A 51,189-nucleotide genomic window follows, 5' to 3' on the forward strand; every position below is an offset into this window, starting at 1 on the left:
GTAGAGCCTTTTCATATAAAACCAACTGTTGTATATATACGGGTGTTATAAAATAGAGACATTTGACTAGAGACAATATAGGTATTGCTTTGAATTTAACTTGTGTATTAGGTTGAAAACAAATTATAAGTAATTATGAGGAAGTCCATATGATTCAACAAATATCTAGAGTTAGTTTAAAACCCTTTTGCAAAATGTAAGATATTTCCATTGGAGACAGAACTTGTCGTATATAAATAGTAATAAATATGTAATACACTCAAACACACAAGAGTTTCTTATGAAGCCCAAGAACATATAATCTGATATTCCTGAATTTGTTAACAAACGCGCGCGTGTGTGTGTATACACTGGAGATGAGCTATGATACATCTTTATGCCGTGAAGACGTGCCTTTCTGCATTATGTCTGCAGGGAGCGGCATACTGTCATGAGTGATTACAACACAGGTTATCTGTCCCAGTGGTATGGCCGCCATTATCATTCACATTCTTTGGTTGATAAACACTAACCCGGATGATGCCACTCAAAGTACCACAGTATTATCCAGACAGTTATAAATAGCACATCAATAGGCCTACGCTGCGACATCATTCAAATAACCCGTAAAAACTACGCCCTTCGTGCTAGTTCGGGGGAAAAAGTTTCCAGTTGTTAATACATTGGCGACGCCATTCGTTTACAAAGATGGTTCTACTTCAAACCGCGTGTCAAAGACAGGGGTAAATATTCAGTAGAGGCAATCAACTCAGTAATGTGGTCTTTCTACATGTTGGGGACCGTTTCTTGAAGCATCGGGGTCAGAGTCTAATTCCCAGGCCACTGACGATACGTTTGCGCCAATGGGGACTCGCCGTTTGTCTCCTAGGATGTGATAGAGATGAATAGTCCCTGTTCAAACAGGCTGGCTACCTGAATGCCTGCTTTGGCCCCGATAACTTACAGCGTTACCGCTGTGAGAGGAATCTCGTTTACTTAGCATGCCCCCTGTTGGCGGGCCATCTTAATTTGGCCAGCTTATCTCGCTGGAACTGTATGGGGTTGACAAACACTACCTGTCTGGGTACAGCGCAAGAGGCGCAGGTAACTTGATAACGCTGCTTACCTGCCTGCCAGCTCTCTCTCTCCTAGGCTGGCCCGTCGCAGACGACATGAGCAGACGACAGATCTCGCTTTTCCTTCATATTTATAACCTAATAAAGGAAATGGGGAAATAGTACATACTTTTACTTGAATATTCTATCATAAGTTATGTTAATGGATTCTCATTTGAAACAATGTTCCATTTTTAGAAATATATGTAACAATGCCAAAAGCGAAGGAAAAGTTTGTGTCAACTCCCATTATTAAACTCGAGTACACAATGACTCAAAGTCATAAAGATAATATCCCCTGAGAGGACGTCAGCTTTTTATAGATAACATGTATACACATGGTATAATAACTCGTAAATTAAAGTTTTATTGTGTGAATTCCAGCTTTAGTGTCATAATTTATGTACTCGAAATGGTACCCATACCATTTATAACTGTAAGAAACAACATGTTGATTCCCAGCATCACTGCAGACCGAAAAGTGGACAATATTTCTGGCGTACACTATTGTGTACCTTATGCGAACGGCCTCTTGGTCTAATTTTAGAAACACAGACCGATATTACCTGGGTACTAGTAGACGACCGTGGTATATGGGCGTGTCGTGGCCATATTTGTCAAGCAAAGATGCTGATTGGTCAGCGTTACTTTTGCCCCCAGGAATTTGTATTGCCGTGCATGGTGCTACATATTACTACTCAGGTGTCACGTCTTTTAAGTTGGGGAAACATAGTGCCAGCTCTTTCAAATGTATTTTTTTAAAAGACGACATAATGTCGGTTTTCATTAATATGTTATTAAGCTGGGTCAAACCTTGCCAACCTTATTAGTGTAATACGTGTTAAAAAATTATGTAGGCTAAATCCCAGAAAATATGGTTAATATAACCTTTGAATATATCATCAAGTTCAATAATTTACCATACACATATATATGAACAGTATATTACCCCAGGATTGATAAACTGAAATTCCCAGTCTCGTTATATGTGAATAAACTTAATAACCACTTTTGGCGTTCATGCAAGGATATCTACATGCTTTAACGACTTTCGTATCAACACCTTTGATATTTAATTTTTTTTTAATAATGTTCCACTTTGGCAATGTTAATTCGAAGTTCTGTAGGAACTTCCCACGACAGCCATTGCTGCGAATTGGAAATGTGTGTCATTATAGTGAAACTAATTAGAATTCTCAAAGCACTATTCCCCCCAAGCGCAAGCGGTGCTCCGCGCACCTGTCTAGGCGCCATTTCCATCAACAGGTCACTCAGGTACCAAATTCCATCAGTCGAAGCTCAGCGCCCCCTAGTGTCACAGCGCGACGTCCTGTATCTACGTGCACGCTCAACAGTGCAGGAAAAGGGCCATAGAAAGGACAGAAATCCCAGGAAGTGAAGTCTGCGGGCTCCATCCCGAAAGATGAATCATTTTGGCAGCGAATCTGCACAAAAGTCTCGTCTAAACTAGAGGTAAGTGTATTTTTCTGTGTCTTTGATCAACAGGTGTGCAGATCATGGTAATGTGGAACTAGCAGACCTCACGTGTCATGCGCTGCAGACTCGTATTCCACTCGCGACAAAACATGGCGGACCAAGTCGTCTCACAACTTTGGTCACTTGCATCACGTCTTTAACTCATTGTTCGAAAGTAAAGATTGTACGTATTATTTTGCAGCTGATCTATTTATTTATCAACTCAGTCACTTGTTTTGCTGACATTGTCAAGATAGCGAAGCACGCGGACAGTTATCGAGTTAGGGGTGTGTAATCGACTCGCGGTCATGAGCGAGTGGGTTTGGCCCAATTTTGCGGGAACACGGCATGGTCGAGAGCCGTTTGTTTAAACAGGATGCATTTAGAAGGCCACAGCTGCATACCGAATATTGCCAGCTCCATTTATCAAAACAATCAATAAACTTTTGAGAAAAGTTAGACTGAAAGGCTCACTGTTCTGCTAATCGATAAAGTGTAGAATCACCATTATTTCCCGGGGGCTTACTGTGTGACATGAAGACAGGCCCGAGGCTTGTTCTACCTCCCCTGACTTCTCGGGGTGGGTGAGATAACACGAACCCGTGTACACAGCCTGCATTTGTAAACAGCTTGTTTCTAAAGGGTATGGGTTGTATTTGTGGGTCTGCCAAACTTGGATTGGCAAACCCAGGTACAAAGTTTGGTTGTTATTTGGTGAATTTCAGGAATGCAGTGTTTCAGCAACAGGGGTATTTTTGGATTTGATTCTGGAGAAATAATCATCCTAGAAATCTCTGAACACCATGAATAAAATCATCGGGCTGGGGAGAATTTTATTTTTTATGTTGTGCAAATGTTCTTTGAAATCCATTGCAAGTTGGTAACAATAATGTTGTTGCAAAAGAGGTTCTATGGTCGAATAAATCAACAGGTGGTATGTGATTTGCAGCAATTACGTTTCATGTGTTTCCGAGCATTTGCTAATAAAGTTATTTCATAGCTGTTGCAAATATATATTTGCCATATTATATGTCTTTTGGGGTTGAAATTTCATTAAAAAAACAAAACAAATATATTTGTTGTCATTCAAAAAACAGTTTTTAACATATGCAAACTAAGAATGAACTAGTATTTATATAATCAATTAATTTTCACATAATGCCACCTGCAAACAATACTGAGTCTTTGAAGAATCAAACAAAAAAGTGTTTATTGTGCAAAAAGTCCTGATGTTTTCGAATTCAGTGCAGTTTGTGAAATAACTGCAACTGTCATGTTTCAAATATGTTGTGATGTTGCTGTATGCAAAGCAAGAGAAGTCTAAGACAGATCTCCTTTTCTGCTACCTTAATCTTTGATGCTAAAACAGATGAATTGTTTGGCAAATGTAAGAGTAAGATGTTCATTTTGAAATTTGTCAAAGAGGTGAGCATTTATGGTAGCTTGTAGGCACATTTTGAAATTTATCCAAATCTTTTTTTCTCAGAAACCCTGACTGAATTGTTTAAGTACACCTATAACAGATCCTATTATCCATAAAATTAGCTGAAGCTTTATCTTTCCTCAAACATATAAAAGTCAGAAGGAATGTGTGCATAGTCAGAAATGTGGACATTAGTGATTTTGTTATGTAACCATAGAGTTATGTTATTATTCTCATTAAATATTATGTAGCACATGACTTAGCACGTTTCAGTACAGTCCTTAAGGTTCACGAATCCTACTCACAGCCTGGGGCCATGGGGTAGCCTAGTGGTTAAAGCTTTGGCTTGTCATGCCAAAGATCCGGGTTTGATTCCCCACATGGGTACAATGTGTTAAACCCATTTCTGGTGTCCCCTGCCATAGATAATATTGCTGGAATGTTGCTAAAAGCGGCGTTAAACCATACTCACTCACTTACTCGGGACCTACCCTTTCCAAGTTAATCATTCCAGCCCAAGCAGAAAGACATCTGTATGATGTGTTAGACATGGCTGTTTTACATTGTGAATGGAGTTGTAATATTCAAAATAATAATGGATGGGTGTTAAATGTTCACATTATGTAATCCGACTGAACAAAAATTATGTTTAAAAAGACTGGTGTGCTGCATAAATATCAGATCAGGCTATGACAGGGCACTCCCTTCATATGTTGGCTAAAAATAGATTTGAATGTTTCTGATCCTCAGTATACCAGAAAGGTGTGATTGCACAGGGCATGACACAAGTCTCTATAAGAGGGACTGTGATGCGGCACATTGCTAGCACTAGGGTATAGAATGAGTTGTCACTGTGTTAACCCGGGGGAAGTGATGCTCACGGTGTTACACACTGTTGTTATAACCAGTCATGTGCTACAGTGACATAAGTTTCATGTGCCCCACTCTTAGTGAAAACACAACTGGATGTGCCACCCCACCATCTACCAACTCCCGCCATTTCCATGCCTCACAAAATGGACTTTAAGTAAGTTTGCATATTTTAACAAGATAAGTCAAAATGTACACAATTTCCTGAATAAATGATACCAATAATTAAACATCCAATAAAATAATTGGGTAAGTTTTATCTTACTGTTTGCAAGTTAGACAGATGATCCAGAATCAGAATAATAAGCTGAGGAACTATGTTTTTCCTTGCAAACTGTACAACAAATTCTTTAAATATTGCCCTCATCACATCCTCACTAGAGAAAGGCATGTGATATGAAACAATAGCATTGTTCAGTTCTGACCAAAATCTACAGTTGAGGTTATGAGACCGCCCCAGTTTGCCAGCTTGGACTAAAACCATGAAATACTGTCATATTTGACCTTTACAATGGTGAAGGGAACGGAATCATCAGCTAGGGATGTTGACAAGCTTTAGAGGTTCGGCACCAGGAAATGGCAGTGCGCTGGTGATGGAAGATAAGGCATAACTAGGAATCGTCTCGTACATAACAGGAAGCAAAGCCACTGTACCACTTTCAAACTGAGACATGGTATCATCAACCATTTTCCGGTTTTAATGAAATTTGTTTAATCGTGGTGCTTTAAAGTGGTTTTTGTCATGCATGTTGTGTAGGGATGCACGGTTGAAGGTGGAGTTGGTACGAGGGCAATGGTATCAGCCAGCTAGCTGGTTTCTATTGTTCACAACCTGTATGATGGTAAGTACGATTTGCTCATGCACAGTTTGATTGTTGAATATTTCATATAATGAAATTCAAGTTCATATCTTGAGTTCATATTCTTGATTCAATTTCATAATCCTATAGATGGCAGATGTCAAACCTCACCAGAATGCACATGAAAATCATTTGGCAATTACAATGTACTGCAAACATATTGTACATTTATTTGATGGGAAAAAAGGCCATTAGGTAATACATTGTTTTTTCCCGGCCTGACTTCTTGCACAAAGTTTGAAAGGCTACAAAAAGAATTGAATTAGGCACTTCAGCCTTACATTTAAATCTGGCGTGAAATCTTTAAATGCTATTAATACCTTGAATTAGCAGCCGCTCTGGACACTCCTCTTAAAGGTATATTACAATTAGGTTTCCTTTGATCATGTTATCTCAAACAGGATAATGAATAACTTTGAACCTCTTGACTTGGATTAGAATAGTTTGTAGTATATTTGGATGTTAAAGTGGAATCTCTCTGACAATGAAATAAAGTGTCCTAATAAATCTGTTTGAAAGTACAATTTGGACTTACTTTTAGACAAGAGAACTGAACAATGCCTTTGGTAAGGCCTTGAATGTGGCTGAGTTTTGTATGAATAATTTTAAAGAGATAGTTTACAATTATCATTATTAATCAGGTTAAGTAGAAATATTTTAGAGCATTTCCAATAAATATAGACGGATACAAGTATTTATTAGGGAGTAAATAAATGAGTAAAGTATGTGTATCTGATAGAAATATAGTGAAACCCCTCCAAATGTTTTGTTAATTAATTTATCTGCTATCCATCAGTATCCTTTAATTAGGAACCTTAAAAAGCTAATATCGTTAATTTGATATCTTGAAGAAGCGGTTTCATGAAAAGATGATGATTGGGTGTGTGTTAATAATGAATAGAGAGAAGTGGAAAAGTAATATGACACTGTAACTATATGTCAAGATATGAAAATAGGAATGGTGTTGCTTTGATGTTATCTTTGCTGTGCATTTTGAATGACATCTATGCATAATTGATGGACTGTTGATTGACTAAACTCTGATTGATTTGAGAGGCTGTAAATTCTTTGGTTCCTGGGATTCCAGCTTGTGCCATGTTATGAATGTTTAACACACATTTGCCTGGTTGTTAACTGAGTAGACGTGTGTTATGGTGGCACCATGGCAATTGTTGTGTTGGAGTTCTTCAAGAAGACATCTTGTTTGAATCACTATGGTGAAATGGTCATTTTACCTGCCTGATAATTGATGCCATGCTAATTCTGAAACTACTCAAGTTCTCAGATTCCCTTAACATATTAATGAGATGTTTGTATCTTGCCACATCTGTTATGTTGGCTTTGGTGATAGGCCTTGCAGAGATATGTGTAAAACCTTCATAATGCTTGTTGAATATGAAATCTGTAATAACAGAATAAAAATGTCTGGGTAAAATTCTTTTGAGCTAGTTCTATGAATTGCAATGATTGATACTGATAACAGTGTATTTTTCACACAAAAAAACCCCACATGAATACAGCATTTTAGTAGAAAATAAAAGCATGAAAATTGAAGTTGAATAGATTGATGGTGGAAACTATGTCACAATATTATGTACTATTATTATTAATATTTGCAGTAAAAAAAGGCATGTAAATATTTCTGAAGAATGACACGACATGGTAGTGTGGACTGGTAGGGGTTCATATGGATGTGGGATGGTAGGGTAGCCTAGTGGTTAAGCGTTCGCTTGTCACATCGAAACCCCGGGTTCGATTCCCCACATGGGTACAATTGTGTGAAACCGATTTCTGGTGTCCCCAGGCGTGATAGTTCGGGAATGTTGCTGAAAGCCGTGTAAAACTAAACTCGCTTACTCACTCCCTCACTTATACTGCTGTAAATCATGCATATCAATACAGTGTTTATAATAAAGCTCAAAAGTCAAGGTGTACTTGATATTAACCTGATATTAAAATGTGTGAAGCCCATTTTCTGGTGTCCCCCGCTGTGATACTGCTGGAATATTGCTACAAGTGGTGTAAAACTAAGCTCACTCACTCCTAATGTTAAAACAATTACAGCGTCTCTAGATTCTTATACCAGAAGCATACGCTGATAGGGAGTTCTGGCCTCCCAAGTTTAGCACTGATGATATCTGCTGAAGTTACCTGGTAGACTTTATCTTGCCTGCTAGTTACTTTATGTGATATGTCTACTATCTCCCATATCAGGACAGGCATCTGGTTAAGAGAAACATCTATATGTGATCAATATTGTACTCCAGTTAAATGTGTGGTGGCAGACTATCATTTTTGCACCTGGGATTCATGACAGTTAAGATAATATCCACATAAATTTATATACCCATGTAAGTTTATGTATCCATATAGTTTAAGTGTCCACTTATGATTATCTATCCACATCAAGCTTGTATAGTGAAATAAGTGTATATTCATTTTTGGGCCCATTAGAATCGAAGATTTACACCTTTCCTTGAAGAATAGAATGCAGTACTACTGTTAGTACATATATTTTGTACGGCTTTGTTATGTGAATGGTTCTGGTGATGATTTATTGAAGAATAGGAAAGTGGTTGAAAAACAGTATTTCTGAAAATGTTCCCATCCAAATGTTGCGGCATATAATCAACATATTTTGTCTCTGGAAATCTGTTTAGTATTGCAGGTTAGTTAGATGTGCACAAAACTGTTAACTAATACCCAGTAATAATAATGTTAATCATTCTTTCAGTGGTTATCTCCCTTTGAATGTTGATTGTCTACAGTGTCAACAGGATCTGTGGAGAATTTAACTGTTGAAACTGCTTGAAAGAAATTATCACGTTTTCTGATTTTTTGTGTGTGTTCGGCTAAGAGAATGAGGAAGTAAAGAGTCTGGAGGAGATTCAGATCTCTTGGTTGATTGTAGTATATACCAGATATTAATAAATATTTTGTATTTACCCCAAAATTATCAATATACTTTCAGGGGTATCTACTGAAACTTAAAATGCAAGAAATTTTCAAATGTATGAAATAAAGGTAGAAGATGTTTTAGTAAAGATGCTACATGTATTCCTTAAATGTAATTAATCCTTTTAGTATTTTTTATGTTTTCAACTTATGTTAATTGCTAAAGCTACACATTACTATTAAAAAGGATTTTGTTGTTGGTACTTGGAGACATTTTATGGTACTAGTATGTATCTGTTTACTTTGTGACAGAGGAGAAGGAAGATTTTACACTAAAGATTGATGGTTATGTCCACATTACTGAGCTATGTATATTTGAGAGGCACCTGATGATCAACCAGCCCAGACTTGAGTGACTTCACCTTCTCTTTAGCTTGCTACTTTTGCATTAAAGTTCCTGATATTTCATGCTATGCAGCCATAACCTCATGTAATAAACAATGGCCCACAGCCATAAGTTCTAAATAACCAAACATTTAAATGTAACACAAGCTTCTTTCCTGAAACAATACTGGAAATGTACAGACTCGTGACAATTATCTTTTAGCTCATCTAGCCTTTATTTGCTGTTGATGTGCCATGTTTAACATTCGAAGCCTATAAACTTCCACCGGCCATTGTAGAACGGGGAGTAACTAGTTCCTAGTCAACCTCTTACCAGAGGCACGGTGTCAAGCACCTGACGCAGAAAGGATGGTTGCTCAGTGGACCAAATCCAGTCCCATTTCTCCTGGTAATGGTTGACAAACACTGTTTCCCGAGGGCTGAATGAGTAAGCCCTCCGAGTGGAATTTGGGAACATTTATAATGTAGCACTGGAGGGTAGTCACCATTTGAAAGTAAAAGTTGTGTCTTTCTTCTCATGTCCTGCTGAGGAGTCCTCATGTAGATATAATGGCAGTGTTTGTTTTGATGATGCTGTTTAGTGATGGTACATTCATTAATTCCTGTTTATTGTGACATAGGAATTTAAGAAAAGGAACTTAGGTTTAAAATATATTTTGTTGTATGGAGAATCTTGTTCACTGTTTTTTAAGAGAAAACATCAGGTTACTGAACTCGAAATACAAATGATGATTATTTAATCATTAAAATGTATAAATATTACTTAGTAAACAGTAATTTGAATTTATCATTAATGACTTACAATATGGCACCATCACCCACCCCATCCAAATTGATTTATAATGCTGCTCAGCCAAATATTGGTATTTGTTGTAGTGGTGGTCCGATTAATTGAAATAATCGAAGATTGGTCGTAGTGACTGAACGACCAAGCAATCGATCATGTTTTCTCATAATCAAACAAACAATTCTGGAACACTTGTTTTCATTAACAATATTTTTCACAAGGTTGGTTTTGTCTGTTACATTTTGTAAGTAAGCACTACAAGCTCGTTTCAAGTCATGATTGAATTTATCTTAAAGATTCCAAGAAATTTATGTTCCTAACATACTAGTCATCCTTTAAAGATATGAAATTTTTCCAAAAACCCCCAAAAGAACTACATGTTTTTTTTCCTTATTTTTATGTGCATTAACAAATTCATAAATGACGCTAACCAATCATTTTCGATGATTGATCGGTAGTAATGAACCAATCATCAATTATGAGATTTTAACCAATTCCCAACACTTATTTGTTGTGAAAGGATTGGATTTATTGTAAAAAGTAAGTATGGAATTTGTTTTTGTGGAGGTGACTGTTGAGTGTGCTAGTATAACTGACACAGCTTTCAACAGTATTCTTGTAGCATAATGACTGGATATTAAGAAGTTTATAGGGGCAAAATATGGGAGTTTGGTTGTACCTGTGTGATCATTTTATCTAATGCTTGTGTGTTGTATAGAATATATTATATTTGTAAGTCTTTTCACAAATTTCTTAATTTTAAGATGCGAAACATTTTTATAGCACAAAGCGTTTAAGTTAGTTGGGTGACATTGTGTCATAGACAACCAAGAGTTAACTTAGAAATACCCACGACGAAAAGAATCTTGGTGGTGATATGAGGCTGAAGTCAATCTGTTCCACTCCACTGAATCAGACATGGTGAAATGATGCTTTTCAGTTGGTAAAGCAGGCAAAGAACTGGTGTATCACATTCATAGTACACAGCTGTTTGATACGCATCAGTATTCCATGTGTGAAGTAAGGGTACTCATTGACTGTGGTTTCATGCATGTTATTCAATGGCCTTTGTGTTGGAATGTATGGCTCAGCCTTAGGATGCCACATATTAAAAGCTTTTGGATAAAAATGCTTAACTAGAAGTGCCCAGAAAGAACTAGGATGTGAAGATATACAATTTATTCTGTAATTCCTGGGGCATGTGAGACATGAATAAGGCTTATCTATCAATTTTCATCAGATGACTGACATGTCTTAAAATCATATTACAGTGTGTGAGCATAAACTGGTGATTCATGAAAAGTGAAATAATTGTGTTTTTTGCTCTTTTATTAAAAGCAGTGCTGTGATAGTGATGTTCAGGTAACTAGCGAATCCCTCTACTGCAACCTTGCTTCAGAAACCTTTATATCTGATCCCAGATTTATGGCTGCTTGTAAACCAAACTGGTAGTTGTGAGGGTGTAATTGTTACCTGGACATGCCTGAAGTTAAAGGGGTGCTACAGTGGAAGTCCATGTTGAAGCTTGTTTGGAATTCGTTAGAACAGGAGAAAACTGCTTTCATCTACCAAACAAAATTTACTTTCTTTGGAGCTGATGAACAACTCCAGTTTGAAAGGCTGCAAAGAGTTAGTCATTAATTCAAATAGTATGCAATTGAATCATTCCATAAACATTAATTTTCAGAAAGAAGATTATTTCTATCTGAACAGAGCAGACTGTAGTTCTAGTCTGGTTGCTCCTGATTGAAGGTGCTGGGAAACATGACAACACCTCAGTGGATGACAATAGCTAGATGGCAAGAAGGAAAGTGCATGAACATTGTTCCTCATGAATTGTGTTTCATGCTCCAGAGCTCTTGGCTTAGTGGAGATGAACACTTTTTCCAGCTCCTGAATGATAAGGATAGGTTTTATCAGGTAAACTCTGATGTCAAAGGATTCTGAACTGTTCTTGTTGCAACAGGACTATCATTACAAGCAGCATTGTCAGTTTCTTGTCTAGTGTGCTGAACCTCTTTCATTAGGAACTTGAAACAATAGTTTAATTAAACACAGAGTTATAATGAAGGAAACAAACAGTCAAGTTCAAACTATGTCTTTAAAAAAGATTACATTAATTAGCATGAACAAAATAAATAATGTTGTGCTACAGACTGACCCAGAATGATACAATAGCAATGAAATGCAAGCCCGGAAGTTTGGAATTTGAATTTTAGGAGTAAATACAATCTCTACTCTTCGTAAAAAGTCAGGTCGTTTTGACCGCAGTACACAAGTAGCTTAATATATCTGTACAGTTATCCGTGCAGCAGGTAACTTATAGAAATGAAATCACTGAGGCGTTACAGGCCGCACATCGTTTTATGTGCGCTGTTAGATTTCCGTCTGAGAATGCCAAAGCTTTTAGTTCACCAGGATACAGTCGTTGTCAGTGAATGATGCTGTTGAAGTATTGCATTAGTTCACTACACACCTGTTCTTAGAAGTGGTTTTTTCAGAACTCACTTTTAGCAGGCCTTTAAAAGGACGAGCCCTTACGTTATGTAATCTTCTTTCCAAGTAAGAGGTGTTTTATTCAGGGCTGCTTTAGGGCACTTCCTCACTTCAGTGAATAGACATTTGCAGAAAACTGCTCGATTGTGTGATCTGAAATTAAAGGTATCTGCAAAGTAAATACCTTTAGTTTACCTTTAATGGGAGCAGGAGCTCTACATACGATGACACACAATGGGAGCAGGAGTTCTACATACGATGACACACAATGGGAGCAGGAGTTCTACATACGATGCACACACAATGAAGTCTATATGTATGTGAAAAACATAAGTAATGACTGTATGGGTTCTGAAGAGAAATTACTTTGTGAGAGACGTTAGGATGTGACCATTAAACTGAATAGGCCCTAGAATGTTAGACATTTGTATGATTGATTACTTTCAAACTAGAAAGTGTTATCCTGGTCTGTGAGAGAGAGTGGCTGGTGGAATTTGGTAACAGAGTATATTTTCCACATGGCATATAGAAAGTCATGGAAAATCAGTTTAATAAAAATCAATCCAATAAGTAAATGTTAAGACTATCTACATAATGAAAGAAAGCTGCCAAGCTGATTTCTGCCATTTAGGCTGTTTAGTCAACAGGTTGGCTTGCCAGTTCTCTGCTGTGTGATTAATGTGGATGAGGCAGAGTTCTGCTTGACTGATGAAGCTTGAAATCATTGATGCATGACTGCTTCGATTCATAGACAGATTGCTATGATAGGCAAGTCTTCTGACACTAATTTGTCTGCCATGGAATGAGAACCAATCTGTTAATGTCTGAAGGATTTGTATGCCCATACAAGCCATTTTTCATGTTGCCGATAAAACATGTTCTAATGTGATCTGTGGTTTAGCCACAAATCATAAAAGATGGATATGCACTTCATAGCAGAGCATTCCTCTAAGAAATGTAAAATGAATGTGTAGAGACAAGTCGTACTTTACTTCAGAAAATATTACACCTTGATTCTTTTGAATTAACTGCTACATATCTTCTTGACAACAATTTGTTTCTACTTGAGACTAAAATTCAAACATAAATTTCAGACATAATAAGGTGTGAGATTTCAGTGGCTATTGCACAGATAATGTGTTTTCACTGGTGCTGATACCTGATAAAGAAACAATGTTGCAAGTTTTCCTGCTGTATTTTGTTGCAGGATGTGAAAACCATATGGCTCTGGAGGCCAGTTGAATTAGAAAAGTTCAATTCTCCAGTTTCGTATTCACAAGTTGTCCTTTTGCAAAAAGCAATTAAAATCTGTTTTGAATATGTATTGTTCTGTTGCTTGTTCACCACACTCCGGACACTGCATTGTCTATGCTTGAGCCGAGCATGTATTTGTTGGAAGGAATCATGTTGTTTCTTTGTGGAGATTAATGATAAGATGTACTGTGTCCCATCCATAGTAGGCTGCCGGTCACTTGATGTATTTTTGAAGCTCAAATGTACATTCATGTTATATGATAGAAAGTGGATAGATAAGAACTATCATGACTACAATTTCCTCCCTGGGTTGTGGTAAGAGAGGCAGTAAATGTGGTTATACCACGGGTGGTATAAAAGGGGCCCAGAATTGGTTTTGTCAGGGCAGTAAATTGCTGCTACTATGTCAGCTGATTCAGGTGGGATGGGGGTACCAGGGAAAGGTGGGGGAGGGGTAGTCAGAGACAGAGTGTGCTGTTCCTCGTTGACTCACCTGTGCTAATGGCATGTAGCAGACAGGTAGGCCAGGTAAACGAGCCGCAAACTGGCGGGCGGAATATGTAGGATTGTGCTGCCTACCAACCAACACACCTGAGTGCTTCTCTTTATTCTTGGGTGTGGGAATGGGGCAACGTGCGATGCAGTTGCTTCTGTTTCGTATAGCCTTCCATTTATGTGGATTCAATTTTTTTGTGATCTGTTCAAATAGCAAGTTGAGAAATTTACTTTGTGCTTTGAAGATGTATGTTGTCTATACCATACTGCCTGAGTTGATTACGGGTTGGCAATGCTTAATGTTTCGATTAAAGGGAATGAGATTGCAAAAGGGATTTCCATTACATGATGCATCCCGGGTGACTGGCCAAGTTTTGAAAGCAAATGAAAATGCTTCTAGGTGATCTCAGCATGGACCCACACAGCTACTCTCCTGGCAGTGGAGTGTGATGCATTGTGTGTAATTATATGCAATTATTTTATCATTTGTCAATACACCGAAGCAAAAATATCAAAATGAGAGACATATTAGTCAACTGCTAGGATAAAGAATAAAGTACAAAACACTAACATTTTATCTTCCATGATCTGGTGATACATCTTCAGTTGTTCTATAGTCTGTTATATATTGTATTGTCTATAGTTTTAGATTGACATGTTTGTTTTACATCTATATCTGTGATATTGTAGTTGTTTATATTGTCCTTCGTCCAAACGTTTTTATATTCTGAATTTATGTGTCACAAATGTATGACTCGTTTTAGTCACAGCTAATGTGACTAAAAATCCTAACTCACTCACTCCTTGAAATCCATGTGATAAGTCAAGTGCTGAGCTTAAAACTCTTTCAGTGTTACTGGGTCTGATATGATACACTGAAACCATGTTACAGTATGTATCTTGATGCTACCTTGACAGTGTGAGTCATCACGATACACTGAAACCATGTTACAGTATGTATCGTGATGCTACCTTGACAGTGTGAGTCATCACGGTACACTGAAACCATGTTACAGTATGTATCGTGATGCTACCTTGACAGTGTGAGTCATCACGATACACTGAAACCATGTTACAGTATGTATCGTGATGCTACCTTGACAGTGTGAGTCATCACTGTACACTGAAACCATGTTACAGTATGTATCTTGATGCTACCTTGACAGTGTGAGTCATCACGATACACTGAAACCATGTTACAGTATGTATCGTGATGCTACCTTGACAGTGTGAGTCATCACGATACACTGAAACCATGTTACAGTATGTATCGTGATGCTACCTTGACAGTGTGAGTCATCACGATACACTGAAACCATGTTACAGTATGTATCGTGATGCTACCTTGACAGTGTGAGTCATCACGATACACTGAAACCATGTTACAGTATGTATCGCGGATGCTACCTTGATTAGTGGAGTCATCACGATACACTGAAACCATGTTACAGTATGTATCGTGATGCTACCTTGACAGTGTGAGTCATCTAGATACACTGAAACCATGTTACAGTATGTATCTTGATGCTACCTTGACAGTGTGAGTCATCACGATACACTGAAACCATGTTACAGTATGTATCGTGATGCTACCTTGACAGTGTGAGTCATCACGATACACTGAAACCATGTTACAGTATGTATCGTGATGCTACCTTGACAGTGTGAGTCATCACGATACACTGAAACCATGTTACAGTATGTATCGTGATGCTACCTTGACAGTGTGAGTCATCACGATACACTGAAACCATGTTACAGTATGTATCGTGATGCTACCTTGACAGTGTGAGTCATCACGATACACTGAAACCATGTTACAGTATGTATCGTGATGCTACCTTGACAGTGTGAGTCATCACGATACACTGAAACCATGTTACAGTATGTATCGTGATGCTACCTTGACAGTGTGAGTCATCACGATACACTGAAACCATGTTACAGTATGTATCGTAATGCTACCTTGACAGTGTGAGTCATCACGATACACTGAAACCATGTTACAGTATGTATCGTGATGCTACCTTGACAGTGTGAGTCATCACGATACACTGAAACCATGTTACAGTATGTATCGTGATGCTACCTTGACAGTGTGAGTCATCACTGTACACTGAAACCATGTTACGTCATCACGCATACACTGAAACCATGTTACAGTATGTATCGTGATGCTACCTTGACAGTGTGAGTCATCACGATACACTGAAACCATGTTACAGTATGTATCGTGATGCTACCTTGACAGTGTGGCAGTATGTATCGTGATGCTACCTTGACAGTGTGGCAGTATGTATCGTGATGCTACCTTGACAGTGTGGCAGTATGTGTCATGATGCTCTATTCATATTGTATCACAATACAGTGTTCCTTAGTTAAAGTATTGTCTATTCATGATGGACAGAGGAATGAAAAATGTTGATGAAAAAGGTGTATATTGGTTTGGGACAGCATCAGAACAATCTGAGACTGATCAGATTCCTTGTGAGCCAAAACCACAAACATCAGTACAGAATGAAATGAGTCTGGTATTATTTCAGCCTTGAATGTTACCAGATCTTGATTGAATAGATAGCATGTCATAGATCGAGGATGAGTTTGTTAATTTGGCATCACATAGCTTATGTTTCTAGACTTGCCTACAAATATGAAAAGTGACAAGTGTGGACTGGTTGAAACATTTGCATCAGTGGAAAAGGATGATTCTAACCCAAGTAATGACTGAAAGAATCATAGGCTGTATATGTACAGTTTCTGAAATCTCATTGTGAACATGTAACCCTTGTGAATGTAGATGCATGGTGCCCAAGTCGAGAAAGCTACTGAAACGGCCGTAGGGAAATCCTCCCTTGGCATATGGGCAGAGATATGATTGAGCGTTAAGTGGGAATATTTGGCACCCTCTGATTCAGTTGACTGGTGGCCGACCCTGAACTAATCATCTGGTGTTATTCTATCAATCATGGTGGATGATGAGGACACAGCTCCTAGAATAAAATGTCACCAGTGGCTACCAGGAAGAACTGTCCGTTCTACATGGGTAGTAGAAGCAGAACTTGTCTCCAGATCATAGGAGGGATCAGCCATTTCAGTGTTGGTGCCTTACATCTCCAGCTGGACCTTCACATATGACCAGTGTGGTAGAATCAGGCTATCAGATACTCTCCATGGGCGGATCCAGGAAAAAGGGGGTTCAGGGGGTTTGTTTCCTCCAACGCAAAAAAAATCTTCAATGTGGTCTTAAGTCATTTTCGGGGGGAGGGTGTGTCCGAACCACACATTGTGTAATAACATTGCAGGATGCTGGATGTATGATTACAGAAATGGTTTACAGTTATGACATCACAATGCTAATAGCTCTGACACAATGGTATTAGACCTTGCTTGACTCACGGAAAGCTGAGAGTCACCACACGGTAGGCAGGTCTATCAATTTATGTTGGAGAGTGATAAACAGAATACTAAACTCGCTTCCGTGAAATGCCATTTTTATAAAACTTGTGAAAGATTTAGTATCAAATTCACTTTTGCTCGTTTGATGCTAAATCATTAACTCGTTAATAAAAATGGTATTACACGGAAGGTCGTTTAGTATCCTCTATATGTCAAATATGTCAAGTAAAAACAGTTATGTATGCCAATATGCTGTTCCAAGATGTGTGGGTGGTGTGGTAGCCTCCACAGGTTTCACCATTGATACTGGAGTTCTGATGTCCCCAGCCCTGATATTGCTGGAATATTGCTAAAATCTGCATAAACCATGCCCACTCACTCACTCACTCACTCACCCACATGAACTGCAGAGTACAGCTTCACATCCGATACTTTGGTCTTCATTGTCACAATTTTTATTTTTCAAGGAAACAAATTTTGATTTGCAAATTACGAGAAAGTAATAAAGTTAGTATACACTCTCAGTATTCAATGTCTCGATGGTGTATTTAAAGTAATATCGCTTATAATTGTTGCTGTCAATGAAGTGATAATCAGTTTCATGTAAAAGGGTTGTCCTTGTTGAATACCTCAAGAACCGAGGCACTTGTCAAGGCATGGCTCCTTTACATGTAGCAAGATTCCAGTTAAATGTTATATATCATAGTGCTGAGCCCCCAGGACAGATTCACAGCTCTTGTGAGGAGTCATCATGGAAATATTTGATGAGTGTCATCGGTAGATCTTCCCCAAGCCGAGGCATATGAGGCACCTTATTCCTAAATCACTTGGTTTCAATGGCATGATTGATAGATACCTTCAAGTACTGGTTCACAAACATTACTGGGATTTTTTTTCCTTGTTTAACAATATGATAAAGTAAATGGTGAATATTCAAACTGAACAGGTATATTTTGAAATTCATGTCAAATTATGAAAGTTAAATTTCTGGTACTGATGATGCCTATATCCTTAGGGTACCAAGATGCCAGGAAAGGAGTTACATCCTTGACCTAGGTAATTGGTGAGGTGAGCAAATGCTATAAAAGTAGCCGCCCCCGTGCCCCACAATGTTTCAGAGGTACCATCAGTAAATGTGACAAACAATGAAGCCAGTGACAATAGATGGGACCTTTCCCATATCTTTCAAAAACTACTAACATATTCATTGATTATGATAAAAAACTACAGATTGCTAAAATCAGTGTATCTTTTGCTAAATAATATTGGTCAGATAATTTTCCTTTACTCCTGTGTGAGAAACATAAAATATGAATACACAATTCCAAAACATAAAATATGAATACACAATTCCAAAACATAAAATATGAATACACAATTCCAAAACATAAAATATTTTGTGCAGCAGTATTTGTAACTTATTGAAGTATGCGAAACATATGTAAGGTATGCATTGTTCTTTCGTAAATTGCTGATCAATAAACTGAGTTCATCAGAAACAATCACACATGTTGCCAAAATGGAAAAGTTTGATTTTGAAATTACGAAAAAAAATAGAACTCCATTGATTGATATGACAGGTGTTAAATTTATCACCAGCAGCTAAAGGCTGAGGGATTCCTAATATTGATTCTGTTGCTTGACTTAATCTCACATCGCATCTGTTGACTTCCAAGCAGTTGGATGGCTCTTTTATACCATTGTGATCGACAGTCTATGTTTGCAATAGTTTTGTTTTATGTGCCAGAGACAGTGCTGTTAATTAGCATCAGTCTGATGATTGGCTATAGCTGTTCACAATGGGACAATTAAACTACTGCGGCTGTAATTGATATGGATTGAATTGGCACATATTGGCAAGAATTAAGAATCAGGGGAAAAAAAAACAACCAACAGTTTGACTTGATTCCTAGAGTTTTCTTGAATATGTTATATATCATGTGAATATCCACTAGTTGGGCCCTTGTGTTGGTTGCTGATCCCAAATTAATTATGTTTCGTACAAAAAGAAATGTCCACGTTAAATTAATACGTCAGTGTTTAATGGGTGCCTTGTTGTATGGATTTACAAGCATATGTATTTAATGGTATTATATGAAGCAATAGTTGATCACAGACTATTAGTACTGACTGCCACAAGTTTAACTGATACCTGTTAAGATGTAGCTGCATGGTTCATTGGCTCTCAGTTTAGAGAACATATTAGTCTGCTTTCAGTAGCTTGTAAAGGAAATACTAGTATTACAATGAAGGATGGGCGCAGAAAGACGCTATTTCATATATTGATCGTGTTGAGCGGGTAGGAGTGCAAGTTAGTGGGATTAGATCCATGTAAAACAAGTTGGCTAGATTGAGACAAGACAGTTTACAGCTCATGTTTTCTGTAGCATGGAGCAAAGTACAGAATATGGAATGTTTGTTGCTGCATGTATGGCGTAGGAGGGCAGGTGTTCTTTCTGCTGTAGTTTAAGATTGCCTGGGAAGATTAAACTCATACACTTAAACTGCTACAGTTAGATGAATATTTGTTGTCCTCCATGTGGCTTGGCTGTGGAATCGTTGAAAAGAAGATTTGTGAATAACATTGTTTTGGTTGTGAAATGCTCGATGTTGAATAATGGGGACATCTTTTTGTTTGGATATTGATATTATTATCAATGACATCTTTCAATCTTTCCCAACGTCATGGCAGTATCAATAAAAAAAAATATTCAGTTTCTTTTACTACTTATTTTCACTGCCTGAAAATGATTACTCTTATAATATTGTACGAATATTTTGAATGTGATTCATTCTTTTACTCCTTCAACAAAGACAGTTGTTGATGAACGATGTTAACCAACTGGAAGATGAAAAAAGGTGTTGTTTCTGATTATCTGATGAAATTATAGCTACCTGTTGAATCCTGCCTACAATAAAACCAAGCTTAATTGCAGGTAACAAAGGGAGCCCTGGCTTAATGGGACTGCCATGCCCCTTAAATATGCTTGAAGGAAACACCCCCACAGGCAAGTGAGAGACTCTTCCTTGGTGAAAGTCACAGGTTCAGATTTACTGTTTCCTTGATATTATTTTCCTAGAATGACACATAGTGTTTGAAGAATGTACAGAGAATGAAATATAAATAAGTGTATGTACATAAAATTGTGAAAGTAAAATTTGATAAGGAAAATGAATTACCAAAACAGTTTCTACTGTAGGATGTAGCTTGAGCATGAACTGAACGAATTGTTGACCAACTCATAAGTTAGTTTCAATATATCCTAACAAATTTTTACATTAAATAAATTATGATCAACCTTTACATAATTTTATGATTAGAATACCTTTAACTGAGGACAAGATAACCCTGTCATAAGATTCATGTGTGTATATTGATATAAGATGGAATGAAATGTACTCTTGAATAAAGGAATCGAATGGAATATTAAAAAAACATCATTTTGATGACAAAGTCTTTTAGTAAGATAAAGGCATAAATGTGAAAATACCTGTGTTGAAAGCAATGGTACCCATGACAATTTTTGAAATTAGGGCTTTTCAGCACCAGTAAATGAGTATGTAAGTAGCATTAAATCCAGCCAATTATGTGTGGAGTTATGCAAGAAGCCGGTAACAGACCGTTGTGTTAATCTGGTGCCAGGTTTTATTGTGCTGAACCCCAGGGACAACTACTCCTTGTCACAGATGGAGTTGCTGGTCCTAGCTCAAAGTTCAAAGAGATTGAATTCAGGTATGGCCCAGATCCTATCAGCATGAGACCTTAGCTCATGGATTTGGTTGGTCCCAGGCCTCCACGCCTGATAGTCGTCCATTAAGCGAACTGCTAGCTCTGCCTCTCAGCAGAATACCATGTGACAAGCCGTTTGAAGCACCTCGATTCATTTCGGGACTCGTCAGCTACCTGTCTCTTAAGTCCGACCGTCTCTCTCCCTGCCGGCCTGGCTGCGACAACAATGGTTTATCGTTTATCATCCTCAGTCCACACACACGGGGATAGGATTCGCTGAGACCTCTCTGATTAAAACTTTCTATTGTGCAGGCTTGGCAGCAAGTGGCCTGTTGAAAGACTGCTTATTCTTTTGTGGGGACTTTTTTAAGTCTTTGGATCCAGACTTTCTGTTGACATGCTCTTGTGATTCTAAATATAGAGCCATTGAACTAGTATTGACTAAGTGGAGAGGCTCCGTGGCACATGTTGGTACGCCTAAAAGAGATATACACTTTTTACCCGAACATATTTATGAAGCATTCTGTTCAGCAGTCGAGGCTCAGTTGACGTAATCAGGTAGCACAGGAAAGCGGAATCGAGTCACGGTCATAATCACAGGTAGCAGGCACAGAGGCAGCAGACGGACTTGCTAGCAGACGACACTCTCTCTCTCTCTCTTCATGATGGTAAGTTTAAATGTCTTAAATCTTTCTTTCCCAGTTGGTATTTACTGTTTGTGATAGTGGTTACAGACACTTTTTGAAGTTGTACAAGTTAAAAGGAATTTGTGATGTGACACAGTCACTTTCTTAGAATGATGGACTCAACTCATGGGACACTCCCACCTGTACGGCTCTCCTGTGTTGCCTCACTATAATGCCCTCCAGTCAAGCAGCCACTGTCTTTGATCTTATGGCCCTTTGTTCTACTGAATTGTGCTGGTTGCCTACTGTCTATTCTCTGGTTTATTTCTACGTTTATTCCCTATGTTGTATGTAGAGCTCTGCCACTTTTGTCTTATAATGAGGCAATTGGGTGCATGTATGATGCTATGTTTGCTCGATGTTGAAGTATCAATGTCATTGGATGAAAGGGCAAGCTACAGGTGTATTTATTATAAGGGGCACCTGTTGTACCTGCTGAATCTTGTGGGGGCACCCAGGTGCTCCAACATTTATCCACCCTATCAACAACATTACCAGGAAATATGGTCGCCAAGCATATTTTATGAGTTAGTTTCTTGATTTCTATGGTTGCCTGCATCTCAAATCATTATCCATTGAGACGCCTGAAGGGAGAAAAGTATTTGATGGGAATTTGAAATGCTGTGACTCAGAAGTAATGGAGACCTGACCTGGTTTCTGATAATACCATTGGGAGTACCTCCTGGACTACCCTGTGGCAGGCTGATCTCGGTTGACTATCGTCATGCTACCATCTCCTCTCTATGTTCAGTCTCTAGTAGGCCCTTCTCATTCCCAGGCTTACTGGCTGGCTGGTTGGCAGAACGGCCACTTGTTGATACCAGCATATTTGCTCTGCTATGATAGGAACAAGTTATTGATTGTCTTTCCTTCACTGCCGTCTAATTCTCATCTGTTAGAATCAATTCTCGCTCACAAAACCAGTTTCATATATACATAGAAATGTAAAGGGGAAAGTTGATATAAGTTGAGGTTTGTCACTGTGACATGTGTTTGAGCCAGCAGCCACGGGACAGACAGCCGGTGGGAGGAGGAACCTGGTTATCACTGCTACCCCACCAACAAACAGGCTTTAATTCCGTCTCCACAGGAAAAGTGGCTTTGTGTGCAGCTGTTGCAAAGCAACTTGAAATTATTCCAGATTTTATATTGAGTTGAGAAAGTAGCATATGTTGCCATGTCTCACCAGGCTGTCTCTGCCAGTCTTAATGCCATGGAGGAATATAGGGTAGCCTAATTACATCCATAGTAGACTCGGCATTAGCACATGGCACCATCTAGCTCTACCATACAATGTGCTTTAATGGTCATCCAAAGATGGGAGATTTTTCGAATTTTGAGTAAGTTAACCTGTTAGATATTAATTTTGTTAATGTAATATTTATATTTATTATTGCTGAGTTTCGGTCTAGGGCCCAGTTCCTCAAAGTGAGCATAGTGCTAAGATGATTGTAACTCCCATGCTTCAACATAGACTTACAACTGTCGTAGAGCTAAGATTATCGTAACTCCCATGCTTCAACATAGACTTACAACTGTCGTAGAGCTAAGATTATCGTAACTCCCATGCTTCAACATAGACTTACAACTGTCGTAGAGCTAAGATTATTGTAACTCCCATGCTTCAACATAGACTTATGACTGTCGTAGTGCTACGGGAGCTTTGTGGAATGGGGTCCAGGATAACATCGTCCAAAATGATTTCTGTGACCACATGTCCTTACTAATTGTCATGGCCCGTAGCAATGTTAATCATCAGTATTCTATTACCAGTATGTCAGTATAACCTGTTACAAGATTTCATCCCATTTATCTTGCTTTCCAAGTTTTCATAAAATACTCTTAATTTGTTGATGTGCTGCCACTTGGTAGAAGTAAGCCTTAGTCCCTATGATATACAAGTGTTTGTGGCCTCTCCAGAGTGGACTGCAGGTGTGGGTGGCAGGTATGGGACCAGTGTATTGGCACACTGACTTCAGCACAGGAGGTGTCCCTCTTTTATCAAGGACCAACCTTAGTTCCAGGGACTTGATAGATAACATTGTTGTCAGGTTGTCTATCCTCTGTCTGTTTATAACCTGAAGTCATGGAATTACTAGGCATTCTCTTCTGAAGGCAGCTTGTAAGGGTCATGGAATACTGCATGATGCTGTAGTCAGACTTTCCCAAGCCTGAAATAGTTTGGAAAATAGAAATTAGTATTATGTCATGGAGCAGTCTTGGACAATAACCTGTTTATGCCAATAATTTATTTCCTTGTGAAATCAGTGACTGGAAAGTACAGAAAGCTCCAGCATCGGCCATCAGTGAACTGTTTTTAGAATTCCCAGTTTGTTTACAGGGAACTAGAAATAAAAATACAGGACTTCTGTTTTTGAAATCTCTTATCAGTTTAAATAACTTTGGGATGGAATTTGACTCAGTTTTGCCTAAAATGTTTTGATTCTACTGGCTCAAACATGGCTCTTTTTTAAGGTTGTTTTGAGTAGGTCTAAGTACAATAATATTGACAATTATGGCTGAACTTTCTTGATCAAATAGAATTTTGCATGACCTAGGCTTCAGCATAGTGGCTGAAGTCACAGACTATTTACTGAACGTTTGGGAGTGGATGGTTCTGACATTATTTATGAGTCTAGCTTTATATATTGTATGTGGAAACTTGGACTTTATTCTCTTCAAGAATCAACTTCAAGAAAACTATTGAATCATTTCACAGTAGTAGTTGTTTATGATCAAATGTTTGTGATGTTGAGTGTGGACCCAGAGGGATGAGCTCCTCCTGCCATGTGGTAGTCAGGAAGGGCATGGGGGAGTTATCTGTGCATATGTAATTACTGTGGCAGGTTCCAGGGACTTGACTTCCATGATAAGATAACTAGTAGTGCCTCTAAATCTCATGATTTCCTGTATTGCAGCCTGTGAAATATAGTCACGGAAATATTTACTCTTTAGGTAGTCTTTTCCCTGTTTCCTACATGACAAATCATTTATCAGTTTCTGCATAGCAGAATTAATGACATTGCAGGCATCACATGGTACTGCTGTTTGGTTAAGTCTACTGCTGTGTACTTTACAACAATTGAAACTGCTTTGTTGGTGATAAAAATGTGATATTTTCAATCTATCTTCCTTCTGATAGTTTTGACTCACCACAGTTATGCATTTTACAGACATATTACTTTGGATGAAGAAAAGAAGTAGATTGAGTCACAACAGAAACTATCTACTGGGATTTTTAAGACTACTTTTTTATGATAATATGTAATTGAATTTCGCTTGCAAGGGGTACCAGTGTGTCTGTCTCAAGGATATCTGTAAACACAAAAAGTTGTCTGGGAAGCATCTCCATACACACATTCATTTAGTGAAAGTTAGTGTTAGTTTCAGTGGTAACAAAGTTTATATCATGTTTGAGGTGATCAGTAGAGATGGATTAGAATAAATATTGAGGCACTACAAGCTGGGTAGAGTTACGTAACAGGGAAGGGGTTAAGTCTGTACATCCGAGAATGTTGTTCAAACAGACTAGCCACTTGAAGGAGCCAGTTTGTGGGGGAGAGAAGGAGGGGTTGGCAGTCTCATGGCTTCATGGCCATTGTAGTGAAAAGGAAACAGATAAGAAGACTTGGGTCATGCGACTCAATAACCACCAGTAGGGTCGTCAGCATGCATGTTTGGTGGGACAAGGGATAAAGATAGCACTTGGTGCTCTAGCAAGGAAGTGTGATGGCCGAGATTGAGGTACCATGCTGGGAGAGTACAGTAATCAGGGCTGAACACAACACATAAGTCTCTTTAAGTCTCTTGTAGGAATCTGTTGTAATGAGAGACATTTGTGTGGTTGTAGTTCAGGAAGGTGTCCACTCAGCATTCACATCCTCGGTGAATAATGCAAAGTTGGTGATAATAACATCATTTTACACTCAGACCCTCAGTCCGGATACTTGGTTATTCGTTTTCTGAAGTATTTGAAATGTTCTAATGTAATGTTTCATGGAAAATTATTCCTGTGCCACCTGGCAGTTGGAAAAGATTCAAGACATTTTTGACATTTTAGTTTCTGTAACAAAGATATGTTAAGAAATGTATGGTTTCCATCATAAGATTGGAAAAAATTCACTTGATGTCACCATTTCTACTGGTGTTTTTGTGTGTTGGGGTTAATATTGGTAGCATGTTCAGTGGGTTGTCAGCAATAGGAGCGTGGACGATTGATGTCTTCGTCAGCAGACGTTACCGGGCTGCATTATTAATGTACCCGACTCTATTGCATAATGAAACATTGTTTTGTGTGTAGTGCCCAGCCAGCTGAAATCTTTTGTTTAATGCAAATGATGACAAAATTTATCATAGGCAAAGGGATTCGCAGGTCTATCAATTTACATGTCAAAGGATTCTTGGTAATGAAGTTTAGGCGTTAAAAGGGCATGAACATGGATGACCAAACTGTTGATATGTGACCTGGTTATGAACATATTAATCATAATGTATGCTGAGGAGGCTATTAAGGAAGAAGGTTTCAATGTCAGACATGACAGACTGAGTTGTCAGAATAGAAACATCTGTTTCTATGTATCCTGTAGTCTACAATTTAATAGATTTAATTATTCAAACAGATACTGTGGGTGTCCATCAGAATGTAAATTACCTGTTTATGTTCCCAATCAGTATACGTAAAGGATGCAGTATCCTATATCCTGGACTTGCATAGAATAGGCACTGATATTGAACTAAAACACAGGGGAACATGTTTTGTCTACATCAGTGCATATAATGATTACAGCAAATGTCTAGAGAGATAAACAAGATAGGGACACTTGAGATTAGACAATCAAATACACTTCTGTCCTGACTGAGGCGATCAATTGAATAAACATAAATATCTTAAGACTGGCCTTCAGGTAGCGTATATTGGCTGATAGAGCATGTGTAGGCTCAATATTGGTTTTTCCTCATCACCTCATCAAAACTAAGTCAAGAAATTTGAGAAAAAACATGAAAAAAATATCAGCAAAATGAGTCATCAAAGTTTGTCACAAGTGGGGCAAAACATACAAAAATGCCCCAAAATGTTTTTCAAATTGAACAGATATGGATCTGTTATGCATGTTACATGTATTTATTTTGTTCTACTAGTTGAAAGACTTATAAATATAAATAGGGGTGTCTGCAACATACATGATAGCCCAGTGACCAGTCTCCCATGATAAATGACAGGTCACTTAGTGTGATGATGTTGATGTGTATTTGACAGACTGTTCAGTTTAAAAGACAATTTATAAAGGTGAATAAGAACTTGTGTAAGCTTCAAGGACACACCATGTCATTGAATTACTGTTCCCAGTTTTAGAGATGTAAAATGTTATTTTGAAACAGGAGTGTTTCAGCCTCTGGAAACCTTGCAGTTGAAATTCCATCCCAGATTGTGGATGTGAAAATACCAGCTATTTAGGAGGGCAGTGAATACATTTCCCTGTTTTTAAAGCAGCACCTAGGATAGAGCAGAACAATTGGAACAATTGATGGTAATGTTACATGTGACAGTGTTCAACATGAACATGATCCTCTGCCTGTATTTCTGCTCACGTAGGGCTCCGATCTGGTTCTGCAGACTTTGGCTCCCCAGGTCATCCCAGCCTGTCACAGGGAGAACCACTGAACTTTACTCATGGGCCTGTGTGGGACGCCAGATTAGGCACTTGCTGTTTAGCATACTGCATTGTTCTATTGTTACAAGGGTTGTGGAGGTATTCACTGAGTGGCAGCCGCCATATGATACCCCGCTCTCATGATTGTTTTACCTGGCTAGAAACTAAATTAATTTATACTTTGATGTCATTGAACAATAGAGCTTTACTCTTCTCGTCTTGGATTAAGATGCTGTAGAAGCTGGATGGAGAGGGATAGTTTCCCATTTCTTGTAGAAACATGACTTCAGATCGGAAACATATACTACTTTTAAGGAAGGAATGTGTGTGTAAGTTCAGAATTAATCCTTTAAGAAACACAAATTTGTATGAACTCTTCACGTTTGACAAATAAATTTGGTGTGGTTTCATTTATGAAAGTTACACACATCTATCTTTATTATGAAAGTGTGGAAATAAGTCAAAACAATTTAATTCTTGGCATGAATGACAAAGGTGGGTGGACTCATTCTGGAAGATGTGCTAAATGTATTGGTATGTTTCTTATCTCAATGAGAAGTGGAGCATCATTACACCCATTAAGCCACAACAGTAAATCATCAGGCAGAGAAACACTGCCTCAGGGTAGTTGATTATGTAATGCTATAGTGGGGATGGCAGCAGCCATTGCAGATAATCACACCGGCTTAGCTGGCCTCAACTATTGTCCTGCCCCTATTGCTTTCTATTGTTTTACCTTTATTGACTTACCTGGAATCCTCACCTTAATTCCCCAGGTGCCAAACTGAATCTTAATGATGTTTATGGTACCTATTGTTTGAATACTACTACTAAATAAGGAGTCTGTACTTGTTGATGTTGTTGATGTTTGTTTAGTTCATGGACGGTGTCACTTTTCCTGATATTGTGCCTTATAAAGAGGACACAGAGTTGAGGGTTATAAAGAGGACATGGAATAAGGAATAAGCACGACATTCACAGTGCTCAGACTCAGATGGGATGGCAATACAAGGAAGTGAATTTAACCACCTCTCCAGGGCAGTGCTATAATGAAAGTGTTTTGATGGCCATGCTGCCCTGTGACATGGTATAAGGAGGGAATGCTATATATGTCTCCACTACAAAGAGGATGCTTCAGGGTTTATATATAGACTTTAAAGACTTTGAATTCTGTCATGTCCTAGAGGATTAAGGCAGCAGTCTGATTCCCTGTGTGAGGCATAGAACAGGTGCCTGGCTCTGCCATACGCTAAGCTTGGCGAACAATACCTGGCTCTGACATTTCCAAAAAACATGTAAGTACTGCTTCTTAAACTTTAAAACTTCTTAAAGTATTTTGGTAGAACTTTAAGGAAATGTCACTTTCTTAAGTCTTGGGCCTTGGATTTGGAGAGGAACGTTTAAAGAAATAGTTAGTGTGTGTATGTGTGGTTTCCTGAAGAAAGTTTTTGTTGTCAGGGAGAAATATGTATGGTGGACCTCTGAGATAGAGTTGCTGCTTATACAGCATTCCAAAATCTGTTATGGCATTAGGGATGGTGTTCGTGGAACGTGGTGTCACTGTACACACTTCAGTAGATAGTTGGTTGATGTAGCTTCATGTTAGTTTTTCAGTTAAGTCACTGGGAATATGATTGTATATGACATGCATTACATGCGATATTTTACAACTATAAAGAGGGTGACACTGTTAATATTGTTTAGTTTAATATTGTTGTAGCTCTGTAGAAACAGTTTTAACAGTGATGCTGTTTTGTACTTCTTTATTCTTTCAATGCAAGGATTTAGTATAGATGCTTGACACTTGTACAGAAATATTTCACAGAAAGGTTAATGCAGTCAATATCCATTTAGTCAACTGTCTTCTTTATATCTACCAATGTTTGTCATCAACCATATCTGCTAAAACATAATGAGAGAATGAATAAACCTTGATCATTGTTATTTTAGATATAGTATTCTATATTCTTCATGAATATACACATTAACATGCTCTATAAGTTGAACTTGAATAGTGCAGATTGGGGTGGAACATTCATGTGTAGGCGTCCTAGTAGTTCAACCTCATGTATATGGGTGTATTTCTGGATGTCGCCTCCTCACTGTTTAACCCTCTCACCTCCATTACCGGCTTTAACCCATACATTGAGGTGCGATATGGCTTTGCTTTGCTCCCTGCCTATGAAAGCAGCGTGAAGAACAAGACAAGTTACATATTCTCAGTTTCCAGTATCTTTTCCTGGTTTTAACAAGGAAGACTTTCTCTCTGGCTCTGTCAAAAATGTTTTATCCTTTGAACATCTTTCCTACAGACAAGCTGTGAGTTTCCCGGTATTGGTGTTGATGCGACTCACTAGGTGGTACTTGGTGTACATGCCAGATTCCTTCAGCGACATGACCTGCTTCCTTATACACAGCATCGATGCATGAGATACAGGAAAATATACCTTATCCCACATGACTAACATCATGTAGGCAGAACAAATAGTCAAATAATACTTGCACTGTACTCAAAGAAGATTGAAATGGTTGTGTGAGTGAAAATAGATCCCAGTATCCGTGACAAAGGTTATGCTGGAGATAGTTTCTAGTTTGTGTTCATGTCAAGTAATAGCAGTCCCTCAAATCTTGGCATCAACATTATGTGGATAAATGTATTTCACAAAAATATATTCCTGACACAGTTAATTTGTTTGTGTGTAAGAAATGCAATGGGTGGTTAAGCCAGTAGATGTGCTGTTCAACAGTCATGTTTGTGTCAGTATTGGATGATGTTAAAGAATTGTGGTCTGTGTAGGGTACGTCCTTGTGCCGTTGATGAATTGGTATGGTACACACAGACACTGCTGATTCATGGACAGTTTCAGTGTGGTACAATGGCAAGGCTTTCTGAGGAAAGATATGTGACTCATTTGTATTTGGTTGATTGTGATCGGCACAGATAAGACTGAGGAAAGAGATGGCAATATAATAAATCAGAACTTCAGGTTTATTCAGAACTAAAATTTCCTCGGCACTTATCAGAAACCTGAAACCTTACGGGGAAATTGAAACAAGGATACTACTGCATTAGCAGAAAATACAAAGCTTAGTCAGGATGAATGGGAATCTAAACCTGATTAGATATTGCTTTGATCTGATTGTAGGGAAGCTCTTCCAGTATGGAAGGGAATGGACGTGAAGAACTCCAGACTTATAGTTCCACTTTATAGGGGATCATTTGATTTCATGGGTTTTCTTTTTTGTGTGTTTTTTTTTTCATCTTTATTCACATACATATTTAAAACCACATTAGATTTATATTATTTGAAAGTGACATAAATATGGTGATGTATATGGCATGTTGGATTTTTGGGAGTGCAAGGTAGGCAATATTGGTAGCCTAGTTATTTAAGCCCTGTGATAGCTTGTCTGTGAACAGGTAATGCTATCAGATTACCGGAACAAGGTCCACTCTGTATCAGTTCCCGAACTTCAAGATGGCCCTGGTCAGACTTGGACTGTGGCATGTATTATTTCTCTGCCAAGTGGAGATAAGTTCACGTGGTACCACTTGATGTGCTTGGCCTTGAGCAAACATGCTTCTCAGCCCGAAGTCAGATTAAGCAAGGCTTACTGCTTTCTTGTTTGATCGATACTAAGACTGCAAGAGTTACCTCCCTTCCTGTTTTGTGCCCCTGACACAAGTTGATGTTTTGATAGAGGTGACTGAAGACTCGCTAAATCAAAATAAAATAACTTTCTTGTGAAATTGAATATACTAATTAGTTTTAGAAAAATATAACATTTATCTGCAGAAGTTTTGTTTGATATCAGAAATGACTGATCGTTGCCTGAAAGGTTATTCAAATCCCATAAGGTAGTAACTGGTAACTTTGGTAGACAAGTAACTATACATGTGATTATTGTAGGGTATTACTTTTAGTTTTCTTTCGTAAATATGTAAAGTGTAACCAAACTAATTTCTGTTGTTTGCTTTCAGGGTGCCGCCAGAAGCCCAGATCAGAGGGGGAAGCCTAGTCCAAGATGGAGGACAGTCATGATGCAGGAGCAGATGCCAGCACAGATGATGTAGAAATATCTGCTGCAGCACCAAAAGGCCGAGGGAGATTGAGAATCTGCAAGCAGTGCAAGTTCACCTGTACAGACTCTATCGAGTTCCTCCAACACCAGACAAAAGCTCACGGTGAAGGGGACGATAGTCATCCGTCGAAGAAGGCTGCACTCAAAGTGGCAGCCATAAAGAAAAGAACTTCCAGAAGTGAATCTGAGATCTCAATGGAGAGCATGGCCTCTGAAAAGGTTAACGGAGAAGAGGTTCAATATGCTATGGAGATGTACGATGAACCAGAACATGAAGATGATCGGCTGATCATTGCAGAAGAAAATGATCAAACTGATGGACAAGACCCTTCTTCAGTAACACCAACCCGATGTGGAAATATTCAAAACAGGACGTATGTATGCAACGTGTGTGAGTTCACCTCCACTAGTGCCAAAACATACCTGCACCACCAGAAAGATGAGCACAAGTATGACTTCACCATATATGAATGTGACATTTGTGAGTACGCAACCAAGTACAAGCAAAAGCTGCCCCGACACCGCAAACTTCACTTCTCAGGGCAGGAGGGTATGCTACTGCAGAACAGCACTTTTGAAGAAACTCCAAATAACTCTATCCTGAATCATAGTCAGGAAGAAGAAACCATTGGGGAGGAAGATGACGATGAAATAGATGATGAAGAAGAAGACTCTATTGTCACTGTCATTCCACAGCCTGTCATTGAAGTCCCTTTTATCCCGGAGAAAAAGAAAAAAACTCGCCAAGAGGTGGACCCAGCTAAATACTTCGAGGTTGTGGATGACACTGGTATAAAGTATGCCTGCTCCAGCTGTGGGAATGTGTACAAGTGGCGCAAGTCCCTCAACAAACACTGGAAAGAAAAGCATGGAGGAGAGGTGCCTGACGGGAGCAAGAAACCACCTGGTTTGATGTATCTTGTAAATTCAGGTAATCACACCATGTATGGCAAGAGACGCATCTACAGCAACAGCGTTCTAGCAAGCATGCAACAACCATCAACTGCCAAGTCACCCTCCGTGTCCCAGTCACCAAGCCTGGTTCGAGCAGAAACACCAGTCAGCATGGGCTCATTGATGAATGGTCCCTCGCCAATAACATCTGATTATACTGAAACCACTTCGTCACATCCTGTCGTCTTCCCCAAATTCATTGGTCCTTTTGTGAACAACACCACCCCCTCAGCTTACACACCACAAGCTGCTACCTCGATACAAGATTACGTGTCTGCTCATATTCAGAGACAAAAGGAAGAGGTTTTGAGTTCCAAGAGGACCCCGAGGTCACCACAGTCTAATTCAGGGTCACAAGAACAACCTTTGGACTTTTCCGTCAGAAAGGATGATAATCCTACTCTTGATCCCAGCTTCTTCAAAGTCAAGATGGAACCTTTATGGATGGGCGACGAAGATCCAAAGGCTTCCCTTAATGATGAATCAGGCAAGAATAACAATGCCATTCTACAGTGTACCAAATGTTCCTTTGTAGCTAAAACATTGGTCGACTACAGCTCACACATGACTTTGCACCTCAACAGGCGGGCTTTCAAATGTGCCGTCTGCCAAGAACATTTCAATGGAGTTGAAGATCTGAACAAACATTTCCTTGATGAGCATGCAGAGAAAATCCAAGAACACAAGGATGCCATTCAGAAAATCCCCCATGGCTTGCAGCAGACTTACCACTTGCTTAAGATGCCACTGGATGCCATCACTCACCTCTCATCCCAGGATCTTTCCTCCACTGATTCCAAGCAGTTGAAGTGTAACATGTGTGACTTTGTAGCCAAGTGGCCCGCAGAGCTCCAAAAGCATGCTGTGTCACATTCAGAAGAGCGTCCGTTCATGTGCATGGTCTGTGGATCAACATACAAATGGAAATGGGACCTTGTCAAACACTTTGAGAAGAGTCACCACACCCTACCAAATCCTTACAAGAGACGTGAAACTTTGGGAGGAGGAGCCAGCAAATCTAACAACAATGACCTGAACCACATCTCTGCTGATGACAGCCTCCTGTACTCTTCCACTGCTGATGATTTGGATGATCTGGCCTTTATGCACAGGGATGGTGAACCAATGTCCAAACGCAGGCGGATGTCCGACTCTGATATGCCAGAGTTAATTCCCAAACCGAGAGATGATGACCATATTGCTGTATTTGATGATGGCAGAGACTTGGGCATAGGTAAAAATATACTGGAAGCTCCATCACTGTATGCTGAAAGACCCTCGTCATTGCCTAACAAGTTAGACTCTTATGGTGATCCAGACAACTCTAACGATGAACACAGCACAAGTTCCATCAAGATTACTAATGTGCAGTCCCTGTACGATGACGAGATGGACTACATGTTGTATAAGCAAGATGCTGACAATATGATTAAACGACCAGTAGCAGAAGAAACACAGAAGGCCATTGCTGCAACAGTGCGGCAAAGATTGAATAACATAGATTCGCAAAAGGTCCTGCAAACTGACATGAATTCCAACAACATTAATTCATCATGTGCTGATATCCTGTTGCCATACAAGTGTCCCAAGTGTGAGTATAGAGCAAGGTGGCCATCGGAGATCACCCAGCACATGAAGAATCACTCTGACGAGAAGCCATATCACTGTCCTCGATGTAATTACAGGAGCAAGTGGAAGTGGGATGTAGTCAAGCACCTTAAGCGATGTGGTGGTGGAACAATTAAAGATGTCATCGACACTTCTAGAAGCATTGGCAGTAAACGTATAGCTCCTCCCAATGTCACAGTCCTACCTGAAGGCAAACTCCAACAGCAGACGCCCCAACCTGTTGCTTACCTCGTCAGCTCCAACAACACTGATCATACAGGAGGGCAGGGAGCTGTCATTGTACCGATCATGGCCGGCCAGTCACAAGGAGCTCCACCTCTGATATCTGCAAATCAAGGGAACACTCCAATCCAGCCGAAGCCAGTCAATACAGGATCTAGTCAGCAAGTCAAACAAGGCAATAACTCTCATTCATCCAAGCAGCCTGTATTCAGAAGCCTCATCAACCAGGGTCTGTATCACTGTCTAGAATGTCCTTTTGTAGGTCACAGCCCAGCTGAACTTAAACGCCACTCTGTGCTTCATTCAGAGAACAAACCCTTCACCTGTGGGACCTGCGGCTACAGCTCACGATGGAAGTGTGATCTCAAGAAGCACATGAGAACCTACAACCACTTTTCCAGCCAAGTGTCAAGATCTCCAGGGCTTAATGGAGATGATTCAGGCCATACAGATAGTGACGAGCCTGATCGTCCAGAAAGACAAGTGTTCACCTGCACTAAATGCCCATATGCTACTACTAAACATCATATCTTGGAAACTCACATGAAAATCCATAGGACGCCATCATCATCTTCATCATCTCCTGCCAAGTTCAAGTGTAAGCAGTGTGATTTCCAAGTGAATGATCTCTCAAATTTCCTCCAACACAGAGTCACACACTCCAATCAAAATGCAGCCTCTTCTGCTCAAGCCTCTCCAAGTCCATCTGATGCTCAGAGACATGAAGAAATTGACGCTGCCCGCCTAAGCACCCGAGAAAGGCTATGAAGAGGCTTCAGTGCTCCAAATGTGACTTTGTATGCTCCAAAAGAGAAACCATGGAAGTTCATGAAGCTGAACATGAAAAAGAACTGAACTATAAATGTTTCTATTGTGACATGACCGTGAATGATAAGGAATCGCTGCTTGACCATATCAGTACTCATTCAGAGTTCAACCCAGACGAGTGGGAGACATTTTTTTATGGAAGACGACCAGTCGGAAGAAGAGGATGATCATCTTCCAGAACCCACAAAGTTACCTGTGGCTAGATCAACTCCAACAGATGCCATTGATGTACCGTCTCCACCTCCTCTGAAGATGTTCCATCCCAACCAGCAAAGGGCTAATGCAATTGCTCAGAAAGACTTCCATTCAGTTGGGCCACCTCAACTACACATTCCACGATCTATGGCAAATAGTTCACAAGTGATGTCTTCCAAATCAGTTTACCCCCAGTCTTCTTCACATTTATCACTTGTCAGTGGTAATAAAGAACAAAGTTCAGGATCTATGTTATCGATACATTCCAGAAACATTCCTCAACAGCAAACCTCCAGATCCAACCATGTATCAGGCCAAGGATATGAACATTCCACCTGGAAGAATATCAAGCCAGCCCCAACAGTTGCACGTAAACGCTTCACATGTGAGTGGTGTGAAGCCATGTTTGCCCATGTCACCACACTGTATCAGCATGCCAAGAATGTACATCCTCTAGAACTCCGCAAACAGGAATTGGCTGAAGCAGCTCGGTCATATCCAGATTCTTCATCAAATCATCATGCACCAAATCCAAATCTACAGAGACCACAGCCGAGACAGCTGCAGCAGCAGCAGCAGCAGCAGCAGCAACAATCCAATCGACCAAAGCCTCTGAATTTGGTATCAAGTCCTCAGTATCACCAGCCTAAACAGTCGGTAGTATCTGAGAATAAGCGTCAGTTTCTTGATACTTTAAGACACATCCTTCCAAACGACAGCAAACAGAGCAGCGTTCTTAACACACATGTCAAATCACATGGCATGACTGCTGAAAACATTACTAGTACACTGATGAGAGCTAAGAAAAGCACCAGCCCTCAGAAGAAAGCCAGATCTTTCCAGTGCACCAAGTGTCCCTTTACTGCACCAAATGCTGTCACGTATCTTCGTCATATTGAACGCCATGGCAGTAACTGCAAGCATACCTGTTGGTTCTGTGATTACAGCATTGACCGCCTTAACCTCCTTTATCAACACATGAAGGGATCTCATTCCGACAAGTGGAAGGGCTCCGAAAGTGACATGCAGCTTCCGGCAGGCCCTGCCCCTACCTATCCCATCATAGTAGAGGATGATCCACACACCATGGAGAAAATCAGAGCTGAACTTAACTTTGCAAATAACTACCAGAAGAACAAGAAACCTGTCCTGATCCTCAAGGAACAGATGACCTGGAGAGGAGTCCCCATCCAGATCTGTAGTATGGATGGCAAGAAGAGCTACAAGTGCCCCAAGTGCTCATACGTTAATAGCAATATCGCCAATGCTGCGAACCATGTCCGTCAACATGGCTCAAACAGAAAGTACCAATGTAAATACTGTGACTACTGCAGTGACAATCTGAAACTGATCTACCAACACATGGACAAAGTTCACCCCAAGGAACCAGCATTCATTGAAGTCACCAAGAATATTGAAGTGGGTTCTGCAGACAATGACTCCGATGAGAGAGAGAATGCTGAGTTGGAGGGAGAAATGGATGCAGAAATGGAAGCCAATATGGAGGAGAATATGCTGATGAGCTGCCCGAAGTGTCCGTTTAAGGCGAAGTTGTATGACATCTACCGTGCCCATGTGTTGATGCACTCTTACAATGGGCAGTACAAGTGTGAGCACTGTGACTACAGTGTGGATGATCTGGGTATCCTGACCCGCCATGCTGTTGTACATGAAGGGAAGAACAATGAAAAAGACGGCAGTCTGACACCTGAAAAGAAACACTTCACAAGCATGCTGAACCTGAAGAGAGTGAACGATGAAGCTCCTTTGGCCAAAAAGTCCAGTCCAAACAAAGCTGCTGGCCTGGCCACAAAGCTTCTGACCATGCAGGCCAGGCAAGTTCTACAGAAGTCTCGTTTAAGTGGCCGTGTTCGCTATAGGTGCTCTAGATGTCCATACAACACCTTCTGTAAGAACAACATTATCAAACATCGTAAACAACACATTATCAAGAGTCGCTACAAGTGTCCTCTTTGCAACTACAGTGCAAGTCGAGCATACCTGCTCCAGCAGCATATCAAATTCCATAAAACTGAAAACAGCAATAATGAGAACTCTGCTGAGAAGAGCTACCAAGACGTAGTCTTAGATCCTCTAGATAAGAGCAACAAAGAATTTGATAAGCTGCAAGAAGAGATTGAGGCAGAAGCTGAAGCTCAACCTGATGGAGCAGGAGAGGAGGAAGAGGAAGACATTGAGATGGAAGAAGACATCATGGACGCCGAGCCTGACGGGGATGAAGATGAACCAGATCTGGCTGACACAGATATGGAAGAAAAGGCAGATGCCGAACACACTGGTGAAGAGAGTGAAAATGCTTTGTCCATTCTGTCACAGCACCGGAGTTACAGATGTAAAGACTGCCCCTTCAGCAGCAACTCTGGGGCAGAGTTCCGTAAACACTGCCTGCTTCATGGTGCTGCACATAGGTACAAGTGTGAGTTCTGCTCATACAGCCTGGACAGACTTAACTTGCTGACCCAGCATCGTCGACTTCACGCTGATGAACCAGACTTTGATCCTGCTCCACCACCATCTGCTCTTCTAAATCTGGATGTCCTCCGACTGGAATCTGAGAAAAATGTAGAGAAAGTATCTTCTACCCTCGAGAACAATGAAAGTGTTGAGCCTGAACCAGTGGAGGAGAGTGAGAGTGAGCCTATGAGGTACTCCTGTCCCAACTGCCCTTTTAAGAGTAATGCACTCAAGAGCTACAATGTTCACTTCCAGATGCATGGCTTAAAGAAAAAGTATATCTGTGACTACTGTGATTGGAGCATTGACAGACTAAACCTACTGTATCAGCATAGGAGAGTGCACACAAAGCAACCAGGGTTCAACCCAAGTCCTGATGAAATCAACATCCTGAACAGGGACTATGCTCTTGAAGCCCCAGGAAAGTTTGAGGCTCAGATCATGGGTTTCAATAAACATGTTGAAAATGATAATAAAAATAAAGAGACTGTTGAAAAGAAGAATTTGTACAGCTGTAAAAGTTGTCCATTCAGTACCAGCAACAAAAACAGCTTTGCCTACCATAAGATGCTGCATCGAATGCGAGCTCGCTACATGTGTCCTGAATGTACCTACAGCGTTGATCGATGGAATCTCCTGAACCAGCATCTGCGTCTTCATCAGGACACAAAGAAACAGCAGGCATCAGAGGAACAGCAGCAGGGGCAGATGAAATGTCCCAAGTGTCCTTACTTAAGTCCAAGCACTGAGATTTTAGAATCTCATCTAAGCATGCATGGATCTGAGAACAAGTTCAACTGCCAGTTCTGTGACTTCAGTGTTGAAACTATTGGCCATTTGCAGCAACATGCAAAGGTTCATGAAGAAAGATTGAAAAGCTTGAAGTCTCCTGCTACAAATGGTGACCATGGAAACTCCTATGAGCCAGGAAGTCCTGATGTTGTGAATCCCCAGCTGTACTTCAGTTCACCAGATGACACCAACCTCAGCGAGGACAGTGAAGAAATGGAGCTGAAGTGTGACAGGTGCCCATTCAGCACTACCTCTAAGGAGGAACTGGATCGCCATGACAACCAGCACAACACACCTAACTGCCTCCCTTGTAGCTATTGTGACTTCAGCTGCTCAGTTGAAGAAGAACTCCAGGACCACATCGAGGTCCACTTCCCAGGTACAGCAGTTGATAAGGAGGTGATTAAGTCTATCATCACTAAATATCAACTGGAGAAGAACAATAACAGCCTGACTGAAGCACCAGCATTGAACCAAGTGGCGAAGTCCAACACAGAGACCAGCACCCCAGACTCCACTGTGGAGGAAGAGCAGAAGGCTGTGAAGGACTCCGAGGAAGAGGCGGTAGTGCCAGGGCCAACATGACATCCACCAGTTCCAGGACCAAGGTGTATGTGTGTCAGTATTGTGAACGTGAGTTCGAGAACAAGAGTCTAATGATGCAGCATGAACGCCAGCATCTGATTGGTCATCAATACTGAACCTTTTCCAATAGACAAAGAGCATGAGTAGACAAGGATTAGTTTCCAAAAATCTTTTACCAAGCTACTGACTTTATTCTTTTATGAATCTTTAGCGTATTTAAATTTCATACCAGAAGTGCAACTTGCTGAGGTGACATTTATTCAGTGTATCCAGTGCTGTGAGTCAATCATTCAAGATATGTGAATCAAAGGATGCTGATGTTGATAGACTGAATTTATGAGTAGCGATGAATGAATGTTTTATGTGAATATTATGCAAAGACAGTGACTGACCTTGAGCTATAAGTGCAATTAAGAGTGAGAGGTGACACCGATGCAAGTGCCAGTGAAGTTGACATTCCGTAGTTGTAATTGAAAGTGCTGTAGAAAGACTTGCTGGTCTTCTAGTTGTGAAGGCAGAGACAAATATAAAGGGATTGTTTTCAGCAACTGTGGAAACAATCACTGCCATGTGGAACTACATTTCCTCGGTGGAAGAACATACATGACCATCAGAATGTGTGTCGGGATTCTTTTCCATGGTGAAAAGACATATTGCTGTGAATGACAGTATAGATGGGTGGTGACCTTCTTGAACAGTGGTGTGACCTTCATGAACAATGGTGACATGTATCAAGATATGAACACAACATCTGCCATAATACTATTTTACATGCTTACCAGTAAACTCTGACCATGTGCTGGTTTAGGATTTGATATCCCTCATTAGCAAAGGTTTCAAAGATGGTGATAGTATGGTATTTTTTATGATAGTTACATGTCAGCTTTTACTGGTATGTTCAACCGAGCCAAACTGAGTGGAGAGGACAAATCAATGCTTCATATACTGGTTGTTTATTCATTCCCAGGAAGAATGCATTATACTGTGGATACTTGTTTGTAAATAGATTATAATCATGCAGAACACTATTCTTCCATTGCAAGCAAATGCAGAAAAGTATTTTTAGCAGTACAACGAACACAGATTATACAACATTGAAATGGGATGAACAATTCTGATGTCAGAAATATTTTATTGTCTGGCAGAAATATTATTTTTTCACAGTTGCCTTGCAGTTTATATATTTGAGGGTTTGACTTGGGACAAATTTCGCTGACTATGCACCTTTGTACTGCTGACGGGATTGCCCGGTCATTTCAGTGGGTAATATATATGCATTTGATGGAGAGTTTCCATTCAATGTTTGTAAATACTATAAAACATAAAGGGACATTATTTTGATAAGATATTTTGGTAGTCTACAGATCGGTGCTGGTGGATTTACTGTGATGATTGTACGAAGTAATGTGTATCAGATTAGTACCATTGATGTGTCATCAATTCCTCCAAATTCCTGACAAAACTGCCACTCATGTGCAATTAGTACACTGGAAATCATTTTGTATATTTATGGAGATGGAAATCCTGTTATGCATAACAAATTTACTGTTGAACAAATCATCTAGTGAAACTTTTGATCAAACGTTTCTTAGTTTATCCACTTATTTTATCAGGTAGATTTCTTAGATCCGTTAGTTTTCAGTGTTGTAATGCTGTTGTCTGTTCTTCTCCTAGAAATCATATCCTGTACCTCGGATGTTTTCTCCAATCTCATGTACATTCCAATATTGAAAATTGCACCTCTTCCTCATGGATACTATTGTACGCACAACTAGCTAAGTACATTGTATCAGTAATTAATTTTGACTTGAGCAATAATGCATTTTTATACACAAACCTAACACTGTACAGCATCATTTCCAAGTTTCAGGAACTAGAAATTAAATGTGATTACAGTTGGAAGTCAGATTTCAGTATAAATAGATATTACAATTGAGGTCACAAAACAGTTTGAGACTAGTAAGAAAAAAACATGCGATAAAATTAATTCTGAATGTGTTGAATGAAATTCAGTAACTATGATATTGAGCTGAATTTTGAAACTTGATGAAATTCACTTGATAGTGCAAAAATTAATTTGGAAAATGCAAGCAATGAAATGTCCATGTAAGTTTGAGATAAATTCTTTCTTTTGTTACTTAATGCCAGAGAAAGAAGCTATCTGTGAAGTTCTGTTGTTGCCAAAAGTGGCTGCTTCCATTGTCGACAGTATGCCTATGTACGCACCTATGCAGAACATAACCAATGTGGCCTACATGTTCTTATTTATGTTGTACTCTAATCCATTTAACTTGTTGCCTTCAAATGAACAAAGCCAGAAACAACATGTATTTTTGTTAATGAATGTTTATGCAAAAGTGGCCAGATTGCAACAAAGAGTATATATTTTGTACTAAATTTTGTTAATAGCACGTGCCTTCCTACAATGATATGTACATTCCAAAGAGCTGAAATAGAGTATGATTTGTTCAATTCTGACAGTTGTTGCCACTATTCATGATAAATGCCTGATCTGTTTGGCTCTCAACATTTTCACAAGGCAAATTCCATTCCAGGCTGATACCAAGGACCCAGTCTGTTTTATATACATGTTACAAAAGTGCACGAAGCCTGTGTTGAATAAATCCTGGGAGAGCAACTGGTTGAAATTTACATGTTTACAAGTTCAGGAAGTGTCCTTATTGTAAAATTGGGATGATACCCAGTATATTTTGAGATACATTGATCAATTGTTTGATAGCATATATACGTTATCTTTCACACAATATGCCTGCCAAAATAGTTCTGTTTATTTGTGATCCTTGTTGTGAAGGAAGACAGCCATTTCCACATGTTCATTTTGTAAGTCATTCAACTCTTTGCAGGTTTGCCTACTCAACTGTTTGCCTTTCCTGAGAGAAAAAAAAAGCACAATACGTCTTAAAAAAGTTGTTAGCTAAACAATGACGTCCAGCAGTGAGATATATTCTTCTTTTTTTAATAAACCTTTTACCTTCCTGTAAATGTTTGAGGGGTGTGACATTGGAACCTATTGACTCATTTTCATGACATTGTTAAACCACAAATATTGTACATGACTCAAAGATTTGGGAAATAACACTTCACGCTATCTGTGCTATCTGTACATTCCATCACCTCTGATGACTTTTTTTTTCATTTGTTTTTTTTTAACTTCTCAACACATTTGCAGTTTACTTTGTAGAAAGTAATTGATTGAAATAGTGATCAAATGATTTGCTGGTTATTTTTGCTATAAGATGCCATTCCTTTGTACCTTTTCATAACATTCCTACCACAGTGGTCCAATGCATATAGGGCCATGTTGTATTTATAACTGAACAATTTTAGCTTGTTTTATTTTCATGTTGTTTGTATTTGCCCTTGGCATATGCCAATATTGCAATATTTAGGTGCTATATGTTCTGTATATTTGATTTAAGGCACCCGGATAGTATATATAATTGAGGCTTGATTTCTAGAGATTTCAGCACAGTAGTATGTACTCCAATTTAGTTTCACGCTCTTCTGTTTTAAATCCATGGTTTCAATGGTTGATATCATAAGTTAATCAAATCATAATAAAAGTTCATTTTGCTTGAAAAGATTAGTTGTTTCGTCTTTACCCAGAACATTGAGACTTGGATGGTCGCATGGCTTCCCACTGTTTGGTACATTGAACACATCTGCCTGTTGGTCCAGCTGTTCACAGGCAGCTGGAGTACTGCTGTCTGTATGTTGCTTATACTCACAAACAAAATGACGTTTTGAGGGGGAGAAGTTTTAGGTCATCCATCCAGAACTGCCCACAACTCTGACAATGTTGACTAAAAAGTCTCACCAACATGCACGAGAGTTTATTCTAAATTATTATTACAAAGTAAATTCTCTACACAAGCTTTGATGAATGAGTTTCCTGTCAGTTGTGTTTCATCTATGACCTAATAATGTCTTGACATAAAAACATAACCCAATTCAGATTCTTGCGACAAACATGTCCATATTGGCAGTCCAGACAGACATCGTGTGCTGCATCTGTTCTGTATAGTTATTATGTACATCATCAGTACTCAAAACAAATAGTAGTAATAATGAAACTTCCATCATATTTGTTGCCGGTAGAAAGTATTTCACAGTAAGAACAAATAAATAAGCATGTAATAGGTCCTATATACATCACTATTAGGAATCAAAACATGAACTATTAGTTGACAAATATGCCTGCAAGTATTCATCACTTACATGACAAGTAAGCGTATGTGTTCATCACTAACATGTAACTGAACTGATGGCATCATTTCTCTAGCCCCCGTCCCCCATTTGTTACAAGCCACTAATTAGTACCTCTAGCTCCTCGCCTGGCTGTTCTGTTAGCTGTACTCACTCCCCTGTAACTGGATAAATCTTGACTCATACCTGTGTGCCATTGGACATATGACGGACAATATGAATGTTGCATAAAAACAACTGATCTGACTCTGCATTAAGACAATGTGTCAAGATCTGAATTAATATATTTGTGAATGTAAATAAATAGAATCTTCATATTTGTTTTGTCAATTATTAGCAACAGTGATCATCTACTGATCAATAATGATCACTGAGCCGTGATTCTCTATTATCTACACCAAGTACCAGTCAACCAACACCCGACCTAAGTTAAGTAATAGTAGCAGTAAATCCAGTTACAGGGGAGTGAGTACGGCTAACAGAACAGCCAAGCGAGGGGGCTAGAAGTACTAATTAGTAGCTTGTAACAACAGGGGGCTCGAGGGGTGGGGTCGAACGATAATAATGCAGGTACTCTTAAAGTGAATAAATGCAAAATTGCTGATTGAGCACCCATGAAGGTCCGGGTTAGAATATTGATCTTCAGTAACCCATGCTTGTCGTAAGAGGCGACTAACGGGATCAGGTGGTCAGGCTCGCTGACTTGGTTGACACATGTCATCGGTTCCCAATTGCGCAGGTCGATGCTCATGCTGTTGATCACTGGATTGTTTGGTCCAGACTCAATTATTTACAGACCGCCGCCATATAGCTGGAATATTGCTGAGTGCGGCGTAAAACTAAACTCAAGGTATTAAGTTTAGTTTTTACTCCCTCACTCACTTAGTCAAGGAGCTCAGCATGTTCTTGAGCAATATGAGACATGCCGGGAAAACTCAGAAGAGAAGTGAAGATCTCCTCTGCCGACATCTGTTTCCCATTGTCAATGCAGCTACATCAAAGAGTCAACTACAGGATCAACATCCTTCACAAGTGTCAGGCACAGGGCACTACAGATACACACAAAACCCGAGCCAAGCTATAACCATTTCATCTTGACAGTCTTGTATATATGCAGCATAACCAATCCCATGTAATATGCAAAATAGACTTATAATGCTGTATCCAAAAAGGGGTGCTGGGGTAGCCTAGTGGTTAAAGCGTTCGCTTGTCACACCAAAGACCATTGTTCAATTCCCCACTTTGGTACATTCTGTGAAACCCATTTCTGGTGTCAGTATCATTTCATCGTGATATTGCTGGAATATTGCTAAAAGCAGCATAAAACTAAACTCACTCACTGTTTTGTCTCTTTTCTCAGGGTTTAGTGGTTACTTTTCCTTTTCGTGAGTGAACTGCCAGATGTCTCTGCTCCCTAATTTGGCGTTACAAGAACTTCAATTTTGTTTGTCAAACCATTCACAAAGTTTATTGGACTATTTCAATAGACCACCGGATGTAGTCAACATACAGTGTCCATGGAGCAAGTTAAGCGTCTTGTGTCTTTGCTGCTTAAGACAAATCTGTGAGTGACATGAGCTGCGGTCCACGCTGTCAGGATGACGTGCAGTCAAACAGGTCACTGAGCCTGATCACTCCATTTTGTCACCTCTGTTAGTTGGTCAACAACGGTTGCTTTGGATTACAAGCATTACCCTCAGGTTGTTGAAAACAGCATGTGAGCCCAAAAGTAGCTCAGGTTCTGCCAGTACTATACACTAGAACCCTGCTGGTCTCCAGGCCATTAGTCGGGAGTGAAAAAACATTTTCTTGACAAAATGTTGGAAACATCTATACACCTGGAACTTAATTAAGCACCCCCTGATATACTAGTATTTCATGATAGTAGAGCAACTGTTAACCATCGTTAAACATGAATGATATCTCTGTATTACAACAGGTCTCTAGTAGTCTAAAAAGGTGTTTCAGTTCCTTTGCACTCGTCAGAACGCATCCCTTGTGCACGTGAAGCATACAACCCACACTTTTCCCAAAATTCAGTTTCTCTGATATGCAATTTATGGGTATAAAAGCAGACACATTTGTAACTGTCTCCATTAATAAATACTGAAATGGCGAGGAGATGACTTTCTGAAGCACTCAGGTGGCAAATTGTAGGCATACATGCAACAGGCATGTCCTTCAAAGCTATTGGACGACAACTGGGCTTCAGTCACTCGGTCATCAGCCGACTTGTCCGAAACATCAGATGACAGGAGATGTGAGAGATCGTTCAAGGCCTGGACAACCCAGGAAGACAACGGCCCGTGATGATCGCAGCCTGGCACGTCTGGTAAGGCGAGAACCCTTTGCCACAAGTTCGGGTTTGAAGCGCCTGTGGTTACCCTACAGACAATTATCCACCAGAACCGTCAGAAATCGCCTTAGGGCACTTGGTATGAGGTTCAGAAGAGTCATCAAACGTCCCGCTCTGTCTGATCTCCTTAAGAGACGACGTCTGGAGTGGTGTATGGCCCGTCGGCAGTGGAACCTGAGGACATGGAGGAGGGTCCACTGGTCAGATGAGAGCAGGTTCCTTCTCCATGTTACAGATGGTCGAATGGGAGTGTGGGGGCATAAAAACACTGCTTACGTGCCCAGGAATATCCACCCTACTGTTCCTCATGGTGGAGGATCGGTTATGATCTGGGTTTGTCTTTCACACTACTGTAAACTTCAAATGGTGACTGTCCGAAACATCTTAATGGTCAGCAGTACATCCGGGATATTCTCCATCCAGTTGTCGTGCCTCACTTCGACAACCATCCGTTGGTTACTCACCCGATATTCATGGACGACAACGCCAGGCCGCATCGTTCACGTGCTGTGACCGCACATCTCCAGAATGAGGCTATCATGGCATTACCTTGGCCAGCAATGAGCCTCGATTTGAATCCTTTGGAGCACATCTGGGACTTTCTTGGACGCCATGTGAGGTTGAGAGAACCCCCTCTCCAGAATCTTGCACAGCCGGAAGCTGCTTTGCATGAAGAATGGCGGCAATTGCCACTTGATCGTATCAGAAGGTTTACCAGTAGCATGAGGAGAAGGATTCAAGCTGTCATTCAAGCACTTGGGGGATACACCCGATCCTGATGCCAGACGCATCAGATGTTAGCATGTGACATTCCTTGTGCATCATTTCTTGTAATAGTCAGCCATTGACAATGCTACGACCATACTTGTTCAGTGACTATTTTCATCAAAAATCAATAGTGACCAAATCACATTAGTTACGCTATTAAAACAACACGAATTGGAATCATTGTCTTGTTTTTCATTTGCCAATAGATCGTATGTTTCACAATAGCTAAGGTTCCACTATCTTTGCAATAGTGAGAAAGTTACAGCAAGTTTAGTTTCTCATCATCCAGAAAATAGGGGGGTCGCTTAATTAAGTTCCAGGTGTATATATACAAACACTTGTCAACTATCTAATTTTACTGGAAAAGAAATTAAAGATATCAACTGGCTTTCATAGTTTCTATCTGTCTCTCAACTTGTCTGCACACCCCTCAACTGGCTTTCATAGTTTCTGTCTCTCAACTTGTCTGCACACCCCTCAACTGGCTTTCATAGTTTCTATCTGTCTCTCAACTTGTCTGTACACCCCTCAACTGGCTTTCATAGTTTCTATCTGTCTCTCAACTTGTCTGCACACCCCTCAACTGGCTTTCAATCAATCTTTATTTCAGTACTTAAAAGGCCACAGGCCTGTAGTACATTTAGAGTTTACATGAGTAGATAGAAGTCATTTATAAATTCTTTTCTGCAACAATACTTTTTCTTAATCTCATAGCGAAATAGATGTACATTGCCAGATTCTGTAATATTGATGTGGTAGTATCTGTTAATAGTGAAATTAATGTTCTAGAAGTAGTGATTCCGACCAAGACTGGAAATAGATATCTTTCATTCTTTGTGTAAATGATATGATAAGTGTAAAGACAAGTGTATCTGTCTCTCAACTTGTCTGTACACCCCTCAACTGGCTTTCATAGTTTCTATCTGTCTCTCAACTTGTCTGTACACCCCTCAACTGGCTTTCATAGTTTCTATCTGTCTCTCAACTTGTCTGTACACCCCTCAACTGGCTTTCATAGTTTCTATCTGTCTCTCAACTTCTCTGTACACCTGTGTCTGCCACTGCCTCACAACCATACTTTGGTCTTCGCTGACCTGGGTGAAGCTTCTTTGTACCACGTGTCTGCTGGTTCAGCTATGAGATAGCCTGACACTCTCACCCTGGCTTCCACTGCCTGTTCCCACATGTTAGATTAGGCATAAACTTTTTATGGCTCAATAAAACTTTCTTTACCTGCACCAGGCAATAGCAATTACTAAAGAGATACTGCCCAACTGGTGGATAAAATGAGATTATTTTGCTCGGGCATGTGAATTTCTCAAAGTTTATAGGTGGGTTCAGGCTATATGGCATTCAGAACAGCTCATGACACTGCCAACTGTCCAAGACGTCACCTCATACGTTACACCAGAGACCATATAGTAATCTATTATCTGGTCTTGCTCAGAGAAGAGGTTGAATGGTACGTTTCTTTGTCGGCCTTTCATGAAAGCTGTAAGTGATGCACCTTTGGCTCTGATTAATGTTAGACAGATAAGCCATATCAGAGCTGGTAGATGCTTATTCCCAATCACTGGACCCAGAACATACTTCAGTACCCTCATACTTCTGTACCAGGGTGAGGAATAGTTGAACATGGCTAGACACCTTTGTTTTATTGAAGTCGAGTGATGAAGTCTACACATGGTGAGTAGCAGGCATCCAGTTGGGGATGGAGGAGGGCCTGACTCTTTGCTTGCACTGTCAACAGCCTACTCTACATCACACACATACACATACTACACTGTACGTCACCACATGATTGGGACACAATATAACATATCCTACTGTAAACCTTGAGACCTCATGAACTCCACAAGATTCAACTCAAAAATGTTTTCATGGTACTGATCTCAGCTCTGGCTGCCCCGCTGCCAACATGATTGTTACAGCGACATGTTACAGTCCCACTCATGTCTGGTTAAGACTTATCTCAGTTCTCTGTCTGATTGTTTAATGGACTTATCTCAGCTCTGTCTGCCTGTTAATGGACTTATTTCAGCTCTGTCTGCCTGTTAATGGACTTATCTCAGCTCTGTCTAATGTTTAGAAGACTTATCTCAGCTCTATCTGGCTGTTAATGGACTGATCTCAGCTCTGTCTGCCTGTTAATGGACTTATCTCAGATCAGCCTGTTTAATGGACTTATCTCAGCTCTGCCTGTTTAACTGACTTATCCCAGCTCTGTCTGCCTGTTAATGGACTGATCTCGGCTCTGTCTGCCTGTTAATGGACTTATCTCAGTTCTGCCTGCTTAATGGACTGATCTTGGCTCTGATGTTTAGAAGACTTACGTCAGCTCTGTCTGCCTGTTAATGGACTGATCTCGGCTCTGTCTGCCTGTTTAATGGACTTATCTCAGCTCTGATGTTTAGAAGACTTATGTCAGCTCTGTCTGCCGGTTAATGGACTGATCTCGGCTCTGTCTGCCTGTTAATGGACTGATCTCGGTTCTGTCTGCCTGTTAATGGACTTACCTCAGTTCTGCCTGTTTAATGGACTTATCTCAGCTCTGATGTTTAGAAGACTTATGTCAGCTCTGTCTGCCGGTTAATGGACTTATCTCAGATCAGCCTGTTTAATGGACTTATCTCAGCTCTGTCTGCCTGTTTAATAGACTTATCTCAGCTCTGTCTGCCTGTTAAATGGACTCATCTCAGCTCTGTCTGCCTGTTTAAGAGACTTATCTCAGCTCTGTCAGCCTGTTTAAGAGACTTATCTCAGCTCTGTCTGCCCTGCTGCCAACATGATTCTGTTTCAGCAACAGGTTACAGTTTCTCTCATCTCTGGTTGATGGTTTTCTGCAGCAAATCTGTGGCACATCAAATAATCACACATCTTCAAATGTCAGTACTGTCAACAGCAGAGAATTGTTTTTAGGAGAAAATATTCTCTGTGCAAGACTACATTGTTCTTCTAGTTACAAACTGTGGTCTGGCCATTACAGTGACTTCTGTTGTGTAACTGTATATACCAGGACGACCAGCTTGGGCTGATTGTCAACTCCCATATCCAACCACCTTGTATAATTCCTCACACATCAGGATCTTGTGAAAATATCTTCCAAGTCCAAGCCAGCAATGTTTTTACAGCCTGTAATGTAATCAATTCTTGACCTGGCAAACCATTGACCGTCAGACTGAGCAACAATTACAGCCTGGTCGCTGACACCTGAGCTATGATGGGACCTCCTGGCAGCCTCAATGGGTGCTCACACCATCAGCCACAGGCTTGACTGCTGCAGTGCCGGAGATGTGACAGTACAGACGTCATTCATTCACACCATCAGCCACAGGCTTGACTGCTTGACTGCTGCAGTGACAGAGATGTGACAGTACAGACATCATTCATTCACACCATCACCCACAGGCTTGACTGCTGCAGTGACAGAGATGTGACAGTACAGACGTCATTCATTCACACCATCACCCACAGGCTTGACAGCTGCAGTGACGAAGATGTGATAGTACAGACGTCATTCATTCACACCATCACCCACAGGCTTGACTGCTGCAGTGCCGGAGATGTGACAGTACAGACGTCATTCATTCACACCATCAGCCACAGGCTTGACAGCTGCAGTGACGAAGATGTGACAGTACAGACGTCATTCATTCACACCATCACCCACAGGCTTGACTGCTGCAGTGCCGGAGATGTGACAGTACAGACGTCATTCATTCACACCATCACCCACAGGCTTGACAGCTGCAGTGACGAAGATGTGATAGTACAGACGTCATTCATTCACACCATCACCCACAGGCTTGACAGCTGCAGTGACGAAGATGTGATAGTACAGACGTCATTCATTCACACCATCACCCACAGGCTTGACTGCTGCAGTGCCGGAGATGTGACAGTACAGACGTCATTCATTCACACCATCAGCCACAGGCTTGACTGCTTGACTGCTGTAGTGCCGGAGATGTGACAGTACAGACGTCATTCATTCACACCATCAGCCACAGGCTTGACTGCTTGACTGCTGCAGTGACGGAGATGTGACAGTACAGACGTCATTCATTCACACCATCAGCCACAGGCTTGACTGCTTGACTGCTGCAGTGACAGAGATGTGACAGTACAGACATCATTCATTCACACCATCACCCACAGGCTTGACTGCTGCAGTGACAGAGATGTGACAGTACAGACGTCATTCATTCACACCATCACCCACAGGCTTGACAGCTGCAGTGACGAAGATGTGATAGTACAGACGTCATTCATTCACACCATCACCCACAGGCTTGACTGCTGCAGTGCCGGAGATGTGACAGTACAGACGTCATTCATTCACACCATCAGCCACAGGCTTGACAGCTGCAGTGACGAAGATGTGACAGTACAGACGTCATTCATTCACACCATCACCCACAGGCTTGACTGCTGCAGTGCCGAGATGTGACAGTACAGACGTCATTCATTCACACCATCACCCACAGGCTTGACAGCTGCAGTGACGAAGATGTGATAGTACAGACGTCATTCATTCACACCATCACCCACAGGCTT

General features: G+C 40.1%; 1 protein-coding gene across 1 annotated transcript; it reads left to right on the top strand.

Annotated features, from left to right (window-relative positions):
• Nucleotides 1-2,429: 2,429 nt before the first annotated feature.
• Nucleotides 2,430-42,883, top strand: LOC124255230. The gene is given in 5 exon segments (XM_046689074.1): nt 2,430-2,567; nt 31,501-35,148; nt 35,151-35,399; nt 35,401-39,277; nt 39,280-42,883. Coding segments are annotated over 4 exon segments (7,848 nt in total). The 5' UTR covers nt 2,430-2,567; nt 31,501-31,544; the 3' UTR covers nt 39,398-42,883.
• Nucleotides 42,884-51,189: the final 8,306 nt, after the last annotated feature.

The sequence above is a fragment of the Haliotis rubra genome, unplaced genomic scaffold (assembly GCF_003918875.1).
Source record: "Haliotis rubra isolate DU_JTF1 unplaced genomic scaffold, ASM391887v1 Scf599, whole genome shotgun sequence".
Lineage (NCBI taxonomy): Eukaryota > Metazoa > Mollusca > Gastropoda > Lepetellida > Haliotidae > Haliotis > Haliotis rubra.